General features: G+C 36.7%; 3 protein-coding genes across 4 annotated transcripts; 2 read left to right on the top strand and 1 right to left on the bottom strand.

Moving 5' to 3' along the window:
- Nucleotides 1-7,027: 7,027 nt before the first annotated feature.
- On the bottom strand, nt 7,028-10,313 carry LOC103699780 (thioredoxin-like 3-1, chloroplastic). The gene is made up of 5 exons (XM_039131479.1): nt 9,817-10,313; nt 7,839-7,913; nt 7,541-7,607; nt 7,353-7,370; nt 7,028-7,266 (listed from the first exon to the last, which is right to left on the bottom strand). The coding sequence occupies exons 1-5, from the start codon at nt 10,125-10,127 to the stop codon at nt 7,168-7,170; spliced, it is 570 nt and encodes a 189-aa protein (XP_038987407.1). The 5' UTR covers nt 10,128-10,313; the 3' UTR covers nt 7,028-7,167.
- Nucleotides 10,314-17,639: 7,326 nt separating this feature from the next.
- LOC120112360 (formate--tetrahydrofolate ligase) lies at nt 17,640-23,471 on the top strand. Its single transcript, XM_039131478.1, has 5 exons — nt 17,640-17,887; nt 17,982-18,131; nt 20,567-21,742; nt 22,532-22,678; nt 23,056-23,471. Exons 1-5 carry the CDS (start codon nt 17,726-17,728, stop codon nt 23,329-23,331), a joined length of 1,911 nt encoding a protein of 636 aa, XP_038987406.1. The 5' UTR covers nt 17,640-17,725; the 3' UTR covers nt 23,332-23,471.
- Nucleotides 23,472-26,663: 3,192 nt separating this feature from the next.
- On the top strand, nt 26,664-50,320 carry LOC103706765 (peptidyl-prolyl cis-trans isomerase CYP59). Of its 2 annotated transcripts, XM_008790976.4 has the most exons (14): nt 26,664-27,145; nt 27,447-27,551; nt 28,616-28,733; nt 31,515-31,565; nt 31,651-31,748; nt 35,007-35,106; nt 39,101-39,220; nt 39,316-39,393; nt 39,611-39,657; nt 39,744-39,799; nt 43,337-43,377; nt 45,485-45,593; nt 49,383-49,515; nt 49,643-50,320. In XM_008790976.4, exons 1-14 carry the CDS (start codon nt 27,048-27,050, stop codon nt 50,121-50,123), a joined length of 1,635 nt encoding a protein of 544 aa, XP_008789198.2. In that variant the 5' UTR covers nt 26,664-27,047; the 3' UTR covers nt 50,124-50,320. The 2 variants fall into 2 exon arrangements, with proteins under 2 accessions (XP_008789198.2, XP_026660329.2); XM_026804528.2 differs by lacking the exon at nt 31,515-31,565.
- Nucleotides 50,321-55,002: the final 4,682 nt, after the last annotated feature.

The following is a 55,002-nucleotide window of genomic DNA, read 5'->3' as shown; positions in this document are numbered from 1 at the left end:
AATGCCGACGCTTATAAGCGTCGGAAAAGGCCACACGGACGTTCCTTTGCCGACGCTTTTAAGCGTCGGCATAAACCCGTAGTAACCAACCGTTCATGCCGACGCTTATAAGCGTCGGAGTCCGTTAGAATAAACGACGCTTAATAGCGTCGGGAAAAGCAACAGGATCGTAAACTGGCACGCCTCTAACGACGCTTTTAAGCGTCGGGCTATAACCATAGTAACCAACCGTTCTCGCCGACGCTTATAAGCGTCGGAGTATAATAAACGGAACGACGCTTAAAAGCGTCGCATAGACCAACGACGCTTTTTTGACGCGTCGGGTTAAACCCGACCCACGCCCACCTGCCCGACGTCTGACCCACGCTTTGCGGTGCGTGGGCTGGAAATTCGCCGACGCTTAAAAGCGTCGGTAGAGACCACAAAAAGCGCCGGCAGATATCTTTTATTTTGTAGTGAGAAACTGGAGGTTGTGGATTCAATTCTTAAATAGTGCATTCATGGATAATTATAATTCAAATGGATCTCCTTCCCTTTCTCTTTGTCTCTCTCTGAAAAAGAATTCAACTTATTCAGTGGTTTTGCCATATAATAATGCTTTCAAATAAGAAAAAAGTCATCCATAAATTCGCAGCCGCATGCTTTTAAGAAGGTTTGGTTATGGTGCTTAGGAAGTCAATCACTCATCAAGCATGTCTATGACAATCTCAATTCTAAATTTGGTTTATATATAGTTGAAAGACTTATTTTTGATGATGAGGTGTCAATCAGGTGGCCATGTTGGGATTTGGTTGACCTACATCCAATCAAAGATAAGCCAAGTTTCAATTTTATATGTTTTCAAACCTAACTAAGTCCCACAGATGGAGCTTCAAATTTTGATTAGAATTCGCTTTCATGTCCTGAGCCGGTTGGATGGCGTGTCACATTTCTGCAGCCATCCAGATAGATGATATGGACTCTTACCTAAAGATTAGAATGAGCAAGAAGAAGTGGTCAAGAGCCATGAAGAGATGATTTGAAGACCTTTTCTAAAGTCGACGTGTAATCGGTTCAGGCAATCCTAGTAGATGCTTTGAGGGCTAAGATAAGATTTAAATCAATATCAAAAGTTCTGATTTAGAGTCAAACTATGAACGAGTCATCAAGAGTATTTTAGCCATTATTTTTTAAGGCATGAGAAACTCATGATGAAGTTTCTTCATACAGTGACAGTCAAAGCGGTGGCTGGAAAACTCTGATGACTAGTCTCCTATATAAAGAATCCCTTCCTCCCAATTGTTAGCTCATAGCACTCATCAACACATTTCCTCCTCCTCCTCCTCCTCTTCTTCTGATTTCTTAGTACTGTTCCATTCAACCACAGCCATGGCGTTCGATGAATCAAGCGAGTATTTGGTGAAGGCAGGCCTGTTCATTCTAGTCCAAGTTATAGTCTATCTGATCCTGGCCAACTCTTCCAGTGTCTTCTCCAATACAAAGATGAGATCTTCAAGCTTCCAATCCATTCGATCGCTGAGCTTGCGACGTATGATCGACTTGCTCTCTGACTTGCCTGCAGGCACCGAGCCATCGCCCCGGCGCTCTGATATTGAGAATTAGTTGTGTCAACATCTTAATTAGAGCCTCCTCTCCCTATGGGAAAGATGGAAGACCTCGGTTTTGGTTGTTCATGAAGACATAGGAATGCTATTCTTTTAATTATAGTTTGGTTCTTTGGTCATGATACGTGTGATTTAATTGGTGTGGAATTGTTTTATCAATGGATCAAATAGATTCAATCTTTTGATGATTAAAAAACTGTGTCCAGCTTTTATTTATATTCTTCCCTCTGTCCTTGCAACACAAGAATTATATCTGCAGCTGCATCACTGAATAAAAGTTTGGTATGTAAATAAAAAATAAGGTTGGTTTGCGGTTTGTGTTATGAACTGTTCCCTCATCTAAATCCTGGGGGATGATGCTCTTTGAAGAGATGTAAACGGAGGGAGTGCATATTGCCTTCCAAAAGGAGGTCATGAATTCATCAATTTCTTTAACGCAGATGTAAAAGGAGGAGCGGTGGTTCTGACCAGCAACAGATCTGTACTATTGGAATGCCGCATGGCGCAAGAGAATTGGTGCAAAACAATCTTCTCATGCCATGAGGCTTTCAAGCAATGCATAGCAAATTTTTTTAGTATTGCTACAGGAATCTAAGAGTTCGCACATCGAGCAATCATTTATTTTCTTGTTTTGCTCTTCAGAAAAAGATTGACGGTAGAAACGGAATTAGTAGTGTTTTCGTAAGAAACTATAAAATATATAAATCTACCTCATTCTGTTAGCTTAAGCTTTTGGAATGATTTCAACATGGTATCAAAGCAGAGGTTCTGAGTTCGAATCCTGTCTCCGCACTCTTAACCCCATTAGAACAAGTGGTGATTTCAACAATTTTCTCTACAAAGCCTTCCATGAGAAATTTAAAGAACATATGGAAATTTAAGGAGCATACCTAATAGTCTTAATCCTTTTTCCTTTACCAAGGTCATAGATGTTCACTTATTATGAGCTTCTTCAAACCACTTAAATCAAACTAATAACAACGTGCTTGATTAGAGCCCGTTATATGCAATGCATGACTATGGTGTGCAATTTGCGTATAGAGTGCTATACAGCAGTTGATGACCACCAATAAGAGATGGACAGTTATCAACAGTGATGTGCCATGTATGGCATATAAAGATGGCTATTGAGCGTTACATAATATTCTGTGATGCAGACCACGCATTATAGACGATCCGTGCCTGGTGGCTAAACTTTTCTTGTTGTGAGATTTTAAATTGTCTAAATAATATGGATGAGTTTTTATTATCCTCTCTCTCTCTCTCTCTCTCTCTCTCTCTCTATATATATATATATATATATATATATATAGGAAAAATTTATGGTAGGGTTGCACATCTATGCACTACAAGTTCAACCAACGTCCAATTCAAATTTGGATCATGTAGGAGTATAGACAGAAATTTGTTTAGAGACTGCCATCGCAATAGATTGCTTCTACGTTGCATCTCAGACTTGGTGCAATGCATACGTAGGCATCATTAAATCTTAAATATCGCCCTCCATCCACGCCAGGAAGCGGCACTTGGGTGGTAATTGGTAAATTATCTCCTACATAAGAAGAAAAAAGTAGCAAATTTGTATCACTTTTAGTTTTTCATTTCTGGTTAATAGTGTTCGACCTTCTTGGAAACTATTTTGATTTTGGGAGTCTAGAAACTATATTTTTCAATTCACATGATCCTTTAGTTTCTTGAAGCCTTGCAAGTTTGCCTAACCGAGTCCGATATATAATTTTCCAGCAAGACAAACGTTGCCATCAACCTTAGTGCTAGGCTGCATTGCCGTCGACATTCGAGAAGGGGTCCCAAAATTCCTGACAGGCATAGCTTAGAAGAAGTTAGACTTCGGTTGGGACGACCGCAGCTTAATGCTTGCAGTGCGACCCATCCACCATAGAATATTATACATCTCTAGATGGTTGCCATCAGAAGTCAAAGCTTAAGCTTATAGAATGAAGTAGATTTATTTATATATTTTTATATGTTCTTACACTTTCTCTCACATGTGAGCCAGACTTTTCTTTTAATGGGGGTTAAATAGTGCTTCTTTGATACCATATTGAAATCACCGCTTATTCTAAAAGCTTAAGCTTATAAAATGAAGTAGATTTATATATATATTTTATATTTTCTTACACCTTGTTCGGTTCTCATCCATCTGTAGCTGTGCAGCATTTTATGTGGACAGAATCCATGCTCAAATTTCTTACCTCATGATTATTTTATTTGAGTACTCCCAAACTGCTCCTTCATATTTTCATATTTCGGCACGTTGAGAGTCATTGATGATCTTTGTGATAGAATATAACAGCTAATAGTAGCAAAAATCTAATTTTATAAAATTATATATTAATAATATTATTTGTTTTCAAATAAAATAAAATTATTTTTTTTCAAGGTTATTAATATAAAAATATAATATTCTATAGATATTGATTAAAAAAAACAGCAGTCTTAATCATCATCATAGTGACATATTAATAATAGCCATTTTATAATTATGCTATTAGGTGCTTAGATTATCGTTGATTGTTGCAATTAGTTTCAATGGTTGAATTTTAAATTCAAAAGGTGGCATACTTGTCATCCTCATACGCATATGTTGAAGGAGAGTTTGACCAAGTTTTCGAAACTAATTATATAAATTTATCAAAATAATAGCTACGCAGTTAAAAAAAATTATATATATATAAAATATAACTATGTGCAAGAACAAAAAATAAATATGTGCAGAAAGAATATAAGTGCGTATAAGATTAAAATCAAATGATAATGCATGATCAAGTAATAACCGCGTGTTGAACTTGGTCAAAGAATGAATTGGGTGTTAAATATTTTTTAAAAAAATTACTCCATCAAAGGAATGGTTAGAGACGCCACCAAGATGCCATGAACCAAAGGCATATCTATACAATAAAAAAAAATTATTTTATTGCTTCCAAGAGGGGGAAAAATCAAAGTCATGAGTAAAGTAATAGATTTTTGTCTCCTTTTACTCTTTCCACAAGCCAAAGCATGAACTCTTCTACTAGCTAAAAGTAAACCATAGAAACTATATATGAGGCCTGATAAACCCATCCAAGAGTCTCTCAACTTCTCTCATACCATTCCCATTCTGCCTTCATATTTCGTTCCCCCAGCCATAGCCATGGCGATAGAGGACTTCTTCTTTCATGGCCTTGAGGACCTCCTGAAAAAGTTGGCCATCTTCTTGTTGGTCCAAGCTCTGGTGTATCTGATCCTCACCAACTCATCCAATATCTTCTCTTCCTCTCCCACAATGAGATCTCACAGTTTCCGGAGTGTGAGATCGATGAGCGTTCGACGGATGCTGGCTTGGTTCTCCGACGTGCCCGTTGGCGCCGACGAGCCATTCCCTTCCAATTCCCCGGCTGGAGAGGCTTCTTTGAAACACCCAGTAGATTAATTCTTTGTAAGATGTTGATGGCCTGACGATTTTGATGCTTTTATGGATTCTAAGAGTTTAAATTTTGAAGTAATGAGGTGATATGATTTATGAAAAATAGCTGAGTTCGTGCTTTTTTGGAGTATTAATTTAACAATTTCTGGCTACTAATGACTGAAAGAGATCCTTCATGTAATATTTTTGATGAATATGTCTCATGGCATGGTTTAAAAGATTACCTCCGTTTAGGAAGTATTCCTAACAGTTACATGCATGGTTTATTCTATGTAAGTTGGTGAATAAAAATTTAATTAGTGTTTGCCATGATTACGATGGAGAACAGGGAAAATTGCACCACTCATGCTTGATTCTAAAGACGACTCTTTTCCAAGTTGAAGCGGCAATATGTTATTTAAGTGGTTGTTAAGGTTCAGAGAGCCATGTTGTATTTCGAAAAATTTGTTACTATATTAGTATATGCGAAAAAGGTACATAAATATGTGCAGGTCGCGGAACTGTCGCACACTCATAGGGAACTCTCTCCACGAACATGCAAAACATCTCATTATGATATCAAAATCCCGCAACGGAAATAATTCAAATAATAACATTTAATTCTAATTAAATAACAAAATTAAAAGTTTTGCAAAACCAATAATATTCCAAAAACTTGCATCAACTCTAAAACAAAATCTAATCTAAATAAAGATGTCAAAATCTTGTCTCTAATTGCTCTTTCATGGTAAATCTCTGAGTTGAGCTAATTATTTGGATATGTAAAAATAGTAAAAAACCGTATAATGAGCTAGACAGCCCAGTAAGCAACAAATACTTTAATTAGATAAATTAAGCAATAATACAATAATAATATACTGAAATTAAACGTGTAAAATACATTGATTCAAAGCTAAATCGATACGCTATCCAATCACTTTAAATTTCAAATCTTGTTTCATAAATCAACTATTTTTCAAATCATCAAGTTCATATCGACAGCCATAAGACAACATTTATATAATATAGCTGGGCCAGAATATGAGCTTATCAAAGTGCCAATATATAATCCCTACTGGCAAGGTATCGATATGCCAATGTATAACCCCACTAGCGGGGTGTCGATATAGCAGCAAATAACCCCACTGGCAGGATATCGATATACCAACGAATAACCTCCACTAGCAGAGTATTGATATACCGACGAATAACTCCCACTGACAGGGTATCAATACAGTCTGGCTGCGAGTCCAAATTTATTTTGAAGCAAAAATTCATTTCTCATATTCAGTGTTCCAAATCATAAGATAAATAAATTCATACGATATCGAAATCAATCGAACATAATTCATATCAAAATCAATACATTCAATTAAAAATCATACAATATTCTAGAAAGAAGCATATATAATAATAAAATACTATGTATCAACTTTATAAATCAAGAATGATTAGTTCGGGAGTAAGATTCACCACATCGAAAAGCCAAATCCCAAACCAAACTTCGGAAGACATAACTTAGTTCTACAATACCCAATTGAGATAAAAGAAAAAGAAGACTTAAGCCCCACTTTTATAATTCTTTCATTTTCTTTTAAATTTCAATGGTTTGAGAGACTTCTTTCCTCCTCTGATCAGATCACCCTAAGGAAAGAGAGCAATTGAGTATTCTAAAGATCCAATATATTGAAGGCTAGGGTTTGGAAGAAAATCTTATACTCCGTAATCTCCAATTTTTTATAGTAAAATATCTGCATCGTCTCTACCTATGGACGTGGATCAATAGACCCTACCATATAAATATTGTGCTCTTTTTTTTTAGCTTTTTGTTTCATTATTCCTTCTGTCTATCACAACAATGATGAATTAAGAACAATTTTGGCTGTTATAGGTATAACCTTCGTATTCATAAAATTATCAAAATGTTTCTCCTAGGATTTTTATTTTATCTAGTTTAATCACGTTAAGCAGAGCACTCATGTCCTCGATACAACAAGAAAATGGTATAAAAGTATTATTCTTCAGAAAAATCTCAGCATAGATGGGGAATATAAAAATCAAGAATATTATTGATTGATATGTACAACATATAATAGCCTACCTATTTTGAAAAAAAGAAAAAGAAAAAGAAAAGAAAGCAGGAAGAAAAGAAATAACATATCAAATATTTTTTTGAATCATCTCCCGGACCTCATCCATTACTAGCCATGCTTTATGGCCTCCAATTACTTCAGCTTTCATTTCTCCATCCTTCCATAGCTGCATGTAGCAGCAATTTCCAATTATTTCTCCTTAAAAGAAACATTTCAATTAAGAAAAAAATAAAAATGAAAATTAATTCCCACCTGAATGGTTGGCATTTTCTGAAGAATTCCCAGAAGTATCGAGTCCATCAAATGAGAAAAAAAGAAAAGAAAAGAAAAGATAAAACATAAAACTTAGAAAGCAGATATATAGTAGTTGTAATTGGACAACCATTATATTGTAAAGAGAGTGACAAGAAAAAGATAAACAGAGTAAATGGTTAACTCACAGAAATGTTCCCTCGCTTCACCAGTTCTTGAGAAACTTTGTTTACGTCCACATAATAAAATTTAACCCTGCAAACAAGAACAAGAAAGGTACAACAAATTTCACAGCAATATATCATAAAAGAGTTGCTAGAAAGTTAAATTTTCACATATTCCCTTTGCACCATCAACCACATTGTCTTGCGATTGATTTGAATGCTATCTTTACCTAAATCTTGCGATCATTCTGCTGCAGTGCATTTTTCAGATTTCTTACTTCATTGATTGGAGAATACACTGGAATTAGAGAATAATGCTCACCTTGGGTGGTATTCTGCTGACAGCTTTTCTAACTTGGGCTTCAAATAAATGCATTTTCGACACCAAGCAGCCATCCTGGCCCAAGACAACTATCAATAACTTCAATGTTACTGCACTCAGTGGTGACATAAATTAGCTTGAAGGAGTTAAATTCACATGATAATTTTAAGTAATTTTATCGACGATACTAAATCCAGTGGTTGTTAGAACAAAGAAATAATGATGCAAATTGGATCAAACTTTCACTGACTCATTTGGGTTGGGCAGGTGGGGATGCACTGCACTCATGTTGAATTTGAGATGGAACTTGCGAGATACTAATCTAATCTTAGTTTTGCTATTATCGAACCGCATCCTCTAACATCTGATTTAGCTAAAAAGAGTTACACTTTTACTTGTAGCAACTTCCTAGCTAGCATAGACAATAAATGTTAGTCCAACTTATGGAAGAGTTGGTAAAGGTTGAGAATCCATTATAAATTCTTCTACACATAAAGCCTTATTTACCATCATATAATTGTCACATTTTTAGCACATAATTCGAACCCTGATCATCTTATCCATATCACCCTCTATCCGACGACTGCCAGAATTATATAGCAGACAGAGATAAGAGGTGGGAATAATTGGCTGAGGGCCATTAAACTCCCAATCCCAAAATTCTTCAAGATACCGAAAATTTATTTATTAAATTATTTCAATATTGAGGGTGCCAAATGTCTGATTGGGCATTGATACTAATGACCCGGGTTCAAATTCCACCCTTACTCGAATTTGGTTGGTCTTCTATCAGGTATAAGAAGTTATCCTTTGATTACCTTTCTCCTTGCCATCTTAAATGCCACAATTCTTTCCCCCGTCTTAAATGCCTCAATTTTGCCATCATATGTTTCTCTTGATTATTTTTCTCAACGTTTCCATGTAGCCATCCCACCCCATCCCATGTCTCTCTCCCTGTCCCAACTGACACACTCTTTATCTCTCACCCCAAGGCCTCAGCCCTCATAGGTCTTAACCATCTATGTCCCTTCCACTTTGTATCTAATTTTAACATCTTTTTAGTTACACTGTTTAATTTCTTTTATTTCATCATGTTTGATTTATTTTTCCTTTTTTTATTTTATTCTATAAAATTATTTATGCTGTAATTATTTTTAATATTTACTTTTGTTGTATTTTATCACTTATTCTTGTTTTCTTCTTGTTTATGCTGTTTTGTTTTTATTTCTTCTTTGTTGATTCTATATTCTATATTTTCTCATGTGCCATTTTCCAAAGGGAACTTAAGGGCCTTTAGATATGCTCATTTTGTTTTTCTACTTTTATTTTATATCACTTATTATTTATGAAATATCTCCTTCTCTATGTTTATATCTTGGTTCTTACATGCATTCATTGATTTTTTATTTTTTTGATGCAAGCACATATTTTATCAATTTCTAGTTGAAATTATTTTGTGAAACCTAAAAACCAGATCCTTTCTTTAGCAGTCCTGGCCTAGTTACCATTTCTATTTTAGTCCATCATACATAGTTTTGGGTCCTTGTATTTTGTCATGCAATTAGGCATACTTCTAAACACAAGTTAGCATGTTTTACTAATAGATCATGGATTAATCATGAAATAAACAAAGACTATAAATAAAATTTCCAGTCCAATTGTTGTCAATTTATAGGGAAAACCTAAATTTCCCCAATTACTTTATCAGAAGTGTGAAATCAAATTTGGTCCAACTATAATTATCAGATTTACACTAAAGGTCAAGGGATATAACCATTTATAGAAGCCCTAGTTCACAAAATTAAGATGGATTAGAGTGGGATTATATCAGGCCTTCCATGGACTTGGCCCATATAAATTAGACCAACATTAATGACCTCGGCATCCAGTGACTGCCCGGTAAACATACCAACCAGATTGAGAGGCTAAAATGTAATATTATAATATAAGAACAGAGAGGGGTTGGAGACTACTTAACCAGTCGATGACGATGGGCTGAGAGCGCTCCTGCGACAGGCGGAGGATCTCATCCAGCTCTTCCACTCCGGCGATGGCTTCCATCTCGATCGATGTCGGCCTCGACACGTCTTGCTGCCAGAACAACCCCGCCTTTACCTCTCCTCTCGGCCTCCTTCTCCCGCTCCTCACTCCGGAGAACGCGGGGAATCCTCCGCCGTTCACCGCCACCAGCGAGCAGCATCCGCCGCCGCCGTTGGATGCGTGGATCCCCTGTTCTCTGAAGCAGAGATCAGAACAGAGAATGTTAGGATTCGCTGCCGAGGCTGCCATTTTCCCCCCCTGGAGCTCGGTTTCTTCGTTTTCCGGTGGGGCAAAAAAAAAAAAACGGTGCCTTTAAGCTGACATCGGATCTGGGTATTTGAACGTTTGGCTGGAGACGGAGTGATGGGAACCGGGATTTGGGATTGGAAAGAGAGAGACTTATCCGGATGGGACTTGGAAGCAGAGGAGAGGAGAGAAGAGGAGGGAGAGGGCCCAGACAAAGAGAAAATATCTTCGGATTCATTGGACGGTCCTGATGGTCTTGTAGCTGGTCATTGGACGGTGATGATGTTCCAGGATTTATTCTGACAGTCACCTTCCAGTAGCTTTGAGATCGTGCGGGGCTGCCGCGCCACCGTGCAAAGGGATTGTTTCCGGATACAGTGAAGCAATCCGAAGTCTCTCCGGAAACGATACGGAAGCGGATATTGATTTTGCGGTCTTGGTTCATTAAGTCACGGCACTTACGTGGCAATAATTTAGGATCGATTTCTTAGGGATTTACAGAGGCTCTTCCTTATGCGGAATATGTTCTAAAGGCTGGTTGCACCGTTTTGGAGGTAGATTCAGCTTCCCTGATGGCGCGTCTGAGGGAGGAGGCATGGAAGGAGGCGGAGCACCCGCTTCTGGGCGATATTCGTCGGATGCTACGGGAGTGTCGGATTCTCCAGAGACATATCTTGCGGAAGGCAAACCAGGCTACTGACCGGATCGCCTCCTTCGTTGCGCACCACTCCGGAGACCTTCTCGAAACGCAGCAGTCTTTTGTTCCTTTTGCTTTGTGTTGTTTGCTTGATGCTGATATAGCTGGCTGTGCTCGTGATAGGGTAGTGTGAGCAGCCGTTTCACCCAAAAAAAAAAAAAGTCTAGTTTCTTTAGTATATATAGGTGCAAGAAGATGAAAAAGACAACCTTAAGGGCTCGCTTAGTTCGCGGGAAGCATTTTCCCTCCTAGGAATATAATTCCTAGGAAGCAGATTCATAGGAAAAAGATGCCTAGAAAAGTACTTTTGGCATGTTTGGTTGACCATGGGAAAGTGACAAATTTCTAAAGTGCTTATGTTTGGTTAAACATTCACTTTCCTGGGAAAGTTATGTATAATTCCTATTATACCCTTAATAAAAATTAGATCTTTAATGCCTCTTTAATACTTCTTTAATGCTGAAGGGTCTTTTGGGAAAAAAATAAAAATGGAATTATTCCTGCCTCATGAGAAAGTAACTTTCACATGTTTCTTATGGGAAAGACTTTTCCATGAAATGTGGGAATCATTTTTCCACGGGAATGCAACTTTCCCGTTTCTCTCCTTTAAAAACTCCAACCAAACAAGAGGTATCTCATTGCTTTTCCGTTGACCACACTTTTTCCTTTTTTTTCCCGCGAACCAAACGAGCCCTAATGGCATTTCTTAGTAGTTGAATCAATTATGTCTTAAATTGTACCAAGAGCTTTAAGTTTATAATCGGGTGAGACTGGATGCATATTGCATTATATGCATGATAGATCAACGATCTATTAATCCAAATCTAATATTGATTGAAAATTTAAATTCAAATTTGACCATTTTATTGAACATTAATCTAATCTACAATAAGTTGAATTAAGCTGAATAAGTTAAATGATTAACAAAAAAAATAGTTGAGAATAATGTGGTGGGATGTGGTTTAAGATCGCTATCGCGCACTGAAAAGCCATGACTAGGCTGTCAATTGATTGGAGACGCTCCAGCTTGACCTGAGTTTGGCTCAAATTAAATTCAATTAAGTTCAACTCAAATTTAACTAAATCAAACTCCTCATGATTCATGAGCTTTAACATAATCTTAAACCAAGCTTGAAATTAATCAGGCTCAATTACGCTTGACTCCACAAGAATATTATATAATATAATATATGATATATATCATGTACATATATTTTACTATATAAAGTCTAAATTAAGTGCTCATGTATTTCATAATGTATTTAATAATTTTGTAGCTTTATATATTGTGAGAAATAATTTTAAATTTAATTATTGGAATCAGTTAATTGTCAATTCAAGCTTGATAGAAACCTGGACCAATTTTGCTCAATTTTGAGGTTATCAAGCTAATTGATTGGACTAGTTCTCCTCTTGATTCAAAATTAAGTTCAAATCATGCTTGATCAGATCATAAACAAATCATGTTTGATCTTAAAAATTAGGTTCAAGAATAAGTTCAAACCAAGCGTGATCGGATCTAGGCTTAATCAAGCTCAACTTAAACTCATAGTCATTTTCTCGTGTTTTGATCTAAACCACATCTAGAGTAGTGATTGGTCGCATTCCTCGATAGTAAGATAACAAAAAAAAAAAAAAAGGAATCCTTATGGAGGCAAATTAGGTTGGGATTTAGATCTAGGAATGTAGCTTCCTCCAAGATCTCAACTTCAATCACTAGCTGCTAATTCATAAATAATTAAAAGAACAGAAAAATATAATTACATTTATGTACTTTGCCTGGGTTACACTTAGACTCCCTCTCTCTAAAAATCTCAAACCGGTCCACCATGTATTTTTCCATTCCAAATTGGCCCTTCAATCCATCATCAGGCTTTCGCAGAAGGCTTACAAGACTATAGTTTGTGTCTTAAACTTATGAAATCCATAAAATGCCCTAGTCCATGCCTTCATCAACTGATCTTTATTTTAGTGCCAAGGCAAAGTCAATTATATATCTCATGTCATTTTCTTCTCCCCTACATAAAACTAGGGTTCGAAGAGTTTGTAAGCCAACAATTTGGGACCATAGAGAAAGAGCGAGGTAGGGATAACCCTAAGGAGTCCAGCATAATGATTAGGAGGCAATGAAAGAAACATAGGAAAAAATTGAGAGAGATTGCCACGTAATTGAGCCAGAGCTTCAATATGTCCTTAAGCAATCTCTTCCATCTATGCCACTGTAGAAGAAGAGCTATGCAAGAAATATATAAATAAATCTATCTCATCTTATAAGTATAAGCTTTTAAGACAAGTGGTGATTTCAACATGATATCAGAGCAGAAATCTTGAGTTTATGTCACGACCCCCGCCCCGTTCCCGGCGGGCCGCCGCGACGGTCCTAGGGTGCGGGTAGGCATAAGGCCACCAGCCACCGCGTAGAACCCTACTACCTATCAATCATCAATAGATCTTGAAAAATTTGGCATGATACATGCACAAAATGATCACTTTTCCTATAGTGACCTGTCAGGATTATCTCAATACATACAACACACTACCTGTCAGAGCAGCAATCACATAATCCGTCACATAATGAACCTGGACAATATATATCAATACATTATCTCAGGCATATAACTCATCTGTATAAAAATCTGGTTCCCATTCCATCCATGGTCAAACCCATATCCACAACAGGATCTATGACTGTAACTATGCACTATATACAATAGAAGGTTTATAATACACCAAAAGGTATAAACCTCTATTTACATTATACTATACTATACTATGGAGCGGCACAGCTAGCAGGCAATCTCTAACCCTGCTCTTCTCTATACAATACCTACCCTGCAATCAAAAACACCAAACTGGGGAGTGAGTATATGAATACTTAGTGAGTGGAGTAGAGAGTACTATGCACATGAGACAGAATATAATCATGGCTCGAGATGAAATCTCAAGATCAATAACAACATGAACATGAACTCAACGTAGAGAATATAGAGTAAATCATCAATATCACCACAATCAATATCAACTCATCTGAAGCATATATGGAATAATCAAGTAAACATATATGCTACTCATGAATATGCTCAACAGATCATAATGCTGGAACATACAAATCAGGTGTCAATATGCTGAAATCATCACTAGACAGCTGTCGGGAGGTGGGTTTTACGCCCCAGGCGAACCAGCAACAACTCCCTACTGTCACATGCATATGCAGGATAAGACACCATACCGATAACATAAATGCTAGACAGTTATCGGGAGGTGGGTTTTACGCCCCAGGCGAACCAGCAACAACTCCCTACTGTCACATGCATATGCAGGATAAGACACCATACCGATAACATAAATGCTAGACAGCTATCGGGAGGTGGGTTTTACGCCCCAGGCGAACCAGCAACAACTCCCTACTGTCACATGCATATGCAGGATAAGACACCACACTGATCATATAAATGCTGGCCAGTATCCAGAACAGAAATCCATCTCACATCTACATACTAAACGGCACCTCGCGGGAATTCTACATCCGCGGAAAGCCATACTGCACCTCGCGGGGTCTTACTATGCCCGGCGGCAAGCAGAATATAAGTCGTAGGACCGGCCGATCCTACGCCTAGGGCCGTATCCCCCCCTAGGAAGGGACTGGGCTCCGCCCACCCAGAAGGCTACTATGTGCACAAAGGCCGATGTTCAACCCCCATCGACTATAGGTGTCCTGCAGATACTGCCAAGCCATGCATAAATGCCATAATGCACCCTCCCAATACTCTACTAAAAATGAGTATAATCAAGACTACCACTCACTTGATCATGACCCAATCATAAACTAATATCAGGGTTAGAAGTGAGGGTCAAGGAAGTGCAATACAACTCAATATACCACTAAAAAGGCTCTACAAATCTTTGAAATAGAGGAAATGAAATCAATTTACAAAAGAAGTTATTTCACAATTTGGAACCAATTTAATTACTCATAAAAGAGTATAATCAAGCTACGACTCACAAGTCTTTAAAATAGAGGAAATGAAATCAATTTACAAAAGAAATCATTTCACAATTCGGAATCAATTTGATTACTCATCAACCCCTCGTAATTCCTCTCAATGTTCCCTCAAATGCATGTACAGAATAATCAAGCATGGAGAATCAAAATATAGAGGAATATACAACAACAATTAATCAATAGGCTCAGGTGGAATCAATTCACACCTGGCGACATTCATGAAAATGAATTAAGGATGCTCATGGTGCAAAGTACAAGCTCCCACTCACCTGTCAATCCGGCACGGCCTCGATACGCCTCTAGAATTTTACAGTAGGCAGCAGGGGACTTCTTCCTCTTGTTCCCTAGCTTCTTGCCCAACTGTGACATGCATTTACAATACATTTAGTCTTGTATCAAGGGCTATAATCTACGTGCCAATTATAACATAGGGAACTTTAATTGATTCAACTCCCCTGTTCCCTAAATCTTTTCTTTTCTTTCTTCTTTTTCTTTTTAATTAATTAACTTACCATTTATGTGTATTAGGGACTCCTTTGTATGAGTACAAGGTCCCTTTTAGCTTGATCTAGGCTTAATACCCTATTATGGCATGAAATCCCTTATTTTCCACCCGGATGAACAGTAACCCGAACTGACAGTGGGTTACTTCATCCCGGTTTTGATCCACTTTCAGGACTCCAAATTTGATGAAATTTTTACCTAATATTCTACACTCATAGAGTATTCCAAAGAGATAACATGCATCATCATCGGAGTCCGTTTGACCCCCTAAATAATTCGCCGAAGTTGGGACTTCGACACAGTTTTTCCGTAGTGCCGGAAAAATTTGTTAAAATCCGATTCTTCCTCTTTTAACCACCTCTACAACCCTTATCCGACCCCTCTAGACTATATCCACCCTTTGTATAGCCTAATGTCATCAAAAGACTAGATAGGGACGGATATTTACCTTTTTCTTTTTGGAAATCGAGGTCTTTGCGTAGAGGGGAAGAAGATCTACGTTTTTCCCTTCAGCTGGAAGTGCAACCGGGATCTCCTTCCTCTTCCTTTCTTCTTTTTCTTCCTCTTTCTTTCTTCCTTTCCTTTCCTCTTCTTCTTTTTTTTTTCTCTCTGTTGTCGTCTGAGAACCCTCCCCCTCTCCTCTCTGTTTCAGAGCCAGCTCAAACCCTCCAATTAAATCACATCAAGATACTATTCACCCCTTTTTTAATATTATTAAATTCCCATTTTGCCCCTAACACTTCAACATATCTACCGTTATGCCATTAACTTTTGATTCCTTCCAATTTTACCCTTACCACTTCAATGCATCTACAACTATGCCATTATCTTTTGATTCTTTCCTATTTTACCCCTTATATTAATTGAAAAGGACTATTCTATCCCTTTTTATAAAAAAAAATATTTTGGGGTTATTACAGTTTAACTCCGAACTCTGTTGGTTGGCATGGCCCTCCAACCAGTGCGCACGAGATGGAGGTCATCAATAGGCTCCTCCAGAGGAATAGGAGGCTTAAGATTGAGCTCTAGAGTTGCAGAACCAGGAGAAGCTGTTTGATGTGGTCTTCGTTGGCTTCTTGGATGATCACTGGAGGTGTCAATGGCAATGGGGTGGATCTGTAGTGCCACAGTCTCCCTTAGAGGCTTATTATTGGTCTTGGTTGGCAGCTGGTTAGAAGGTGAATTAATTTAAGCTTTTCATTGTGGTGCAACGGGCTATAAATAATTACTGTACTTTATATTTATATAATAAAAGTATATAATATATTACTTTTATTTTTTTATTTTTTAATTAAAAATAAATATTAGTATTAAAAAAAATATAATTAAACATAAATATAAAAATTAAATATTTAGTATTAAATATTTTTTATTGGATTAATGATTTATAAGACTAATAAATATATTTTATGGAATATTTTAAAGTAGTTTTGGTATTATATAGGCAGTGATTTTGAATTCCTATGAAATACCGAACAGGTTATCCTTGGATACTTCAAAATATTTAATGACTTAAACGTATCGTACTAGACGCGGTGATATGAGATAATCGAAGATCGGATTATCTTGGAATAAGAATTATCAGTGATCTAAAATCATTGGTGATCCTATTTGGGTCATCAAACGCTACATAAGGGAATTAGGAAAAGAAGGATGGAGGGATTCATTTTAATTCAAATTAGACTTGCTCTAATACAATCATAAACCTATTAAAACTCATTCTCGGTATTGATAAAGGGTAAATTGGTCATTCTAGCAGAGCTGTCGATGGTGTCATACGAGATATGGACCGATTCGAGAGTTTTTTAGTTTTTATTTTTTGTACACCGACACCTCACACAATACATATGTAAGTACAGTCAACAAAGTTAGAAAAAAAAAAAAGCTCGCGAAGAGAATAAGGAGTCTCTGTTTGATTCACTCGGAGCAATCCACCAGAGTGATGCATCGCGAAGAAGGCCACCCAGCTGCACTATTTATTTTTCGATAAATATGGATCATCCGGAAGGAGCTACAACTCTCGACGAGTCTTGGGATGTGGTGGAGCATAAGCTGCCCGTTCCTCGCTAGTTATTAAATTTTGAAGTGCAAGGATTTGAGTATAACACGGGCAAAGTACAGTGTATATTCCCCAAAAGATAAAAAACGATAAAGAAACCCGTAGCATGAATTGTTCAAATATAGTAATATACCACTCTATTTTGCACCTACGTGGTCCGTCCGATCACAATCATACAATCATACGGTCAAAACCTTGCAATCCAAAGTCTATTTAACCATTTCTTCGTGATATCTAAAGTTAGATTACAATCGCGGACGCAGAGAGAACGGAGCCAAGGCACACTCCTGTCCTCTTGCTCTGGTCAGAGAGAGAGAGAGAGAGAGAGAGAGAGAGAGATGGGGTCATCAAAGACGATAAGGAGACTGGAAGTGGTGTCTCCGGTGCCCGCCGATATCGACATCGCCAACTCCGTCGAGCCCCTCCCCATTGCCGCTATCGCCGAGGATCTCAACCTCGACTCCAAACACTACGATCTCTATGGAAAGTACAAGGCCAAGGTCTCCTCCCTTTTGTCCCCAAACTCAATCGCAGATCTTCTCGCTTAGGTTCTCTTCTCTTATTTGATTGGCTTGGTGGTTTGTGGGATTTTAGGTTCTCTTGTCGGTGCTCGATGAGCTCCAGGGATCGGAGGATGGGTACTACGTCGTGGTCGGAGGGATCACCCCGACGCCGCTCGGGGAAGGCAAGTCGACCACCACGGTGGGTCTCTGCCAGGCTTTGGGTGCTTTCCTTGATAAAAAGGTGCCGCCTTTGAACTCCTCTCCCTCTCTGTCTCCCTCCCCCTCCTTCTGGATGCTTTCTGACAAACTCTGAGGGCTTTAATGATGAAAAGCTGCCGCCTTTGGCTTCGATGTCTCTTCCTTTTGGTATTTCTTCGTGGTTTGAAGGGGTTTTCTACTTTGTTTCTTGTACTTGTAGATCTAATCATGTGTTGGGTATCGATCAGGGTTGGGTTTTCTGTAACTTCTTTGATGATTTAGCTACAGATGTCTGGTCGGTCATCCCAATTTGGACTGTGGGGTTGTTTTCATTCGACCATGTGAATCACTTATGAATGAGCGTGGAATTTTTCTCATCTTTATGAAGTACTCGGAGTTCGATATGGTTCGCATTTCTTTTCTTTCTTTTTTTTCCCCCCTGATTTAGAACAAGAGAGAAAGGAGAAAGTTTTGCTTTTAAGATAGACTACTGGATGACGTGCTTCATTTTTTTTTGGATCTTACTATAAAATGTGGTTTTGTTAATATTCCATGGGAGACGTTATTTCAGTATCATTTACTATGATCTTAACTCGCATGAGCAGATCTAGAACAAAGGTGCATATTTTTCACTTTCTCATCATGTTTGGACCACGCACAGGAGTATGTAAAACATAATCTAGATTGTGATTTTGTGAATCTACAAACGTTAATAAGGGCTTTTGTTATATTTGATTTTTATATCTTCATGTTGAGAGGAGAGTTAAATCAGCATACTCTTTAACTCATGTTGTTTTGGTGCTTTTCTGGTCTTCCTGAGTTTCAAGCCCTTTTTTTATATATTCACTTCATCAAATGAAATTGGAACTGACAATGACCCATATTGTCAACTGAAAGAAACCACACAAACAGATCTTGTTTACATTATTTATTTATTTATTTACTTGCTATCCATTGGTTTGCAAAATTGTTCTTTTAATGTTTGAACTTAAAGGTGCAAGTACTAATTATTAGCTAATTAAGATTTCAAATAAACTTTGAGCTTAAATATGGTGCTAAACTGCTAATACATATAATCTCCCGGGATTGTACTACGTTTCTTGATCATATTGGTCTTATAAATGCTATTTAAGGTCATATATGACTAGTATGCTGCTGTTAATAATTCCAAAATTATTTCATTTGACCTTAAATATACTTCTTATGAGCATTCGTATTGTTTGGATACATTTTACTCTTACTTCTTTCATGAAAACTGCTGTGAATTTTGTTTTATAGCTTCTGTAATATTTATCTCTCTAGATTTCTTCTTCTTTCATTTTAAATTAGCAAAGGTGCAAATTGAGCTTGTATGTTTTTGCTTGAGTCTGCTTTCAGGGATTTGTAACCTTGTGCTAGTTAGCTCCTCAATTTTTTTTTGGCTTGCTTCACACCTCAGGGAGAGTTATACAAATATTTCTTAAAACTCAGGACCAGGCTAAATGAAGTTAGGAAAGTACATCACATAAATGAGCCATATTTTTTATGCATTATTCCTTACCCTGTGCCATCTGTAAGAGGCCCATGCGAATCATAGGTTTACTTGGCTTTGTTTTAAGATATGTTATCTCGCCAATTGTCTGTATGATACATTCAAGTTTTTGGAAAATGTTTTCAATAGGCTATCGATTGGCCACCAATTCTGGCCATAGGCTCATTGCCTCATTTTTTACCTCTATACCCATAAACTGCATACATATTCTCCAGTTTATCTTTTATAGACCTTATCCTCTAATTCGTCCTTCGTACATTTGCTCTCAACTCTGTTTTTTGTTTTCCATTAGTAATTTAAAATCTGCAAACGTCATACAACATGACACCTTCTCTTAAATATTAGCTGCAAGCTTATGTGTGAAAAAATAATGATAGATGGGCTCAGACACATTGTAGGCTCACAAAAAATGAAAATTTATTTGTCACCACATCGACTTTTCTAATAATTCTTCTTCGTCCTTTTCACACGATTATAGCAATTTCAACACACAATACCTCATTTGTATAATTGTATGTTTTCATATACCTTTTTCTGAGATGAAAAAGATCAATGAAATATTTGAGAATATGAACTATTAACCAAAATGGGGTGTGGAGTAGAGAATGTCTTATTTCAACTGTTTTTGAAGTTTTTTGCGAAAAGCAAAAACTAGTAATGAAAAGTCACCATGTCTAAACAGTAAAGATTGAACGAAATCATTATAAACAATTGAACACTATTGGTATTGTCCTTCGCATGGATAAAACCAATATGGCCTAAATTTATTGGGTTACATTATTGAAGAATGCCAGCAAATAATTCTGAATCAGTTTTACAACTTATTTCTAGCAATACTATTTGGTTTTTTTCCTACCTACTTCATTACAAAACCGTGTCCTAGATTGCTTATTAATATTTTTTCTAAGTGTTATAGTATTTTACCAACTAAATCTGTCTCTGATTAGGTTGCCACCTGTCTACGTCAACCATCCCAAGGTCCAACTTTTGGAATTAAAGGAGGTGCTGCTGGTGGTGGTTACAGTCAAGTTATTCCTATGGATGAGTTCAATCTTCATCTAACTGGAGATATTCATGCAATCACAGCTGCAAATAATCTTCTTGCTGCTGCTATAGATACCCGGTTTTTCCATGAGGCATCTCAATCAGACAAAGCTCTGTTTAATAGATTGTGCCCTCCAAACAAAGAAGGCAAACGCACCTTTGCTGATGTTATGTTCAGGCGTCTGAAGAAGCTTGGCATCTCAAAGACAAATCCTGATGAGCTGACACCTGATGAAGTCAAACGATTTGCTAGGCTTGATATTGATCCAGATTCCATAACTTGGAGGAGAGTCATGGATGTCAATGATCGGTTCTTGAGGAAAATTACAATTGGACAAGGTCCTGAAGAAAAAGGGATGGTAAGAGAAACAGGCTTTGACATATCAGTTGCTAGTGAGATCATGGCTGTACTGGCTCTTACCACTTCCCTTTCAGACATGAGGGAAAGGCTTGGAAGAATGGTAATAGGAAACAGCAAGGCTGGTGAACCAATAACTGCAGATGATCTTGGGGTTGGTGGTGCTCTAACTGTGCTGATGAAAGATGCCATTAACCCCACTCTGATGCAGACTCTTGAAGGGACCCCTGTTCTAGTTCATGCTGGACCTTTTGCCAACATTGCTCATGGAAATTCATCGATAGTGGCTGATAAGATTGCTCTCAAACTGGTTGGAAAAGGTGGTTTTGTAGTCACAGAAGCAGGTTTTGGTGCTGATATTGGCACAGAAAAGTTTATGAATATTAAGTGTAGGTACAGTGGTTTAGTGCCCCAATGTGCTGTTATTGTGGCAACTATAAGAGCTTTGAAAATGCATGGTGGTGGACCCGAGGTTGTGGCTGGGAAGCCTCTCGACCATGCCTATTTGACTGAAAATGTGGCTCTTGTTGAAGCTGGCTGCGTGAATCTTGCCAGGCATATTTTGAACACAAAGTCTTATGGTGTGAATGTTGTGGTTGCAATCAATAAGTTTGCAACAGATTCTGAGGCTGAGATGAATGTTGTGAGAAGTGCAGCTTTGGCAGCTGGTGCTTTTGATGCAGTTGTATGCACTCATCATGCTCATGGTGGAAAAGGAGCGGTTAGTATTACGTCCATTTTTGATATGGCATGTCTATAGTGTACCTGTTTTATCTCAAAAACATGTCATTTATGCATCACTTTAGTAGCATATTTTATGTGGGACATCGTTGTTGCCGAATTTTGATTAGGAAAACCTTTGCTATCTGCTTTCTTAGTGCTTTCTTTATGGATTTTTATGTCATACCAACAAATTTCTGGCATGTTTTATATGACTCTTTTCTGTTTCCTGCTATGGCATGTTTCACTTAAACACTCGTTTTCCTGCATCTGTTTCTGTAATTTTATGTTTTACTATAGCCTGTAATATTTGAGACGCTTTGTCCATGTTTTATAATGATGATTTTTCTTTTGATTTCTTTTATCGTTTTCCATTGCATTTTTTATGAGAGTAGAAGCTACATGGCTGTATCTTGAAACTATTAGCTACATTCTTGGGACTTAGCATTTGTTTGGTCAGATATACATCCTGTACTGATTGAATGAAAAAAAAAGCAAAAAGGAAATATTAAAACAGAGCACCACTTGGTGTAGCATTTTTGTAGCTTGCTTTATCTGATGTTTCATGTCACAGTGCCATGTTTTTTTCTCTGTCCTTTTTTGTTTATTTATTTATTGTTAGATGTAATTTAAGTTCTGTAGTATTAATGTGCAAAACTAAATGCTTCTAATTGTGTGGATACATTTGCTTAGTTCCTCTGGCTTTTTCTGACCATGTATTTGAACTGATAATCATCTACCAACTTCTGGTTGCACTGAATTTGCCGTGGCTTTCTGCCAAAACCTCCAGGTTGATCTTGGTATCGCAGTTCAAAGGGCATGTGAGAATCAGACGCAGCGTCTGAAATTTTTATATCCCGTGGACATTAGTATTAAGGAAAAGATTGGGGCAATAGCCAAGTCCTATGGTGCCAGTGGTGTTGAGTACTCAGAACAGGTAATTTTCTTTTTACTACCAACCAATTATGATAACTTATAGCATAAATTATCCGAATCTAATTGTGTGGAAAACTAAATCTTCATTTTAGACTTGAAATAATGCAATATGGTGAACAACTGCAAAGCAAAATTATTTGACTTGAAATAATGCAATATGGTGAACAACTGCAAAGCAAAATTATTTAAAGTCTTGATCACTACTGTTCTAGCATCTCAAGAACCATTAAGGGTCAATATGAAGGCACTAATTATCACTTGACTGTGGATTAGTATTGATTGAACGCTAGAAATGAGAACTTTTATTCAGATGACCATAGACATTAATTTTCTTGTTCTTTAAATTCATTATCCTTGACATGATTTCTTTTGTGAAAGGCTGAGAAGCAGATTGAGATGTACAGCAGGCAAGGGTTTTCAGGTCTACCCATTTGCATGGCGAAAACCCAGTACTCATTTTCACACATCCCATCTCAGAAGGGTGCTCCTGCTGGATTTGTGCTGCCAATCAGAGATGTGAGGGCTAGCATTGGAGCTGGCTTCATATATCCACTTGTGGGAACAATGAGTACAATGCCCGGTCTTCCGACTCGACCTTGTTTCTTTGACATTGATATTGACATTGCCACTGGGAAAGTCCTTGGGCTCTCTTAAAATCTTCTGTATGTTGTATTTTTCCTCTATCACTGTGCATCTGCTTCAAATCTTTGTTGTTTGCCAAATGTCTAATGAACCTCGTTCTGTATTTTTCAATTGAATAAAATCAAAGCCTGCTATTTTCTGATCTAGCATAATATATTTGAGTTCAATTATATCACTTTAGTTAGACCAAGAAGCTTATACAGTTCTCCTTCTGTCTTAACATTTATCTAATGATGGTTAGAATACACGGAAAGATCCCTACCCTGATGAGAAGGAAAGAAAAAGAATGGTCAATTCGGAGTCGTGAGGATAGATAACTGGAGGGTCCAATTCTTGTGACAGATGATGCGGTGGAATTGTACAAAACTTCAAGCAGTTTTTGACAGTGCTTATAACAATTGATTGCCAGTATATTTTTGTAGGCTCAAATTTCCGAATGCTCACTGTCTGTTATATCATATTTATATAGGGCATTGCCAAGTAATATACTCCTGGTGTTCTTAGATTTCCTTCGTTTATAGATACTGGATTTCACTGTATGATATAATCATGGCACACTTTACCATACCGTATCGAATCAGAAGGTACAAGATATAGTGTATTGTATAGATTCGGTATCGATATACATAGTATGGAGGCATACCGACATTCGGTATGCAAAACCGGCTCCATACCATACTAACGTAATGATAGAGTGGTGCAAATATGGAGTCTGGTACTAAGACAACATATCTTATGACAAGATGTTTTTTTTTCCGAAATACTTGAATACTGATAGCAAACCGGTTGAAGATTTCTGAAATTTTATTTAACATGTCTGTAAGATAAATGAATTGATTTGGTGGCACTTTTTGGGGACACATCTACAGTGCACCTCACTTTTGCAGGTTGTCTTGCTGCAAATGCACCCTTGTAAAATGTTTATAAAATCAAACTGTGGAACTATTGGAAAATAACTCAATTGAAATGATGAGATGCCTAGAATCTATTAACGGCAGAGGAGGTAGGGAAGAAATATTTGCAGCCACTAGGGTGCGGAGGAGGATCACCTTTTCTTGTGAGGAAACAGGGTTGGTTCCGTCAATTAATTGTTGTCTTTATGGTTAGTGAAGCCAGCAAATGATAACAAATGATAGGCTGGTGAGCATGGATGGTGCCTATTGTTATCCCTTTCCTTCCAGGGAAGAGATAATGTTGTGGCTCATGGATGGTCCACATTAAAAAATAAGAAATAAAAATAACAGAGCTGAATATATTCTTTTATAGGTGTTTATAATTTTATTTTTTAAAATAAAAAAAAATAAAAATAAAAAGTGATGCCAAATAAATTTTTCTTTCATGTCACCTCTCTCTTCTCATGCCCTTTCATAAAATAATAACAAATTTTCACTATAAACAAAATCTTATATCCTTATGCATACTCTTGGCATTCTTTTAAAAGATTGTAGATATTCTATGCTAATGACCTGCGCTCAAGAGAGAAACAAAGTTCAAACCTTGGTGGAGGTATTTTAGTATATTACTACTATGTTGCTCGGAAAAAGAAAAATAAATATGGATTATCCTCAACATCACATATATGAACAGATGATTGAAAATTTTATGGAAGTAAGGCGTGAGAGTGGAGCAGCAATCTCTCCTGAATTGGAAAGATGCCAAGTTTTTTTTAAAGAAATATAATGAAAATGTCATCATCTAATTTCAAAATCAGGAAAACCTATCTAGTTCATGTATTGTGAAGAGGAGTGCTAACTGTAAAACTCAAGTTTCATTAGCTTCCTAACAATGATAGAAAGACACATGACATCTCCACATATCTTTATGTTATTGGAGCATTTTGGTATGATAATATTACCCTATTTGCATGAATACCTCTTTCGAGCATTCTACGTAGAAGTAACAAATATAACATTGACAATAGTAAGAGCAACACCACCACCACCACCAACAATAATATCAGGTTTATATAAAGATGGAATTAGCCATGGAAATTACCAAAGATCCACAAGCAAAGCAGTGACAATATGGATAAAGCAAATGAAAATATATATCAGAAGGATTTTGATTCCATAGCTAAAGAATTTTATGTGGCTCTCTAAGAGACTAGTAGAAGCACTAGAATAGCATTCAATTCTAGATATTACCATTTTAAGGCAAAGCTAGACTATAATGGAACATAATCTAACCCCAATCATCAACTAAGCATTTTATATTTCTCATCTCTTATTTGCAACAACAATACATTTTCTTGGCGATCAAGTTTAGTGATTGCATTTGCCCAAAAACATTTAAGTGTTGCACATGAATGCATCGACAAATAAATCTCAAGCAGCTTCACACTAATTATCAAACCATTTCTCAATAAATCAAATGGACGAAAATCCTTGAAATTAAAATATAAGCCTTAGAGACCTCTAATTTCTAGTCTAATAGAATGCAAAAGAAGAATAAGCCTGACCATAAGCGCTAAACCAAACCATAACCAAGAAAAAAATGAAAATTAGAGCTACAAGAACAATAAGCTATGCAAGATTTCATGAAGACATAACTGGTCATGATGGAAATCAGAATGTAAACAATACGATCTTTTAAATCCCCAACAACAACAACAAAAAAAAGAGGAAATGCCATCTATCTTAATATTACAAAAGATTTTGTGTTGGAGTATTTTAAAAATTCGAAGCCTACCCTTCTTTTGTCTTTTGTCTTGTGTACTTTCTTTAAGTCTTACATTAGAAAGATATGAAATTCAAAAGATCTTTATATAGTCTTCAACCTTTTAACTTGGGGAAGCAAAGAAAGTAAGTAGTTTATACGCGCACGAGCCAAGGCAAAATTAGCAGATCTGATCCGAAAACATGTTAATTAGGTGCGTCGCGCTCGATCATTGCACACAGGAGGGGACCCCGCAGGAGTTGAGCCCGATTTTTAGTTTTTTGAATTTAAATATTGTGTTTTTTTATAAACACCTCTTCCTTCTCTTTTCAAATCGAAAAATCTTATCTTCCTTCTCTTCATACTCTCTCTATTTTCTATGTTCCTGAGCGGTTCTGGGCTGTTCGATGGTGTCGCTGCTACATCGAGATTCATTTTCAGAGCGGTGCGATCTATTCTTAGGGACAGTGAAATCATATCTTAACCGATAAATTTTTTCTTCTTTCATAACACTTTGTAACTAAAGACTATTCCGAGCATACTCACGGCCACATGTAGTGAGAAGTTGGTAAAAAAAAAGGGAAAAGAAAAGAAAAAAAAGACCATGTATCAAGGTGCGAACTTTGAAGCAGATCTCTCCATTAATCCACATGTTCTAAAACAGAATCATATAGGAAAGGAGACATGAGAAGGATCTGTCTGTTTTTCCATAAAAATGATGAAAAGACACTAAAATAATTAATGGTGAGAAATTAAAAACTTAATTATAAATTTGGTTCGGGAGATGCGTCAGAGCTAGGGTTAGAGATTCAGCCATTTGTTTGTCTTTATAGATACGAAAGCAAAACATTTTGGGGCCGAAACAATTCGATCCTGCGGGTCCCGAGCTTTTCTTATTTTGTTTTTTTTTTCTCTTCTGTCCGGTGATCTTCGAGAGAGGGCGCGCGAGCGAAGCGGGGAAATAGAATTAGGGCACGGTCGGGGGTAGGGAAGTGCTCTTGGGCTTCGAAGCCTCTACCGAAAGGAGGGAGGTGATACGACGCGAGTAAGAAGAAGTCGAAGAAATCGAAGAGATGTCGGTCCTCGTCGTGACGAGCCTGGGAGACATCGTGGTGGATCTCCACACCGATCGCTGCCCCCTCACCACTAAGAACTTCCTCAAGCTCTGCAAGTACTCCTCGTCTCCCTTTCTCTCTTTCAGTTCTTAGATCTTTGGTCTCATTTTTGATCTCGCACATCAAATTCTCATCATGGATTCTTCCAAATCCGAAGGAAACCGTCTCCAATCACACGAAGAAAAGCACTGTTTTTCTTCGACCATGTAGTCATCCAGTTTTTACATTCTTTGTGCTTCCATCTTTAAGCTTTTGATATGTTTGGCACCCTTTTTGTAATTTGGTTGATGAGTCTATTTTTTTATTTTTATTTTTGTTTATTTTGGGGTCTTGTTGTTGTTGGGTGGGTGCGTGCAGGATGAAGTATTACAATGGATGCCTGTTTCACAAGGTGGAGAAGGACTTCTTGGCACAGACTGGAGACCGCACGGGGACTGGGACCGGAGGTGATTCAGTGTACAAGTTAGTATTTTTCTCCTCACTTCTGCATTAGTGTTGTTAGACTGTAAATTATCACTAAATTAGTATTGGTATACATGCTTTTTGCTGGGGAATTGCTGCGATTATGTGATGAGTTTATATTCTCCTAGTTTTGTTATAAAATTTGCTTTCAGATTTGTCATTAAAGGGCTACAATTAGACTGTTGCTGAGATTGCCCAGGGTTGCTGGGGATCTATGTATAGTCATATACTAATATCAAGGGTGTGCGATGTATAATAGTTCTTCTGGAAGTCCAGTTACTGCATCTACTAATATGCATTACAGCTGCATCTTAGAAGAAATAACTAATATGCATCAACAAAACAAACTGTTAACTTCTCCAAGAAATAACTATTCTGTCCGCATGTGTCATCAAAATTTTGTGCAAGCAGCAAGCTGGAAATTTTGCTAGGACATGACATTGCATGGCTTGCAATGCATCCTTGGATCCATCATCAGCTGCCACCTTTATGTTTTTATTGCTTTTATCCCATGTGTTAAGCTGGTCTTTCTATGTCCAAGTCTTCATCTCATCTTAGCTGTCCATCAGATTCTGGATTTGACTTTCTTTAATTACCATCCGTTATGTTTTGTTTTGGGACAATTCATGGTCAGGCCTGAATGAACCGAATGTTTGATTCCTTTGTTTGCATGTTTCCCTAGTTGGAGCCCCTTCTAGATCTCATATTGTTCATTTCATCTTATTTTCTGTTATACATAATGATCCTTTAATTTCAACAGCAACTTTTGCAGGTTGCTGTCTGTCATTATTTGCGGAAATAGTTCTAGATATGATAATATTCAACCACATTTGATCTCTTTAGCTGTCACACTTACTTGTTCTACTAGTAGCAATAAATCATATCAGTTGTAGTTTCTTCTGTTTGAGTCAGTGTAGAGGTCTTTACCTATCTAGCTATGTGTCCACCTAAGCTATGTATTTTATCTGCCTAGATACGTGTATACCTATGTTATCTCTCTGTCAGAACTTTATGAGAATTTTTGTGATTGGATATTTGTCTTACCATTGGTGTTGTACTTTTAGATTTCTGTATGGTGAGCAGGCACGCTTTTTTGAGGATGAAATCCATCCAGATCTGAAACATTCTAAAACTGGAACTGTAGCTATGGCTAGTGCTGGAGAGAATCTTAATGCTTCCCAGGTATGCTATTATCTTTCTGCACACCATTTTTTTTGTTTTTTAAATTTATGTGTTTCTATAGAAACTGCTTAAAATTTTTAAGATATAATTTCTTGTTTTGGGAGGGATCTATTCTGTAAAATTTTTCTTTTGTTGTGCTGACATTTTAAACCTATCTGAACCCCCATTTAACTAGTAGGAAATATGCTTGCAACTTACCTGGTATAAGTTCAGTAAAGTGAAATGTCTGGAAGTTGTGAAGGTACCTTAGCAAAATCTTTCCTCCAATTTCATAGGGGCATGGTTGAGGAAGTTGGATCAAACATTCACCTGATCAAGCAAAGTAGTTATTATAGAAGATAAAAGCATATCAGTGTAAAATCTAAGTAAGGAAAAAGCAATAGAATTGTATCATCTGATTAATGGTTGGCTATTTGATGATATGGCATATTAATTTGCATCATGTAATTGTTGTTTTTTTAGGAAGAGTGTATATCATCTAATGGGCAGACCATTAAAGTTTTTATAGCATGTGCACCTCATAATTGAGGTCTAGTAATATGTCCTTAGTACCTTCTAGTGAGGCAAGTAGGAATAAATATTTTTGTGGAATCATGATGATCTACATTGCATGAAATGAAAGAGAAGATTTAAGAGGCACATTGTATGTTAAACAAAAAAAATTCAGCTAACTTAACTAGCAAACTACATCTGGGGAAGACAAGCCTGGTGTGACTTAATGAACTACCTTAAAATGATTCATATAAAATTAAATACAACAGTACAATAGTACCATGATAGAAATAACATGTTATTGGATTTTCTTTCTTTCCTCCAAACAATCACCTGGGTATTACATCTTCTTATCTCATTGTAAATAGTAAATTGGTGAAGGTGAGCTTGGATCTAATTTGTAGGTTTGGTTCTCTCTTGATTATATATATATATGGAGAGAGAGAGAGAGGGGGAGGGAGAGAGTTTGCCAGTTATCTGTTTAAGGCTTACTTTCTTTTGGTGATTTGATCAATATGAAGGCGTGTATCTAGGCTTTCACCATATCAAATTTTCCTTTAAGATTGTTGGAGTGAACATGCTTGGCTGAGATGCATTCAAGGTCAAGTAGCTTGCAACAGATTTATGTACTGGAATATTTGGATTCCATGATAGGACCTTGCTGGAGTAAATAGTGGAAAGATTTCAGGTGTGTATGAGGTCTAGTGAGAGCTATGGAGCATAATAATGAGGGATATATATATATATATATACGACATGATACGGATATGCTGATACATTAAATCTTGAAAAAGTAGGATATGATATGGCTATGGTGCATTGTTACCAACAAGTCCATGAAAAGGGAAAATAGAAAAACAAAAAGAAAAAGAAAGAAAAGGAAACTTTAAAGGAAGAGTAGAAGAAGAATTAGGGCATCTAATTTACTTCTCTTTGCTTCATGCATTTATCATCAGCTTCTTCGAGAATTTTTTTTTCTCTCCTCTCTTCTACATCTCTATCATCTAAAATAAAAAATGGAAAGCAGAAAGGAAGAACAGAAGGAGATATAGGGCATGTAAGTAACTTCTCTTTGCTCCCTGACTTTGTCATCGGCGTTTTCAATTTTTTTTTCCTCTCCTGTCTCCTTCATCTCTTACTCTTCTTTGTTCTTTTTCTTTTTCTTCAGGGAACATCAATATCTTATCCTCTTGCACCCCCCGCCCCCCCACAAACAATGCTACTAATCTTCCTTTTGCAGAAATGCTTTAGTAACATAGAAACTTCACACAAAGTTACACAGATGATGTGCAACATCCAAATTCCTCTGTACACTGGCAGCATGCATAGTGTCATGTACTGGCAGTCAGTAAGATAGAAGAGTTACATATATCTATATAAATTTTTAAAAGAGAATTCTTATTGAAGATTGTTTTTTCTATTGTCTTTTCTTTTTTATTTTACATCTCTCACTAGTCAGTAGTCAAAGCCTGAGCTGTCCAATCTTCCTCCCACCTTTCTCTTTTTGTAGCAGCTTTTAATGCTTACCTGTTAGCTGTCATTGTAGCAGTAGCAGCACAGCTTTTTGAGAAGAAATTACAGCTGCATTAATGTTGCTATGTAACTTTGGTGTTTAGCCTGTTTTTTCAATACAACATTATTCAAATAATATATATTCTTATATTGTATTATACATGCATACATGCATGCAGCATGCATGTTGCTGTATCATCATGTCTAGATTTTTAATGATTGTCGTGTCGAATTCTTAAAGACATTTGACACTGTGTCCTGCATCTAGGTAACAATGCTGGGGTACAACTGTAATAAATATATAAGAAGGGCGACCCAGTGCATGAGGCTCCCGCTGTTGCGGGATCTTGAAGAAGGGGGGGGGGGGGCGAGGGGGTTAGATGTACATTGCCCTACCCCGCATGTGGAGAGGCTGTTTCCGTGTTTCAAACCTATGACCTCAATATCACAATGAAGCAATCTTATAGTTACATGCTTAAGTTAGAGGGATTCGAATTCATTTCCTCCATTAAACGTGAGCTCTTCTACCATGTTAACTAACCTATTAACTCCAAAAGCTTAAGTTGTTAGGAAATGGGTCAACAATGTATATTAGGCCAAACAAGATGAGAGTGCTTTATATAAAGCTGGTGCTGGTTTTCATTCCAGGAATGTTATTATAAACATGTGAATATTGATTATTTTTTACAGAGCTGAGATCAGAGTTTTGATTTTTCCTTTACTAGTAACATTTTCAGATGTTGTAAGAAAATAGTCATCTGCTCTCTCTCTCTGCAGTTTTACTTCACACTACGTGATGACCTTGACTATCTTGATGAAAAACACACAGTGAGTCTTCTTATGATCAATTTTCTTGTGATTTCATGGGCCAAACAGTGATCTTGAGCGAAACATATTTACTTCATTGATGCAGGTATTTGGTATTGTTGAAGAAAAAGAAGGCTTGGACACATTGGCAAAGATAAATGAAGCATATGTTGATGATCAAGGCAGACCATTTAAAGACATTAGGTTTGTTTTCATCTTATTTATTTTGATTGTACTGTTGGATTTTTTTTTTTGCCTATTTATGAAATTACAGCACCAATTGAATCTCCAGTCTTTTAAATTTATGTGGATTATTAGGAGTAATAATGACTGATTTATCTTAATTAAGTAGGTACTGTGGCAAGGTCTTTGACTCCTTACTACTTTGATGCCTTAGAAAGGTTACAAGAAGTATTGATGGAGAGACCTGAATTCATATTTTACATGAGTCCTATTTTGAAGACTGATATGTTTTTAGAGGACACCACATTTGGAAGGTAACAGAATTTAAGATCAGATCTGAATTTTAAACTGACAGAATCTCATCATGGGAGGTTTCTAAGTATGCATGTAAATTTATTCAGGTCTAGAATTCGAATCATAGGCTTATTCGTATTTTAGTTTGATCTTCCTAGCTTTAGCAAGACTGGAAATATGTGTTGATGTGTTTTAAATTGAATGAGTTTAGATGTCACATACAATAAGTATTGCTAATAAACCAGAAAAAGTAAGTATACCTAACTTCTGCAACTTCTTAATTCCTGTGGAAATGTTAGACATGATTGAAAATGGATCTTATGCCATCTGCAGTTGAGTATAAAGTGGAGGGATGTCAATTTATTCTCTGGGGAAAGGCATGATGTTATGAAGGCTTCATGACATGTAGTGGTATGCCAACTCTAACCCTGAGTGAATGATAAGCTAGCATGAGGACAAGCAGAAACTAGAACTGGTCTTTCTGGATGGGTTGTTACTGTCACACCTCTCTTGCCCCTAGGATGTTGGCTCTTTCTCCCCCCCATCCTAATCTGGCTTCTCTGTGCGTGTTTCTCTTTCTCACCTGTCCTCTGAGCCAGGTTGTAATTTTTCTTGCTGCCCTTCTAGCAATCTGTACTCCTTTTTTATGCACTTAATGAAAAGGCAGTAGGATGCCCCATCTTTGTTTCAAGCAAAAAAGGAAAAAAAAAGAAGAAAAAATAGAATTATGCTGTCCTTTTGGGTGGAAATCATTACAAGGGAAAAGACAATGCTTCTTCTGCTAATAAGCAATATACATGTTCAGTTAAAAGATTTTATTGTTTGTGGAGGTGGTAATAGAAAGATTTTTAAGTAATCTTTTGATTGGGAATGCTGTGAGTAAGAGTCATGTTATTATATAACAAGTTTAGAAAGATTATTATAAGGGAATGAAGAAATGGGCATTTTAATCTGTTCTTCTTCATGAGGGTCGAAAAAATCTTTGTCGTGGGGGATATAGGCTTTGAATCCTTTTGGTTTATTGCATCATGATTCTGATGCCAAATCCTATAACTTTTCATTTGGAGTGGGTGGACTCCACCTAGAGTGGAAGTCTTTGTTGGTTGGCAGCATCTTGTATTCTAAGACTGGTACATAACAGTCTATGCGGGAGGAGGAGGAATGATTGACCAATTATCTAGTCTCACTTCTTTGGCCGCTTGATCTACCTTGGAGTTCCTCATATATCTATGATGTCTTTAATGGATGGTACGGGGTCCATTTTGTTAGACTTTGGAAAAGTTTTATGGAATTTGATCTTACGAACAGTTAAATTGTGTCACTTGGAAGGAAAATGTTTTTTTCTGATGAAAGATCGAATCAATTGACCTTTACACTAAGACAATTATAACAAATACAATTTTGTGGTTTGTTACTGTTGTTCTGAATTTTGCTTGGGACTGTGAGTGAAAATTTATTTGTAAAATGCAAAAAATGGGCTCCTGAACTGAGATTAGATACATTTGATTTTGAGTTGCACGATCAATTTTGGTATGTCTTTGGCAGATCTTAGTCCTTCCAGTAACACCATTGGAGAGTATTATAATTGCTCAATCTACTGGCATCTGGGCCTACCTACATGAGTTATGCAAGAAGTTTGGGCTATAGTTCTTGTTTAGACCTTGAGGATGATGACTGGGGTCTTCATTAATGTAATTTTGGAAGGTGAATCAAGTTGCTTATACCAAGGAGGCCTCCAATTGTAACTTGCCAAGGGGAAGTGATACAGACACAAATATCTGTGTATGTAGGCTCTTATATATATGTATGCATAAATGTCTGTAATGTATATATAGACACACACATACATAAAATTCATAACTAACCAACATCTCTTTAATACCTTCATTATCCCAAAATCTATATATGAAAGGATGCATAGACTAAACATCGGTTGGTGCAAATTCATTTTAAAACTCTCCTTTCAATTCTTGATTTAACTTTTTATTGAGTCCCACTTAACATAAAATTTTAATTTTTAAAAAGGAAAACCTTTGGAAATTTACTATTAAGAATGTGTTCATGCATGGATGTGAGACCAATAGTTTCTGGCATGCTTAATTTTCTGAAAGAAACTGAAGGTCTAGACTCTTGATTTTGCTGGAAACAGGTTTTCTCCAATGCCTTACATCGATCCCGAGCAAGAAATTCTTTGAAAAAGGATCACTGGAACATTTTCTTGCAAACATACTAATTGGTAAGAACATCTGAAGGTCCTGAGGATATGAACAAGAAATTATTATAAGCATAAGGATATTACCATCAGTTTCCTTGGTAATGTCAATGTGAAAATGACAATATAGCTGAAAATCTGTATGGTATGCCACTGGAAAATGTTAGGGACCTGCTGTTGGTATAACATATGAGAAAACTGTCAACATACAGCACTATGCTTATCATTATCATTTAATTTATGGCACATAGGAGAATAACATTTTGTTCTTGAACAGAAAGAAGCATACACCAGTTATACACGCCATAATTTTCAATAGCCTAAAGCAGCCTGAGCTGGCTGGCCTTTCCATGATGGGCCAGTTCTAATTTGTATATAAATACCATGCTAGTTGTGATCCGTCTTGGCAACATCTAGCTGAAATGTACCATCTGGTTTGCTGAAGCTTGATCTCGATCATCTTTTGTGATTACCTGTAGGTCGCTATTTCATGTTGATAAAATCTGTCTTGCTACTTTCTAGAAAGATCTTAGAAATCATATCTGAAGGGTTTTTTCATAAAACAAGAAGCAATTATTTTGTAGTTTTTTAAGTAATACGTACTGCTTTGAAACGGGACTCCAAATTGCCAGGAACATAACTGGGTAATGTTTTTTTATTTATTTTTATGTACTGCTTTGAAACAATTCACTGAATGAGCGCTTACGTGGTAACCTTGCATCTCTCTCCCCCCTTCTTTTATTGACATTGCCTGCTTTGTTCTCCATCAACAGGATCAAACATACATATATTTTGGATGATCCTTTTGATGATCCACGTCAGCTGGCAGAATTTATTCCTGAGAAATCTCCGGAGGGAAAACCACATGATGAGGTAACTTGAATATTACTACCAGTTTGATTAATAGCCTGGGGCCTATAAGATCTTGACATTATCTTGTCTCTAAGAATGCTAGTTCATTTGTTAGGTCCTAGTTCTTTGTTAACAATCACATTTCATTCGATTACATTTTTCTTTTGCATACTGTTTTTCAATTGATAATGTAAATGTTCATTACTTCATTCAGATACTGCGGAGTTCATTACTTTCAGATCTCTATAAAGCTTAGATTTAAGCACTATTGTTAAAAATAATCTAATATAAGAATATGTGTAAGGATTAGGTAAAGAAAAATAAAAGATGTACTGTAACTTGATTCTGAGGAAAAAAAAGAATTTTGATTTATTTATTGGATATATAATGACATTTAGATAGTCCTAGTAGGCTTATAATTGCTTGATTTTAGTCAGAATTTGGAATCTAAAAGTGATCATGCTTAGGAAATTGAGAATTTTTTGATTGAGTGGAATTAAGAGTCATATTATGAGTCAAATGTTTTATATAGTCCTAGGGACCATGATAAGTGTTTATGGGTAAGTTTGGAGTCCTTTTTAAGATTTCTGAAGGATTGGTATATACAAATAGTGGCCTGAATTTTTATGTTTTTATGATTCTTTTAAACGATTTTGGTGCTATTCTTTCTATGGGCTGTTGCCGCTCTCTTCTCCTTTTCATCCATAAATCTCTAAGTCTCTCCATCTTCTTGCTCACCCCCCTTTCTAACAGAATGTTTTGCTCTTTTTGGCGGTATATTGCTGTAACCTACAGCTGAAATCTGTTAATGTGAAACTTAAAGTTTAGTTCAGTGCAATAAAGTCTTCAACACAGCCCTGTTGTCGCATAAGGCTGCATCAAAACTCCAAGATTGGAGTTTTTTTTTTGGGTGTGTGTGTGTGTGTGGGCTAGCCCTGTGCTGTCTAGGGAAGGGGTTGATTGGTGTTTTTTTCATTGATTATATCGGTGAACATCTGAAAAGTTCAAAGTTTTGTCTGAAAGGGAATGGTCTAAGTTTTATAAAGGCAAGTTGGTCAAACTTTTTTGCTATTATGATAATAAGCTTCTAACCTTGAGATCTTGGGTTGAACTCTGTACTTTTGAAAATAAGTCCAGGTTTATGTTTTGGGCACCGCTTATCAGAAAATGTAAGCAATGAATAGACCTAACTGCTTAGAATGTATAGTGTTGAGGAATAGTCCCACATGGAATAGGTTAGGGACTCTAGTTGACTTAACTGCTTAGAATGTATAGCATTAGGGAATAGTCCCATATTAGATAGGTAAGGGACTCTAATTGGTCTCATATACTCATGGGCCCATCCACCTATCAGATTAAGCTTTTGGGTCTGATTTTAACATGATATCAGAGCCACCTATCCTTTGCCTGCTGATGCCTCCGCACTCATTAATCTGCATGTCACCCCTCTCATGTTTTCCTTCCTCTTCGGGATCTACACATGAGATGGGGTGTTAAGAAATAGTCCAAATCAGATAGGTTGGGGACTAAGTAGTGTCATATGCTCTTGAGTCATCCACCTACTAGCTTAAGCTTTTTGGTCAGGCTGTAACATATAGTACAAAATATGTCATAGTCTCATAGAATGCCTAAAACGTTAATATTCGACATAATAAGGTTCATATTTGAATCTCTGAATTTATAAATTGCAATTTTGGAAACTTCTATGCACTTGTTTAAACATGAGCACAAGCTTTTCTGTCCTTGTGGCTTTACAGCATAAAATCATTAGTGCGAGTAGCTTTTCTACTTGCTTGTGCAACTTTAGTGTCATGTGAAATTATTTAAAACATACCTATGGCAAGCATGACCAAGCGTAATTTTGGCATAGCACTAGTTGAATTTCTCTTTGTTTTCTCAGGAGGAGATAGTGCCTTGTTAAGTTGGTCTTTTAACTGTTTTGTTGGAGTATAGAAAGAGAGAAATCATGTACAAAACCAAGTAAATCATGCATATGTGATGCAAGCTGGGGGGCCTAGCGTGAGCATCAGAGTGACATAGCAGAATATCAAACTATCTAAGCAAGAAATTAAACTAAGTCTAGAAGAAAGCAATTAACTTTGGTAAGTAAAGGTAGAAAGATAACCATGTACCAAAAGGCTAAGGATAAGTAGCAGCTCTTTACTTCCTATTAATAAGGCCTCATCATTGTCGGAATCTGCCAAGCTCCTTTAAAGCACACCATGACCAAGGACTCCTCCAATGACCATGTTGCTATCCCTAGAATCTACCAAGCTTTGCTTCGGAATCCATCGGATCTTGCACTGAATCCACCATGCAAAAAGGATTTTGAAGCGGCCATGAGTTAAGGATGTACTTCAGAGAAAACTAGCTTCATTGATGTGTAAAACACAAGGGTACATGGGGGTATTTATGGGCTTTGGGGCATGGCCTGCCATACCTCCCGATACGGGGTGTACCATACCGCTCGGTACGGGGTGTACTATACCGTATGAGTTTCCAATCTGTATGAAACTTAATTTCAAGTCGGTACAAGTCCCATACCGAGGTGTACCAAGATAATATTGAGAAATATGGTCAGAGAGTTATTTTTGATACAAGGGTGTACCGTACCGTACCAAACCGACATTGTACCGATATGGTACATGGTCCTGATATTGCGGACGTTACTTTGGGGTCTGATACATTGAAAGGGATGAGTATGTCTCTCAAAGTTCAACTAAAACTTGAAACAATGGAGTTCTAAAGCAACTAAAACAAGTAACCTCGCCTTAAGGGTAAGTCTAGAAGCAAAATCCTTCCGACGGTGAGGAGAGCATCGATTGAATGGATCGAGTGACAGTTAGGCTATAATCAGATTGATTCTGATGGTAATATGGCGGCCATCTTGTTCTGGGGTTCCTTGTCTAGATAGGACTCGAACACTTGGATTTTGGACCGTGACTTGGTGCCATTAGTATACATTGTCGGATGTGGTAGAGTTGGACTCTAACTGGATGACTCCAAGGGGCTTCATAGAAGGCCTCCTGCCATCAAATTGAATCGGACAATGGCCTGTTTGCTATCAGATTCTTGCTGACAGTGATATGCCATCGGATCAACTTGACTCCGACTAGGGCTGGTCTTCTTTTGATGGTAAGTCCCGTGCCATTGGTTGGTTTCTGTCGATACAAACTTTGTCATCGGATACCAAGAGTCTTGCCTTTAGATCAGGGTTTGGCTCGTGTGGCTCCTTTGGTGCTTCCAAGTCCCTCACGTTGGTCCTAGGAGGCTTTTGATCATAAGACTTGGCATAATTAGGCTAGGATCGCCCAACCATAGGGTCAAGTATCTCCAGGCTGCATCAATAAGAGCCAACAGATATGTGAGGAAGATATTTAAAATTTTTCTATGGTTTCTTTTTGATATATGCTGTAGCCTTCTAGGATCAAGAAGAAAAGTTTGTTCTTCACTGAACGAACCTTCTGTCAACATTTCATTCTCAGCTCCCAGTACTCGTTAGATCTTGTTTTCTTGGTGTCAAGAGATAATGCTAAATTTTCTTTTATCTGCTCGGGCCTCATAGTTTATAGGATTTCGATGGTAAGTGTTTTTGCAAAGCCTAAAGAGGGAGTGCTCTCCAATATCGTCATTGCAAGAATTCTGAACTCCTTCCTTGGGGTACTGTAAATTATGCTATAATGATCATTTATTTGGGTCTATTTGGACATAATTTGTGTCCCATGGAGGCTGGAATAAAAAGTATGCAACAATAAAAAATCATGAAATAAATACGTGCACTATGGGACCGGTGCTTGCAAGAATTCCCTGAATTTTGTTTTCTTCCTCATGTGTGTTGATACTTATGAAGCAAGTTTCTTCTGGTTCTGATAATACTGTTATGTTGCATAAACCACATGCCTAGTATCATGTCACTTGGATATTTTTTTGTGCATTTGGAGTGATGCATAATTTTTATGAAATCATTGATGAACATACCCATCAAATAAACCTCTTTTGCATTGGAAACACATAGATAGCTGAGGAGCGGTTGGAGGATAACTGGGTTCCCTTGGATGATACATTAGCCCCTGAAGAGCTCGAGGAGGCGATTCGTTCTAAAGAGTCACATACAAATGCAGCTATTCTTGAAAGTGTAAGAACTGCTACCCAGGTTCCACAATTTCATGTTTAAATAGATGCAGCTAATGTTAATTATTGCCTTAATTACGTTACATTTTGTGCTTGCAGATAGGAGACATTCCAGATGCTGATATAAGGCCACCAGATAATGTGCTATTTGTTTGTAAACTTAACCCAGTTACACAAGTTAGTGATCTTCTTCTTCTTCTTCAGAAATATTTCCTGAGGATAGGCATTACTCTGTGTTGTGTTATATAGGGCAATCCTACGTGAAAAATTACCAAATCCATCAGTCCTCTCAGTCTGACTCGATATATTGAAATATTTCTGAACTTTTTCTTCCATTTCTATTGTTAAATTGTTACTTCTAAATGATGTCTAATTATGCTTTAATCTAATGCAGGATGAAGATTTGTACACGATCTTTTCACGTTTTGGAAATGTTACATCGTAAGTGTACTTTTTGGATATTCAAATCCTTAGCTGCAACTCATTTTTGGTTCTTTTCTGTAAAATTCATGTATTTCTGCTTGCAGAGCTGAGATAATTCGTGATTATAAGACAGGAGATAGCTTATGCTATGCTTTCATTGGTAAGTTTTTTCCCTCCCTTTAGTAATTTTTGTAACTTGTAGTTGTTAGGTGCTACAACAAAAGATTTTGTGGTATTGTAATGAAGTAACCCTCTAGATTGTGAAGGAATACAATCTGACTTGTTTGCAAAAGAAGTGCTTTATTGGTGCTGATTTTATAAAATATGAATTACTTTTACATACGATGAATTAGCATGGTTCTATTGCAGGTAGTACTTTTACTCTAAGCGGTCGCTATATTCATTGCACTCATCACTTGTTCCTCAAGGTCGTTGTAATAGAGAATGATAGAATTATCTATCATGCTTAGTCAACCTCTAAGTTTGGTCTATGTGATCCATCAGTCATTTGCTGATGGCTGACATTTGATTAGTTGTCAACTGGAGTCCAGCTGTCCCTCTTTCCTTGGACCCATTATTTCTTATTGATAAATTTGGATGCATGACTTAGTTAACGAACACTGGTTCAATTTCCAGAGGGCCTACTACTTCTGATTTTTCTTCAACCTGGCTGAGGCTGATCACTAGAAGCATGGATACCGATATGGGTTATAGGATATCGATACAACATGATACAGATTTGTTGACATGATGAATCTTGAAAAAACGGGATATATTGATACATATACAATATGACAATAAATAAATGTTTTTTTTACAAATAGGATGAAAAATCCGAAAAGCATGATTGCTTTCTTACAAAGTACCATGTAACAAAAATTCAAGATCATAATACCGAGATAGTTCACAAAATGAAAATTCAATAAATAATTAACATAATAAAAACAAATCCAGTAAACATGTGTAAGAAAATAAAACAAGGGATGGGTGAGAAAGAGGGTGGTCAATAACTTATTGTAAGTTATTGGGTGTGGATACAAATCCAAGCTCAAGACCCACTTGACTCAAGCATAGTAATCCACAATATATCAATAAATGCCTTAGAAGTGTCCCGAGAGTATTTTGGAAGTATCCAGATGTATCCTGGGAGTATCTAGGAAGTATTTTGATGTATCCCAGGATTATCTAGGAAGTATCCAAATGTATCCCAAGAGTATCTTGGAAGTATCCAAACGTATTCCAGGAGTATTCGAGTTATATTTTAATTATAAAAAATTCAGGATGCTTATGTTATCCGACAGGTATCTGGGCTGTATCCGCATTCAATATGTATTGGATACAACCACAGGTTGTGTTTTGAACCATCCTTGCTTCTTAGGCTGATTATGATGTTGTTCTTTTTGAACACCATTTTAACATAGTTGTGCATGCTCTGGCTTTCTTAGCCACCAAAAAGAAAATCCAGAAGGCCCTTTCAGTAATTGAATTCCATCCAAACCTTGGGCATTTGTTTATGGCATGCAATTTTAATTAAAACCGCTGCAAATATAAATGTAATCTGATCAGATATTTCTGGCTGGATGTGAATAATGCTGGAAGCCTGCAAAATCACCAGAGTTCAGCCAAAAGGGCTCTGTCTAGCCTGAGTTTTCATATCTATGCTTTGTTATGAGCTTGTATCTCTGCCACTTTGAGCTTATTCCATCAAAGATGGAGTCCATGGTTTTTGTCTATATGCTAGAATCGTGATTTTTTAAAACAAAGGTAATTGTCTCTGGCTTCTCTTTCATTTGTTTATCATTTATATGAAATCTGACATGTTTAACTAAAAATTATCTGGGGCGCATTATGTAGGATGATTGAAGAGAAAAATCTCTGGTTTCAAACAAATGAAGGGCAACTAAAGAGACATATGGTGCTAATTGACAATAAAGAGGATGGATAATGTTTATATCAGCTTTGTTATTATACTCTCTTTTGAAAAACCAGTTCTGATTTCTAAAACCAATGCTAGTTATTCCTTCAAAAAATAATATTTGGTTTCAGTTTTTTCTCCTTTTTTGAAAAAGGACATAATGTAGCTTTTAAGCTAAATTCTACATTAAGATCCTATTCCTTAGCTTGACACAGCATTTTTTGATCTTTTGGAAAGAGTTTGCTTCAGACCTTAGAAAAACAGTAAAAGCATGAGCCTTCTAGATGTTACTTGCTACCCAAGTAATAGTTTCCTGCATAATTACCCAAAGAAAAAGAGTTCTGCATCCTTGTTTGACTTAGTGCTATTGCGTACTATAAAGGCCTTCACCTTCTTCAGGGCACATAAAATATCACAAGGAGTGTGCAAATTAGAAGTACACTTTGAGTATTGCTAGTATTTTGAGATTCCCTAACTGAGGGAGTAATTCATTCTTCTTTGCTGAACCAACTATGTCATGGCTTGTAAAGCCACTTACATATAAGTTAAGCTATTACTGTGAATCATGATAATTTGTCACCCATGGCTGCCACCTTTGTATTTGCTCCCTATGTAGTTGTTTCACCATAGATCCAAGCATATAACAAAATTTGTTTTTCCCTCATGCATGGGCACTCCATGTGGGTCTTCCATCTTTGAGAGGTGAATGTTGATAGTAATTGTGGCCTTTTATCTGATTGAAGACAAAAGCATAATTACCAGTATTTGCTTCTCCGAAAGTCTTCTAGAATTTCTTTTCCATCTTTTTTGGGGGTAGTCACAACCTGCTTTTATTTGGAAAAATTCATAGCAAAAATCCAGGAGAGTTTGTAAGCAAACATGGGTTGTATCTCTGTGCATAGTATTAGTTGCTGTCTGAAATTAAATGAACTAAACAATCTCTGAAGATAAAGTGATGTCAAATGAAGGATGATTCAGGTCCTGTAAACAAGAAATTTCTTAGGAGGATTTATCTTGAAGATTAAGGAGAGTCTAGCCTGTGCTTATAGGGGTTCTTTTGGTTTTTAATGAAGTTTGATGTTAGTCTCTCTCTCACTCTGTGTATGTGTATGTTTGTTTTTTTTTGTCTGTCTATCTCTCTGTCTCTATGGAGTGCTAGATGTAAGGCTTTTATCATCTACATCTTGTCATTATCATCAATAGTGCGACCACTGTAAAGTAGAAGGTTTCTAGGAATTTGAAACAGCTTGTCCTGAAGGAGGATGTTTCTAGAATTAGAACCAGACTGCAAAAGGACCCATATAGCTCGCCTGAAAGGATGGGATTAAGGTTCGCCGTTCCAATGCATACCGCCCCATACCAGGCATACTATACTATACCAGTACCGAACCATGATACGGTATAGAGGGTGTACTGAGTCTTGGTACACTAAACAGATCCACATACTGGGCGTATTGACATTGTATGAGCATGGTACCGATGCGAGCCTGTACCGAGTCTCGGTATGCTAAACCGATACATACTAGGCGTATTGACATTGTATGAGCATGGTATCGGTGCGAGGTCCGATGCCGAAATTGCTAACCTTGGATGGGATAAGTTTAATTAATTAGATTAAACATTACTTTTTATTTGGTGATTTATGTGTGCATGTATGTGATTACTGGCTGAATATTGGCTTACTCTTTGATATAGTGTATTGATATTTCTTTTTCATATATTCCTGTCTTCTGAATGTTAATATCTCATTTTAACCACATGCTATATTGTTTCCTTTTTCAGAATTTGAGGCAAAAGAGGCATGTGAGCGAGCCTATTTCAAGGTGAGTTTTAGCACTTATAAGTTGTTGCCTTTAATTAAGTATTGGAGAAAAAACAAAATTTCCCAATGTTACTATTAGTTATCTTATGTGAGGCTTGCTACAGTAATTTTGGCAAAATTGGTCGAGTTTAGAAGTCAAGCTGAAATTGTAAATACAAAATGAACAATCAGTGTATTCTCCTTGAGTCAAAAGGGGATGTCTTTAGTGAATATAACTCAAAACGAATCTCCAGACATTTGGTGATTTTAATACATAATTGGGTTAACTGTATCATCCATGACAAGCATTTATCTCCTATATCAAATTATGTGTTAATATGGAGTAATAAGACATTGCACAAAATGTGTAGCATGCCGGTTCCTTGACACAATCCATATTAATACCTAAGTTATAGTTAGAATCAAAGTTTGCCGTCTCAGTACTGGACCTCGTATCGGTGTTATACTAGCACTATATTGGTGGTACGGTATGGAGCCTTTTTTGGCATATCAAGTGTTAGTACGTCTCCCGTATTGGGTAGGTATCAGTACTGAACAGATACGATATAGTACGCCCCGTACCGCTTGGTTCAAGCCGGTACGGCGAATCACAGTGAGAATCAAGAGAAGAGACATGTCCTAAATGCATTGTTTGCTTTGCTTTGGTCTTATCCTTGGGAAATTATATGGAGAAGTTGAAAATATTATGTGATTGCTGGACGCTAGTAGAACTTTAAACAAAATTAATGTTACTGTTATATGAGCAGATTGATAGTGCGAGTCAAAGAGTTCAGCAATGAACAAAATGTGATGAAGTGAGTTAAGGGGTGGATCTCTTTTAGAACTAAGGTGGATCTATCTCAAAACTAGGGTAAACTAAGTTAGTGAATAGCAGCAATGATAGAGATGAAGTGAGTGAGAACTAGTTAAGATGGTTTGGTTATATACAACATAAGCTATGGAGAGTAGGCGCGCCTTATCGGTGCGTACAGCCACCTACCAGGCATTATACTGTACTGGTACTAAACCAAGACTCAGTATAGGGCCGAACTGACCACCGTATCGGATGTACTAATATTGTACCAGCATGGTATCAGTATAGGTTCTGGTCTGATGTTGCGAACCTTGTTGGAGGGTCTTGACAAAGAGGGGTCTTGTTTAAGTTTACAAATGTTGGAAAAGAGGAACAAAACATGAAATCATATGTGGATGGTTTCTTTCCTTAGTTCACATTTTGAGCAATTTTTCACGATAAAATTACCATAGACAACTAGGAATAGCATTTATGGATTGAGCAAACAATTTATACATAAATTATGGAAAATATTTTAAAAGGAACATCCGTTATATCTAAAATGGCGCCTTTTTGTTCTATGTTCAAACTAGGCAAGTAGCCTCCATTTTTGGTACAACCTTTGGAAGAAAAGTTTTAATTGCTTGTTTACATTTGTATTCTTGCAAATGATGGTTCTGGGTTCCGACAACCATATGTTGATACTTGCTTTATGAGTTTCCAGGCATACTGATGTTTTAGAGCCTAGCCCAAGGAAATACTACATGTTGTAAATGAAACTTTGTGCAAAAATCAAGTACCATTGTATGAAGGATAAGCAAACCAAAGATAAGTGTGAAATTTTTACTTAGTTTGTGCAATTTACTATTTGTGATAATATGTAACTTTGATACATTATATTCCAATAGCAAAATTATTTATGAGATTCCGTAACACATCCTAAGTTTTGTTTTATAAGATTAGATTGTTTTTAATTGCTAAACTTTTTTGTTTAAGTATCAAAAACTTAGTTGAAGGATCTCCAGAGCTTTATCGAAGATTATGTATTATATCTAGAAGCATAAATTTTATATTTTAAATAACCATGACAAAATAATCCTATCAGGGTTCATTTCACAGTTTGCTTTCTTGTAATCCATATATCCTGCCGTAAAGTTGGCATTGAACTACCACCCTTTTTCCTATCAACCAGCATTGTGAATGTCAAGTTCTTAGATAAAGTTAAAAATAACTTCAGTGCACAATTTAGTGTGTTCTTGCAAGTTTTCTTTATAATATATCGTATACCATGATTTTTTTCTGACTCCTCCATGACGCAATTGAGTGATAATGACAGATGGACAATACTTTAATTGATGATCGAAGGATACATGTGGATTTCAGTCAAAGTGTTTCTAAATTATGGAGCCAATATAGGCATAGTAAAAGGAGTCATACAAATAAAGGTAAGCTTTAAGGTCTTTCTGTCATTTTGATTTGATATTGTTATTTAAACATTATCCATTGTCTAGGATTATGTGCACAAGCTCTTCCACTATAAAAACTAGAAGTACTCATATATGGATTCTCTTCCTTCTATTAGTTATAAGACTATCTCAAAAGCATATTTCTTTCATGAGATATTGTTTGCTAATGACAAATAAATCTGCATATCAAACCTATCACATATATAAAAGCGTGTCCTAGTACCCTACACAGCCGAGACAATGACGGGTTTTCTACGACCAAAGAGATGAAGGATAGAAATGTTGAGAATCCAAGATAAGGTCACGACGAGACGGGCCATTTATCATTACAATAAATGTCAAGTGAAAGTGTAGTGATGTATGCAACCGAGGCATCCTAATAGATCGAAAGATTTGAACTGTGTTCCTACATGACCTGATCAATTCAATCTGGCACTTGTCATCTATTTTCATTGTTCAACTATTTGACAATATGAGAAAACCAAAAGCTCTGCCCTCCCCCTCTATCGATCCAAGGGGTGGAAGGGTAGAGGCCTTTGGCGTCCCTTCTAGTCAAGAATTGGGGCTGGATAATTACTGGTCTCTATGTTTTTCTCTCATGCTTTTCTTCATTTATGGTTCATTATTTTGGTGTTTTTTTTGCTAAAGTTCATTATTTTGGTGTTCGAAGCGTAGAGGAACCACACTAATCCAACCCGAACTTGGTGGTTAAACTATACTATGGTGATGATACTATACGGGAGGTCTTGTAAAAAATAACTGGACACCAGAATGATAGAAAACTTTAAAAGAAAAAAACCCAATTAATTCATTACATGAAACAAAATTACAGTATGATTTTGTAGCGGCAATGGATTCATTGACGAGCCAATTTTTTTTTTAAAAAAACACTACAGTTATGATTTTTTATCAAATAAATATATGAATTATGGGAATAGGAAGGATTTATATTTATGGATCAACATTGCAAGTAAAAGGAGATCAAAAAATTCCATGCAATTTCAATACATTAAAACCCAAATCATTTTATATATTGGTAAGTATAGCTATTAGTGATTATCTAGAAAAGGAATATATTATTGCTACGCATAAAATTTTGGTAGCTTCCACCATTACAAGGTCCGGGGAGGTCTGGTGTACGTAGCCTTACCAGTGTGCAAAGAAGTTATTTCCATGTTCCGAACCGTGATATCTAGGTCACAATTGACAACCTTACTGCTGCATCAAAGCCTGCCCTCTTCCTGTCACATATATCATCAACAAAATACAGCAAAAAACCTTAACAGCCTGCTTCTTTATGCTCCTACCTTCTATAGTATTGGAGCTTCTTCAAACTTCTAACATGAGGCTTTTATATACTAATCTATCCGTAGATAAGCTTCAACTTATGGACAATATTTGATTCCCGCCAAGCAAATATTTTGGTAATTATTCCGTATACATTTCATCTTCTAAATTTTCTTGGAGAATGACATTTAGGCATTCAATTTGTTTAAGGTCAATGTTGATTTGTAGCAAGAGATATTGTTACTGTGATATTAAGCAAGTTCATTAGCAACCAATCTCGCTTTTAATCTTTTAACTACACTATTAGGAAAAGCATATCATTTAGACCCTATTTGGCTGCTTTTATGGCTTAATCCTTGGACAAACCCAACATGGGCTACCTGTGAGGAGTGGGGTATTAGTAGGACTTTTTTGATTGGGGAGCAGTGTCTAAACAATTATTAAAAGTTTGAAATGCTACAAATGATCTTTCAAAAAGGATCTATTATCTCTATTTTTTTTGGATTGCGAGATAAAAGCTCCCTGGTTGCAGGACTTCTCTTCTATCTGCATGGCCCATGCTCATTGTGCAACTGGCAACTTATACATGCATCTAACATGCCTTTAGTAGTGTGGATTAAAAAACCAGTAGAATGAGATGATACAATCGTTATAGTATTACACCAAAGCAAAACCGGTATTGGTACCAGTGTCGGGACATGAGAACAGCACAGGATTGGGACATACCAGCTGTCCTGATCAGTATCAACTGATACCAAGTCTAGTACAGCTGATATGAAGCCCGCACTGATGGGGATGACATATTCTTTTTTTGAAAGAAAACACAGGAAACAGACAAGCAGCTGTCTTGATTGGTATGATCCAGTATCAAGGCTGGTTTGGTTGGTACCAAACCCATCTTGGTTGGGACAACAATTTTTTTTTTCCCAACATAAAGAACCTCCTTGGTGGTCTCTTCCATGAAGTCCGGCAAAAAAATACTTTTAGATAGTTATTTTTAGCAACAACTACTCTCTAATCAGGAGTCCTATGCATACTCTTTGGTAGTTGTCTCATATTTAACTTTTGATGGTAGTTTTCTCCTGAAGTAACTTCTCATAAGTGGCTTTTTCTGCATGTATGTCACTTGTCAAACTCTATAATTGTAAACTCTCTCTCTCTCTCACTCACTCTGTTATTCCATGCTAAAAAAACAAACTTCTGAGAAGTGGTGAAGAAAACATGACCATCCATGTTCACCTATCTTTAATATGAGTTTTAATAGGACCAAAACGTGTGATCTTGGGAGAAAGAAAATAAGACATTATGGAGGAAAAAAATAAAAGATTTTGAACTGGACTCCTCCTTACAAATCTGGAAAGAAAATTTCGATTCACAACTAATTCTTATCTATCTTTTCCAAAAAACTGGACTCTAAATAGTAAGGAAAAAAATCTTTTAAAAACTAAACTGACCATGACTGTTTATGTCAGGCATTCTAATATATCTCAAATAATTATCTTTAATAATTTGACATCTATTTTCTTCTCCACGTAAGCAATGCCATATGTAGTATTATTAATCAATAAACAGTGAGTTGCTTGAACAAATGTAAATTTTTTATTTTTGATATGCCTCTCAGTAAATCTTGTTTTTCTTAGTAAGCTACAAACTGCTTGAGGCAAACCAGAAACTGCTGGGATCATCTAGATCAGGTGCCCCTTGATCCTCCACTTTGAAGAGATGCATCTTCCTGCCCCTTACGTGTATTTGTTGTCTGTCTTGGAAGGGGACTTCACTACTTCACCACCAGTCAGAAATGGGTATCTATAGATCCAATTAGCGAGACAAAAGTTTTGAAAAATCACAATTGCTGATGCTGCAAATGAAGTGTGCTGTTCATGGACAGCTTAAGCTTGGCCCATAATGGGCTCTCAAGTTTGTCTGATTAGAAGTCAACAGAGGCACAGAGGTCAAGTCACATATTAAGCCTCAGCCTATAGATGAGCCAGGTCTGAATAGGCAGCAAGCATGATAGCAGTATAATCTTGAACTTGGGTTAAGAGCAGACTGGTTCAAATGGGCAAATGAGCCAGACTCTTAAAACACTTGTAGCTGAGCTTGGATCGAGCTTGGGCCAATCTTGAACACCTGACCTCTTATATAGCAGTCTGAGTCTCAGCAATTGAAATCTTAGCTCATTCTACTCATTTTCAGCCATAACAATCACAAGTGGGAACAAGTTTTTTCCCGCTTAGATTTAGCAATTATACATGTTTGATTCTCACATCAGTAATTTTAGCTGTTGTTTCTTTTGTCATTGACAGGAGATTCTAGCATATTGAGTGCCTGTTCTAGTTTTTGAATTCATATGAGCTCTTGCCTCACCTTATATATTTCTTTCTATTAGAAGCGAGTTCCACCATCCCATAAGATTGAATTGACCTCTCATCTAACTACAATGCTGCAGTCTAGTATGACTTTCTGAAAATAATTGTGCAGATGGCTGCTTCAAATGTGGTGCTCCTGATCACTTTGCCCAGGATTGTGATCAAGAAGCTGATGATAGACAAAGAGGTACAAAGTATGTGCTGAAAGATGATAACATGCAGCGTGGTGGAGATAATCATCAAAGGTCTTTCTCTCTCTCTGTGTGTGTATGTGTTGGGGGGGGGGGGGGGGGAGGGTGTGCATGCATATGTGTGTTTTTTTCTCTGTTGTGCGTGGGAACCAAGTCCTCATGCTGAAAAATCTTTGGCCAGGTATGACATGTTGTTTGATGAAGATAATATGGATAGTGAACACAGAGGGCAAGAACGAACGAAGAAACGAAAGCCAGACCATCATAATTATGAGCATTCTACAGGAAGAGGTTATGATAAGAAAGGCTCAGAGAGACAGAGGCATGATGAGAATGGAAGTAGACGTATTAGAGAATATGAGAGGAATCAAGGAAGTAAGAGGCATTATGAGCATCTAAGATATGAAGATAAAGAGCATCGTAGGCGGCACGATAGTAGTAGGCATTGTGATGATGGAGATAACAGAAATTCTGGCAGTGGACGGCATGAACATGATAGATCAGATGGTGATTGGCACAGGAAGGATGAGAGAGAGCATCAGAAGAGAAGCAAAGACAGTGACAAACATAGGAAAGATGACAGATACTATGATAGGAAAAGTAGGGACCAGGACTATGAGTCGTACAAGGAAAGAAGACAGAGAGATGAAAGAAGAAAATGAGGGAAAAGGCTCATTTAAGCTGCTCTTGTTTTGAGTTTGGATTAGTCTTCTGTCATCTTTTCAGCAATATGGTGTAATGCTGTGTGAAGTTAGGACCTGAAGCAAAAAAATTTTGCTAGTGTTCTATGATAGAAAACATATGTGAATACTACAAGACCTAATATTTGCAAGTTTAAGTAGCTTGATCTTTTTCTTTATTTTTGGTACTGCATAGCTAAATCTTAAAAAACAGAAAGTAAAAAACCTCATTGCTTTCCTTTCCCATCAACCAGAATTTGGGAACACAATTGAGACCCCTCATAACTGAAATGCTCTACTTATACTTAGCTGCTGAAGGAATCTCTAAATAACATTCCAATCAATAAATTGCTGGCTCAACTATCAAATGATGAACAAATTTCTTCTGTTATTTGATGTTCAGAACTTTTCCATGAAATACTTGCAACTTATTTAGAAAACAGCCTCTGTTGATGTGTGAGATTTGTTGCTATTCCTGCTGTTAATTTGTTCTCTCTTTAGATTGGCTTGTTTGAACTTTGATGCACAGGGTTAAAATTAGAAAAATATATTATTCTACCACGGATCAGAATGCTATGCATATTTAAAGAAATGCATGCTTGTTCTCTCAACCATTTAATCACTTCTTATGATAATTGCAATTTTTACCCTACAGGCTTATGATAATATATCTTCGTACTGATGGTGGTGTGTGTTCCCTTCACTTCATACTGTTGGTAGCGATAACCTTTTCCATACATATCCATTTCTCTAAATGCCCGGTCACATTTCTTGGAGACGTTTGTTACATGTACCAACTTGTTAACTAATCATACAATGTAATACGTTTTTTAGTTTACAATTTTAACAATGTAATGCATATTTGATTAGAGATATGTCAGGGTTAGTAGTTCAATTTCTCTAGTTATGCTGCCTACAGTGGCTGATGGCAGGGGCCAACTTTGATTAGGCAAAGTTAATGACTGTTGGATGTAAATGACCAAGATTTCATCTTGTCCTTACCTTGATCTTGGCCCCTCCTCCCATTTTGGTTCTAAGAAATAGGAAAATTTTTTAACTCGCTAATAATATTGTTAATATTCGTTTTGCACATACTTGGTGCATAGGTAATAGATCTTAACAATACTTGATTCTTGATTTGTATAATTTTAATATGGTAAATCTTTTTCGAAAAGAAAAAAGAGGACCATACTGCATCATGATTAATGATTGTAGACTTTCATTACAAAAGGACCACATTATTTCTATATTTGATGACATTTAATATCTAGGTAATCATGGAATTTTATATGTAAGAAAGAGCCTTCTGCTCCATCCCTCATTTTAATTCATAGTTTTCAACCCTTGGGGTGGAGGGAAAGAGGTGTGCAACATCACGATTACATGCATAGGAGGATTGAGCTGGTCCAAAAATTTTCATATACAAGCAACAAACATAGAATTTGCATTGTTGAAAACCACAACCATTACTACCAAAAAAAAAAAAAATCATGTGTTGAAGGCAGGGAGGGAGGGGGAGGGGGGGAGAGAAGAAAAAGAAAATAATGCAACATAAGTAACTATTGCTTAAAAGCACTCTCTCCCCTCTCTCCAAACCATTTGGGCAGCAATGGCCAAAAATTTATAGTAATAGAAATTCAAAGTTCTTTTCTAAGGACTCTAGGTATGACATCATGTGCTACCTTGAACTTTTATTCTTGTTCAAACTAAGAAGGGAGAAGTCACATTCAGCTATGAACTTTGTACTCTATTGCCTTGCCCTCATAGGATAAAATTCTAACAAGAAATCAAACTTTAACACATACTGGTTTGTGACCGATACAAGATAGGCATCCAATTTGAAGCAGTTTTTAGTTTTCCTTTGTGTTCCTTCTCAAACTTTATTTTTACTTCATAAAACTGAAATCTGCTCCCAATTGAACTTTAGTTCAGAAGCAAGCTTGTTTATCAAACTAAGTGATATAATCTTTGTCTAATTGAGCAACACCATATCCCATCTTCTCCAGTAAACGTGTCGCAATCAACAATAATCTCCAGTAAGGAGCTTTCAGAATTACTCCACAAGAATATACTAATAACACAGGATAATCCTTAAATAATATATATAACTTATTGGAATGATAAGAAAAACTTTATTTTATATTGTGAACCTACAATGGGTTCGTGTTGAGCACTCTAACTGAAAATTATAGAATGTGTTCAATCAAACCTAACCAATAACCTATAATTTTTATTGGCATTTTTTCTTCACAGAAATTAACTACTAGTACTCAAAATTAATGTGAAGCACATTCTAACTCAAGTTTAAACACCAAGCTAAACTTAAAGAGTTTGAAATTATTCGCCGATTAAATGACTGATGCTATGTTTCAAGTTAGCTTTTGGGCTATTCATTTGTATCATCTATAGAAAAGCACTATCAACTGGCAGATTAAGTTTCATTAGCAGGTACTGACTTTGTCCAAAGATGCCTTCACCAAGAATCCTTTACCTACTTTGCTGGGGTTGACTTCTGTTGGAAACTGATCACAAAACATTCTCAAGCTACAAAGAATGCATCCTATGGACTTCTAAGGTTCCTAGGAACATCTGATCGATGAATCGATCTAATTCTGATATGTCTCGGGTCCAAGAGAAATTGTACAATGTAATATCTTATCAGAGTTCAATGGAATAAGCAATAATTGTGTTAATTACAAATTTTGGTCTAATGGAAGAAGTCATCTTTGTTCTATTTTGTACCTTGAGCAGTATTTGTGTTATATTTAGCCTAGAGGTCGAAGCTTTTTTCTCCACATGATAAACAAGTGCCGCGGCTAATATTAATCTTGTTAAGTTTTGGATCAATGAGAACATCAGATATTCTTAATGAATTTAACCACAATTCATCATCAAACACACTTAGAATTATGGATTTGGAATGCTCCCTCGGACCACCAAGCATAGTTTTTTTATTGTATGTACTTACATCTCTTCTTCAGCACTTCAGTGAGACTTCTGTACATCTCCTAACAAATTTGAAAAGTCTTTTTGATTGGAAAAATTTCATGGATGATAGCACACACCACTTTGGAGGCGTGTATCTCAGAGAAGTTTCTTTGTTCATCCATTCCAGCTTAGCCATTTTACTCACTAATCCAAGTTGACACTGATCTGAACTTGAGTTATAGCTAGTATTCCAGGATGCCCATCTGTTTAGTCCCAAAGTTGGCTCTCTCTTCTGCATGGCAATCTCATAGCATCAGAAACTGTCTGTAATATTTGGCAACCAAGCCTTAAAGCACTTAGATTCAGATTAATATGGGTGCAAGATAAATGATTCGGATGAGTTGATCTTTTTTTCTTTTTTTTCCTTAGTTCCTGCTGCAGGTTAAATAAAGGCAGATCAAACAATACAAATAGAGACTTTGCCTTGTCCTTCCTCCACCAACTGGGCTAAGCTAGGACTGATGCTGCCCCTGGAAGCTGAGGTCCTCCGGCCCCTGATGTCACCACAATTAGTCGGTGATCATGGAGAGAAGGAAATCTGTACGGTGTGGACCATGTAGCTGGAAAAGCTTCTGAACGAAAAAAGAATGGCTTGCTGGATCCCAATGCAAATGGGGCGGCAGCAGAGGAAAGCAGGGTCCTTAAACCTGTAGCCATTGTTGTTTTGTGCCTTTGGGACCTGCCCTTTTGCCGTCTTGTTCTGCACAAGTGCTGAAACCATGCAATACTGTATTTAAAGAAGAAAAGAAACGAATGCTTTCGAAAGAAGAGTTAAATCAACTATTAAAAGAACAGTAAAAGCTTGGATTCTATCTAGCAGAATCCTGGTACCAGTATGCTGTTTTTCTGTAGTACCTTACTCTCTTTTCTGGGTTTCAGATGCTTTTCTTGGCACTGGGATTCTAAGAAACTGCAGCATGGGGTGGGCCAAAATCCGTGTTATCTTTGCTCTCATGCTGTGTTTTGGATCCAGAAGCATTCCAGTCTCTAGTCTATCTTTTGATAAGGAATGGGGGACGAGAAGAAGTTGGTCCGCACTGCCACAAAAGTGTGATCACTCTTGTTCTTTTTCTTTGATAAAACGGATAGATCATACAAGTCTAACATGAATACATCCAAGAAGATCAAAAATAAAAAAAATGACGGAAATGAGAAGGGATGGTAACGTAGTTGGCTCATAAAATGCCATCAAATTGCGATGCACATAGAAAGCGACTCAATCAGCTGCCCTATTTGCCTCCCAATACACGTATGGAAGGCGACACAATCCATCATCAGTTTGTGGATATCCATCACCTGTCTTCGACTGGCTCCGAGTCCATCTGATTGCTATAGCTCAGTCCTCTTTGAGGTGAACGAGATCTGCTCCCAGGATGAGCCTCGAAGTGTGAAGACTCTACAAGAATGAACCAGACATCATGAAGTTTGTCCATAGTCACTTTGATAGCGTGCAACAATGGACTGATTTATACATCATGGTTTGCTCTCCACCTCATTCACCAAAACAAATCCAGTCTGAGATGCATGTAGGACCATGGACTCTCCACCTGTATGTATAAAGCAGCAAATGCCTCAAAACCAAAGTTTTCATAATATACTAGATAACACTTCATAAAATACAAACACTTCATAAAATACAATGAAGTATAAAATTTATAATGTAACACAAAGTTGTGTGCAAAATCATATATATATATATATATATATATATATATATATATATATATATATATATATATATATATATATATATATATATATATATATATATATATATATATATATATATATATATATATATATATAAAGCTTAGGTGAATGGTAGGACAAAAAGATTGGCAGAGATGATTTTATAATTTCAAGAGATGATAGG

This window comes from Phoenix dactylifera, chromosome 11, assembly GCF_009389715.1.
Source record: "Phoenix dactylifera cultivar Barhee BC4 chromosome 11, palm_55x_up_171113_PBpolish2nd_filt_p, whole genome shotgun sequence".
Taxonomy (NCBI): domain Eukaryota; kingdom Viridiplantae; phylum Streptophyta; class Magnoliopsida; order Arecales; family Arecaceae; genus Phoenix; species Phoenix dactylifera.
The sequence above is the reverse complement of the archived record's forward strand: the minus strand, read 5'-3'. Positions and strand labels throughout refer to the sequence as shown.

Excerpts from the sequence above, each read along its gene's own strand:
- LOC103699780 (XM_039131479.1), bottom strand. The coding sequence starts at position 10,127 with ATGGCAGCCTCGGCAGCGAATCCTAACATTCTCTGTTCTGATCTCTGC. Across the intron at positions 7,914-9,816 it reads CAGCCCATCGTCATCGACTG|GATGGCTGCTTGGTGTCGAA; the intron begins GTTAAGTAGTCT and ends GTCTTGGGCCAG. Across the intron at positions 7,608-7,838 it reads TCAGCAGAATACCACCCAAG|GGTTAAATTTTATTATGTGG; the intron begins GTGAGCATTATT and ends TCTTGTTTGCAG.
- LOC120112360 (XM_039131478.1), top strand. The coding sequence starts at position 17,726 with ATGGGGTCATCAAAGACGATAAGGAGACTGGAAGTGGTGTCTCCGGTG. Across the intron at positions 18,132-20,566 it reads GTGCTTTCCTTGATAAAAAG|GTTGCCACCTGTCTACGTCA; the intron begins GTGCCGCCTTTG and ends GTCTCTGATTAG. Across the intron at positions 22,679-23,055 it reads GTGTTGAGTACTCAGAACAG|GCTGAGAAGCAGATTGAGAT; the intron begins GTAATTTTCTTT and ends CTTTTGTGAAAG.
- LOC103706765 (XM_008790976.4), top strand. The coding sequence starts at position 27,048 with ATGTCGGTCCTCGTCGTGACGAGCCTGGGAGACATCGTGGTGGATCTC. Across the intron at positions 27,552-28,615 it reads GGAGGTGATTCAGTGTACAA|ATTTCTGTATGGTGAGCAGG; the intron begins GTTAGTATTTTT and ends TTGTACTTTTAG. Across the intron at positions 39,658-39,743 it reads CGTTTTGGAAATGTTACATC|AGCTGAGATAATTCGTGATT; the intron begins GTAAGTGTACTT and ends TTCTGCTTGCAG.